This window comes from Notechis scutatus, chromosome 9 (assembly GCF_049901735.1).
Source record: "Notechis scutatus isolate UNSWTSFEM ecotype Mainland chromosome 9, rNotScu1.2, whole genome shotgun sequence".
NCBI classification, from domain to species: Eukaryota; Metazoa; Chordata; class Lepidosauria; order Squamata; family Elapidae; genus Notechis; species Notechis scutatus.
In genome coordinates, this window is record NC_142017.1 from 367,792 (window position 1) to 418,981 (window position 51,190).

At 55.1% G+C, this 51,190-nt stretch overlaps 4 protein-coding genes across 11 annotated transcripts; 3 read left to right on the forward strand and 1 right to left on the reverse strand.

Moving 5' to 3' along the window:
* The first annotated feature begins 18,560 nt into the window (after positions 1–18,560).
* On the forward strand, positions 18,561–20,419 carry PSMD7 (proteasome 26S subunit, non-ATPase 7). Its single transcript, XM_087971326.1, has 7 exons — positions 18,561–18,707; positions 18,810–18,901; positions 18,978–19,070; positions 19,152–19,249; positions 19,325–19,405; positions 19,643–19,734; positions 19,931–20,419. Exons 1-7 carry the CDS (start codon positions 18,634–18,636, stop codon positions 20,367–20,369), a joined length of 969 nt encoding a protein of 322 aa, XP_087827452.1. The 5' UTR covers positions 18,561–18,633; the 3' UTR covers positions 20,370–20,419.
* Positions 20,420–22,501: 2,082 nt separating this feature from the next.
* Positions 22,502–39,308, reverse strand: WWP2 (WW domain containing E3 ubiquitin protein ligase 2). Of its 6 annotated transcripts, none has more exons than XM_026684813.2 (24): positions 39,183–39,308; positions 38,711–38,772; positions 37,652–37,799; positions 37,264–37,385; positions 34,427–34,567; positions 34,011–34,107; positions 32,567–32,688; positions 32,211–32,382; positions 31,128–31,217; positions 30,763–30,907; positions 28,995–29,049; positions 27,894–27,975; positions 27,594–27,722; positions 27,410–27,488; positions 27,242–27,313; positions 27,072–27,160; positions 26,543–26,702; positions 25,270–25,403; positions 24,902–25,042; positions 24,604–24,724; positions 23,946–24,050; positions 23,706–23,802; positions 23,540–23,612; positions 22,502–23,465 (listed from the first exon to the last, which is right to left on the reverse strand). In XM_026684813.2, exons 2-24 carry the CDS (start codon positions 38,757–38,759, stop codon positions 23,366–23,368), a joined length of 2,523 nt encoding a protein of 840 aa, XP_026540598.2. In that variant the 5' UTR covers positions 38,760–38,772; positions 39,183–39,308; the 3' UTR covers positions 22,502–23,365. The 6 variants fall into 6 exon arrangements, with proteins under 6 accessions (XP_026540598.2, XP_087827453.1, XP_026540596.2 ...); XM_087971327.1 differs by having other exon boundaries at positions 23,540–23,608; positions 30,763–30,937; XM_026684811.2 differs by having other exon boundaries at positions 30,763–30,937.
* A 113-nt stretch (positions 39,309–39,421) lies between these two features.
* NOB1 (NIN1 (RPN12) binding protein 1 homolog) lies at positions 39,422–42,043 on the forward strand. Its single transcript, XM_087971340.1, is given in 11 exon segments — positions 39,422–39,482; positions 39,485–39,498; positions 39,578–39,710; positions 39,832–39,936; positions 39,939–39,964; positions 40,076–40,145; positions 40,415–40,563; positions 40,698–40,868; positions 40,964–41,061; positions 41,143–41,287; positions 41,563–42,043. Coding segments are annotated over 11 exon segments (1,227 nt in total). The 5' UTR covers positions 39,422–39,436; the 3' UTR covers positions 41,833–42,043.
* A 1,270-nt stretch (positions 42,044–43,313) lies between these two features.
* On the forward strand, positions 43,314–46,555 carry NQO1 (NAD(P)H quinone dehydrogenase 1). Of its 3 annotated transcripts, XM_026684829.2 has the most exons (6): positions 43,317–44,135; positions 44,318–44,482; positions 44,566–44,696; positions 44,866–44,979; positions 45,282–45,383; positions 45,841–46,555. In XM_026684829.2, the coding sequence occupies exons 1-6, from the start codon at positions 43,448–43,450 to the stop codon at positions 46,150–46,152; spliced, it is 1,512 nt and encodes a 503-aa protein (XP_026540614.2). In that variant the 5' UTR covers positions 43,317–43,447; the 3' UTR covers positions 46,153–46,555. The 3 variants fall into 3 exon arrangements, with proteins under 3 accessions (XP_087827462.1, XP_087827461.1, XP_026540614.2); XM_087971335.1 differs by lacking the exon at positions 45,282–45,383 and having other exon boundaries at positions 43,315–44,135; positions 45,841–46,232; XM_087971336.1 differs by lacking the exons at positions 44,866–44,979; positions 45,282–45,383 and having other exon boundaries at positions 43,314–44,135; positions 45,841–46,232.
* The last annotated feature ends 4,635 nt before the right edge of the window (positions 46,556–51,190 follow it).

Here is a 51,190-nt window from a genome sequence, read left to right on the forward strand (position 1 = left end):
TTAACTGGCTTCCTTTCATTTAGCAGTCAGACCATTCTTGGGTTCCAGGACCAGGAAATCTGTATTTGTCTCTGAAGACACTGTGGCAACGGCATTTTCTACACAAATTGGATTTTTAGCTATTTGGAAATATTCACATTTTACCAAACTGGAGATTTGCAAATAAGAAACAGCAAGAGACAGAGAAGAGTGCCTACAAAACGCAACAGAAAGAAGTAGGCATGAGAATAAGGAGTCCAAGAATGTGACAACTGTACTTTGTTCCAGTTTATTTGTTTTTGATACATTTCAACATTTGCCCTAATCTCCAAACGAAAGGAAAGGAGGCAGGAAGGTTTTTAAGAACTGTATTCCCCAAAAAAAAAAAAAATGCACAAGGAAGGCTGAACTGAACTGGGCAGAAGAAGATTTAGATTTTCTGCAGCATTGGGGGGTGGGGGGGTGAGTGCACAGTTGGACATGCAATGCTGAGCAGCTATTTGTGTGTCTGAATTTCAGCCAAAGGCCAAGTGGAAGACGCCTCTTCATTCTGAAAACAGCTCCCAGAGAGCCAAGGGCTGACTCCTGAAAGAATCCTTGCTCAACTGTTAAACTATCAGCATTTTTGTTACATTATTCACAGGAACAATGGAACAAACCCTTCATTAACTCTAGCCCCTATTTTATTTAGCAAAAACGAAGCAAAACCCTGTTTATATTAAAACCAGCTTCCACATTTTGAGATTAAAATGTAAGTTGTGCAAATCCTGATTTCAGGGACACTTGGAAAAAGTACTGCTGCATTTTAAAACAAAACTTTGGCATGACTGTCTCAACATAGTTATTAAACAGAATGTACACAACTGTGTTGTCACTTCATTGCCTCTCAAGAAAAGACGGAGGTGTTGTATTACTGATCTGCCAATAAGGCATTAATAATGGAAACAGGTTAATTTCCCCATAATGACCCCACCGGAGTGTAATTGCTTCGCTCAAGACGCCCGCCTTGCTCGCCCTGAGAAACGGCGCCTCTTTCCGGCCTCCTTGCAGTCCCGGCTGAAGCGACAATTTTCGGGACAAAACGGAAGTCCGGCTGGGAAAGGCCCAGAAAAGCGCTCGATGCTTCCGCGCCCTTTCAGCCCCCAGCAAGGCAGCGATTCCCGGAGCGCCAAGGCGGGCGGGCGGGCTTCTTTCAAGCGGGACGGGGCGGCGCCTGCTTCGGCTTCCGGAGAACCTGCCCGGGGCCGAGGAAGCTCCGTCCTCCGCGGGAAAGGCCGGGGCTTCCTTGGCAGCAAAGGCCGCTCCGGAGGGCGGAAGCTGCGCGTCCGTGGGAATCCCGCAGCCGGGGGGAGCGGAGGGAGTTCTCGCGGGCCTTCCCCGCCCGGCCGCCCCGTTCGGAAGGCGGCCTTGCGAGCAGAGCGTTCCCCGCGGGTGTCGAGGGGCTCCGCGCAGTCCCGGCCCCGCCACTCCCGGGCGCGGTTCATGGGGAAAGGCTGCCCCCTGCCGGCCGAGGAGTCCTGCGCTCCGGCCCGCCGCGGCAGGGCGGCGGGAAGCAGCGGGAGTCGCTCTCTGCCTTCGCTGGCCCGCTGGGCTCCTCTCCTGGAGGCCGAGCAAGAGGAGGCGGGGGCGGCTGGAAGGAGCCCGCCCCCCTTCGTGGCCTAAGCCCCCAGCCCCGGCGGGACAAAGGCTGCCTTCCACGGGCGGGGGATCCGCAGCTGGAGACTCCCCTTCCGCCTCCGGTCGCCCCGGGCTTGGGAAGCGCGAAAGGCCCGGCCGCAAAGCTTCCGAGGGATTCTGTGCGCTTCTTCCGCCGCTCCTTCCCAGGCACGCGCTTCCGCCGGGCGGCTCCTTCGGGCGCTGAGGGGCTGGGCGGGGGGCTCAGGCGGGACCCCCGAAGAAGGTCCGGGTCAGGCCCTTCCTGACGAGGGCGGCCGAGCCAGTCCCCGAGCCCTTTGCCCGGCTTCTGGGGAAGGCGACTCTTTCTCAGCCCCAAACCAAACCTCCTTGCTTGCTGGCGCATTGATCGATACATATTGAAAGATAATGGTGTAAGGAACACCAACAATGATATCAGATTGATGTATTCTGGGATAAATAAGTGATGAGAATGACCATGAAACGCAAGCGAGGCTGAGCCTAGAAGACCCAATCTGACCCACCTCCCTCCTCCTGTTTATGAACTCGTATATGCAGAGCAATAGGGGTTCCTAGCAGACTACTATAAAGACTCTGCTCAGCAATATAACTTTTACAAAGTAAATAAAACAGTTATTTTTAAAAAAACGACCACTGTATCCAATCGGGAGAAAAGCCTCCGTTTTATTGCTGATTTACATGAGCAGCTGAAGAGGAAATGCAGTTTCAGACATTTGTGACCATGTCTCTCCCGCTCCCCCCGCCCCCCATGAAGATCCTGGGGTCCCTCCTCTAACAAAGGCTGGCGGGGGCAGGGAGGCTGTCAATGCCCCCCCCCCATCTGCCGTCAAGGGAGAAGGGCTGAAATCCGGTTGAGCAAGGTGATGTGCTAAGCTGATAGGTAGTTTGCACATTTGCACAGGGCTCTGCCTAGCAGTGATGTTTGAGGAGCACTAAGCAGCTGCTGCCTAGGAGGGTTTGTGCTGTGGCTTTTGTGACTGCAGCAGAAACAAGGACTCCATGACAGTGTAACGTCACCCTAACACGCTTATTTACTTGCTTAGCACAAAGGGTACAGTTGCTAAGTTGGTTCACTGGAAGCACAAACTGCAACCCTGGAAGCACATCAACGGTTGTGGAAATTCCAGGAAGTGCTCATGGAGGCAGGTTGAGGGGTGGGCTCCGGTCCCAGGTGATTTCCCCCCTCCCCTGCAAAAGAGATGCCTCTGAACTGTGAAATAGCAGGGGGGAGGGGCCAGGAAGAGAGGCAAGGACTCTCCCTTCCCACCTGAGACAGTAGCTAGTCTGGAGGGTTGATCCAGAGGCCCCTCCCCATAGCATCATCTCCACCTGCAGACTAGCCCCATCATTTTCCTGCTTAAGCCAAGACAATTGTTCAGCATCAAAGGCGAATGGGGGGGGGGGCTCTGCAGTGGAGCCATGCAGCTCAATGCTAAACGTCTGGAGCTTCTCAGCCATCCAGGTCAGGGTTGTCCCAGAGGTGCTTTTTCAAAAGGCAACTGGACTTCCTGTTTTTTTCTGGCCTGGTTTGGGCAATCAGCCTCTCCAGTCAAAGGGCCAAGCCTGCCCTCAGTCCCCAGACACCCCGCACCCGCTCCAGCCTCTGCCCTGCAGAGATCCACATTGTTAGGGTAATAAATAAAGGAAAGAAGTAAAATATAGCATTATATAGAAGTATTTATCACTCTATAGGCATGTCTTATCTTGATGTTAGGCAGTTGTTTTCTTATATATATATGTAGAAGTATTTATCTCTATAGGTTTCTTATCTTGCTGTTGTGGAAAATATTTCTCTAACCTTTGTGTTGTAAAACTAGCCTGCAATTAGTTACATCTCGCTCATATGAAGACATGTGATGGTCCCATCTAAATCAATCTGAATGGAACGTACTCCCTGGGAACGTAACTCCCTGCATCTGGAGCAATAGACACCTTTTGAAGGGTGCTGTTAATAGCCCTCTTAAATGGTCAATTGTGATCGATTAACAGACAATAGGAGAAAGGATCCTGAAAGATAAACTAGTGCCAGGAGGACATTTGTCTTTTTGCAGGAAAGATGTAAATCTAACTTAAGAGTGTTTTACAATGCAATTACTCTACTTCTAAAAGAATCTTAAGGTATAAAAAGAGTTACTTTCACCTATATGCTTTGTAACTTTCCTCACGTATCTGTGTGTATGTGAGGAGAGGTCTTACCCTTTTATTGATCCATAAAAGTTAGATTTTGTTCTTCAAAGCCTCTGCTTAAGTTCATTTTTGGCACATCGTGATCTTAAGTTATAGCTGAACCTTACATTATCAAGGCTGGAGAAGTCCATGCCGGCCCCCACTTCACTGTCTTTGGCTGAAACCGAGTGCCAGGGAGAAAAAACAGCAGGGAAAATATCATTGATAAACACTGTAACAATATAACATAGGACACTCTAACTAAATTGATAAAATATTGAATAAACTATACCAATCAAAAAAGAAAAACACTGTTTATATTGGGCCCCTCCAGGTGTCAAAATAAAAACCAATAGACAAAAAAAACCATCCCCCCCCCCGAAGCTGAAGCCTTCCTTGTGGGGGGGGGGCAGTAAGCCCAAGACCCCCGGTGGCATCCTTGCCGGGAAAGGGAGCGTCGTTGTGGTTCCCTGTTTATTTCACTTGGTTACCTGGATCAGGGTGGGATCTGCTGGGATGAAGGTGGCTCTGAAAAGGCTCAGGGGGCAGACCCAGAGCTTTATGGGCTTCCTTTCAGGGGCTTGCAGAGAGTCCAGCTTGGCCCAAATTGAGGGTCTCTGGGAGACCCTTTGCAAACTTCCCCCCACACCTCCAGGGACCAAGTGAGGCACAGCCCCAACCTTCAAGCTGAGCATCTGGAAGCTCCCCTCAACTCACATCATTGGCTGGAAAGGCAGCTGTGAGTGTGTGCATTCCTCCCCCCGCCCCCCAGTGCAGACACCCCGCACTGCCTCCTCTGGGGGGATGTGGAACATGGCCACCAAACACACACACACACACACACACACACACACACACACCCCCCCGCTCCCCATCAGCAGCCAGGCTGCCTGTTGAGCCAGAGGAGGCTCCTGGCCGGGCAGCTTGCTGGGGGTCAGCTCCCATTGCTCAGCCTGAACTGGGAAGGGGGCAGGTGCCTTTCTTCTGCCCAGCTGAACAAAAGAGCTGGGCTTGGTTTCCTCCCACTTCCACCTCTGATCATTTATCATGCAAATGAAAAGCTGTAATGGGAAATGTAAAGAAAACAAATTTAGCAATATATTGAAACCTCTATCTGGCAAGAGATAAGATTGAATATTAGAAGGAAGGGTGCAGAAAATTAGCTGTCTGTACAATAACTGGGTGGGGAAGCTGTTTTATTTAGCCTGGAGGGATTTTGCTTGCAAACTGACTAAATTAAAATCCAGTCTATTAAATCCTGGATCATATGAGAAAATGCCTTCTCCTTGCACTTTTAGATAAATTTCCATTGATCTCATTTTACGCATGATTACATTTTTAATGAGTTGTGCAATATTTCCAAGCTAATGTTAAATCTGCTTCCTGTCTTACACCTCTGCCCCCCCCACTTCCTGCCCATTGGTTGGATTAACACTTCTGATAAATGGTTGGACCAGAAAGGAGGAAAGAAGAAATAAATGACTTCTAGCAATGAAGGAATGATAATGTGTGAATACAAATATCCAGGGTTTGATTAGGTCATCTTCAAATTTATTGCACAAAACAATAATCTTGTTTTAACTCATGGCGCCCATTCAACATAACCCTGAGCACTAGGCATGGCAATAGGTGGGGAATCCCATGGGCCTAATCTTTTTTTTTTCTTTTAAGTCCCCTAACTAAAGGACTCAAATGACCAGTTTTCATGGACATTTTCCTCCCAATATCTCAAATCAATTCCTAACGCTGCATTTAGTGGCCATCGTCCCAAATCCTGTGAAATTAATGATTCCCCCACCCCTTTTCTTTGCTGATTTTGAGCAGGGACCGAGTCTGTTCTAAGATTCAGGGGTTTGCCGGGAAGCCATCAGTGGGGATACCGCCCTCGCCCTGCAGCTTTAGGGTGCGCAGATTCCCCGGCCAGCGAACCCTGAGGAACGGAAATCCGACGGAGAGGGGGGGCTGTCTGCCTGTGTCACTTACGGGATTTATCACCACATTCCTGACAGGCATTGCAAGTCAGCTTCTGGGACCTCAGTCACGGCTCTTCCGTATTCCTGTGGGAGACCTGAGAATTGACCAACTTGCCAAATAGTTTGTGCAGCTGTGTTGCTTTTCTGGTTAAACTGCAAAGAGACCTGGCTGTTTCAGCAAAGTCAGCACTTCCCTCTGTCCACTGGCTCAACCAATGGGGTCAACTAAGGGAGATGGAGATGCCTGGCTGAGAGGTGAATCCTCAGCTAACCAGGGAAGGAGCCACGACAGGTGGAGGTTCTCCTCTGAATCACCCTGCAAAGGGTTAAATTCCTTGCCCAGGAAAGCGAAGTTAATTCACACCCACAAAAGAGTGTGTTTCCATTTTTTGATCCACGTATTTTATTCTGTTGTGCTCAAACAAATTAAGCGCCTAATTACAATGAAAGGATGGAGGCTTTAATGGTTACAAGCCTCCAGCCAAGAATGCCAAGTAGGGCATCCATGCAAGAAACAAACCAAACAATAGCCAATAGCGCAGATGCTCCCTGGATGCGATGCGGCTGAGCTGAGATTTGGTCACAGAGGCTTCCTATTGAGAAAGACGGCCAGGCCGCCCAGGTCCCGCCTCCTGGCCTTCCTTCCTTCGGCCTTGCCACGGAGGCCGGAGGCCGGAGGGGACTTCTGGCTCTCTCCCCCTTGGGCCACAGAGGGAGGGTCTCCCGAACAAGGCAGGGGCAAGCTGAACCCATCTGAGCCAGGGGCTCCTAGGGGGGTAATTCTTTGGTAAAAGCAGGAATGTTGTGGTCCAAATGGCTCCCCAAACACGAATCATCATCGCAGCTCTCTTAGGCGTACTTGACTCTAGTTAACCTTTTTCTGGTGCTTTTTAACAACGCCAAAGGAGGCACTAATTACGGACCTCCTGTGGGGATTATATTCCCGGCAAGAATGGCAGGAAGCCCGCAAGCTGCACCTTCTGAGTCCCGGAATTGACCACCAGGATTTTAGACCAGAATCTCCATCTTGAAGCAGCCCAGGAAGGGCCCAGAATGCCAGAAAGTGTCTCCCTGTGTCTGCATGGCTCCCCCCCCCCCGCTTACGCTTCTCCCCAGGTCGCTGATGCTGAAAATGCTGCTCCCGGCCTCCTGCCTCCTTTCCCTCCTGGGGGCTCCTGGGGAAGGAGTCCTGCCCCCCTCCCTCCCTCCCAACTTGCGTCATCCACTCCCCCTGGCTCTGATTAGGGCCGGCAGGCCCCCAGCCCCTCCCTGTCTCCTCCGAAGTGCTCTTGGGCTAAGGAGAGGACTGGCTGCCCTTGTCCCTCCCGCTGGCCCTTGCATGCAGCCCCATAGGCCTGCCCAGGAAAGCTTTGCCACAAGTCAGCCAGCCAAAGGTGGGCCCCTCTCTGCCCAAGAGATCTCCATGGCCAGTGCTAGCAGCTCAGAGTCAGAGGGCAGACAAGGGTAGAGGGTCTGAAGAAGCCACGCCGATTGGCGGAACATGGTGGGGAGTCCCTGGGATGGCACTCTGGAGGATCTGCTCTAGATGTGGGCCTGTTGAGGTCAAGAGGGTTCGGCCCAGGAGGGCACGTGGGCCCCTGAAAGAAGAGCACACAGAGTCAGGGTGCCGTTGTGACCCAGATGTGCTGGCCAGGGTGCCAACTTCACCTTCTTAATCAAAAGCCTTGGCCAGGTGGAACTGATTATCGCCATCTGCTGTGGTGCCCCGCTTCTCTTCTCGCAAAGCAGCTCATTCTTCAGAAATGCAGTAGCTTCCTCCCTTTACATTTGTAGATGCTGTTGACTGTGGATAAAATCCATGTTTGCTTTGTATTCAGGGCCTGACTTAATCAGGAACAGATGTTCCTCTCTGCTCTGCTTTGCTTGGCACTCAACCTCGGAGGGGGAAAAAATCTTTATTTTAAATTTAAAATGTAGATCGTTTCAGACTAAATAAAATGCCAAATTGTTATTGGAAGCAACACAGCCGCTGCAATAAGTGGAGATGACATTTGCTTTTCCTACAATAATAATTTTGTTTTCTGGTGCTGTTTAACACAAGACGGTTTCCTGGCCAAAGGACGTTTTCTTTTCCCCTTTCTCCAGAGTGATTTGCGATGAGGCCACAGATGGTTGAAATTTATTTTTATTTAATACTTTCCTGAGTTTATGAAACACTGGATTATGCTGTATGTGGGGGAGAGATATCTGAAGGGACATCGTCCCCGTGGGTTCATATTTCAGTGCACATTATCCTCTTGAATGCATGAGGAAGCCTCCGTTATGATCCTGAGGTGGCTTCCTGGAAACACACAAGGCACGCCCTGCGGTTGGAGGCGGCCCAGCAAACGTTTTCTTTCATATTTATGGTTACTTTTGATGTCAAGGAAAGCCCCAGCCCCACCCTGCTCGGGTGCTGGGATCCATTATTGCACTGAGAGAAGGTCAGGGGACCCTCCCCCCCCCCTCTCACACACACACACATAAACGCAGACCACAATACTTGCTGTTTCCAAGTTGAGAAAACCAGAGTCCATCTGTGGGCTACTTGGGGTATTGGCCACCCCAAAGAGAGCCGGTTTGGTCTCCTGGTGAAGACACCAGGCTAGGAACCAGGGAAAAGAGGAAGATGAAGGAGTGTTAGGTCTGTTACCTGCCACAGGTTATTTATCAAAATAAAAAAAGGTGGAGGGTGGCCAGACCTGACAGGCTGATCTGCCCAACGATTGGTTCACTTGAGTGCCTTCCCTGCCTGGCCCCTGCCTGGTTTGGGGGAACATGGTGTTGGAAGAAATACACTTCTGGGTTCAATTCCAAGCGGGGAAGAAAGACTGGAAACAGGGTGACCGCTTGGAAAGATGGTTTAATGGGGGGCAGGGCCACATGCCTTGGAGCTCCAAAGGGAAAAGGACGACCACATGCTTCAAGATATTGAGTGAAGGAAAAGAAGGGCTGAGATGCCGAGAGCGCCTGGGTTTTATACTCTCTGTTGCAGAGGTGGTGAATTCAGCAGCTTCTGACCTAGACAACCGGTAACAGAAATTTTGAGTAGTCGGCCAATCCCACCTCTGACTGGCCCCGCCAACCCCATCTCTCCTCTGCCTCCCATTGAGTCCCAGCTGATCGGCTGGGTCTCCTTTGGTTGCCCTGCACTGGAGAACGGAGCTGGAAAGCAGGTTAGTGGGGTGGGCGGGGAATGGGGATTTTGCAGTATATCCTTCCCCTGCCATGCCCACCAAGCCATGCTCACAGAACCGGTAGTAAAAAAATTTGAATCTCACTACTGCTCTGTTGGGATTTGGATTTGAGCTTGTATTCTGATTGGTTGTCAGACTCCCATGGGGCCATGCAGGGGCAACTTGTAGGCTGTCCTGAGTCCCAGGCTTGGTTGAGCCTTGCTGGATCATGATGTAATGAAAGGGCTTTGGGCAATTCCTATTATAGCTTTACCTGGAGTAGATCTTTGTTATGTAAAATAGACTGGCCTAGGGCAGAGTCATGGCCCATTAGCAAGGGGGTGGGGGGGCTGAGCTTCTGCCTCTGAGTTTTTCTACTTTTCTTTTGAGGGAAAATATTCTACCTTTTTAATACTGTATATCCTAAAATATTTCATTTTCCTAAGAGAAGGGTGGGTTAACTTCCAACAATAGAAAGTCAGCGCAGGTTGGGAGGACATGGACTCTTTCCTCCACCACCCCGTCTCCCAAGGAGAAAGGAAGGATCCAGGATTGAGGAGCTACCCCACTGCACCCCCCAGGATGCAAGGTGGATGTGGGGCTTGGATTAAACAGGCAGCTTGGCGCTTTTGTTCACCTGCAGGAACTACAAAATGGGAGACTGCTTGGGGCTGTCCTGGGCTGAAAGCCCAAAAACCCCTCCCTGGGGAGTAGATTTGAGCTGGGTCTGTACTAGGGGGAGGGGCTACCACAGACAATCATTTTGCTCTGGTACTGCATTAACTTTTTAAAAACATATTCCCACTTCAAACAAAAAATTCATTCTATACTGTAGTGATTTATGTTTGCTCATCTCCCTTTATCCAATGGCTACCTCACATCTGCTCTTCTCATTGACGATTTTTAAAATGTGTCTATGCATCCATGTACATGCTGCTGCTTGGCTCTCCCCAAAGTCTATGCAACATTAATAAAACAGGTCACAGAGGAAGGAATGTGAATGATCTGTCTATAGAGTGCAAAGCCACACACCCAACATCTGCAGGAGAAGCCAGGCCTGAGAATTAAAACTCCCCAAGTAAAAAGGACTAAGGACTGAACTAAACCACGTTTCTCCAGTGGATTTCTCCCTGGTTGCCCCGCTTTTCAGGCTGCAGCAGCCGCTTCCTCACCAGCCGGTGCGCAGGAGCCTCTCCCCAGGAAAGGGCTCCTTCCTGCTCTGGGGCCCTCCGGGCTACCTGCCCAAAGAGCAGCCCAAGAGCAGGGGGGGGGGGCTTGCAGCTCAAGAGCTGGACGTTTCACAGCGATGGTTCTGCCTGTCAAAGGAAAGGCCTTCACACCCTGAAATCACCTCTCCAGAAATGTTGGTGCTGTTTGGGGAAACAATGACCAGGACCTAATCATTCGAATGAAATCGTCCCTGGAGCCATCATCCTCTCATCACCCAGGAGAGGAAAGGGAGGAGGAGGAGGAGGAGGAGGAGGGTTGGGGGTGAGGGTGGGCCTGTGCAAGGAAACTCCATGCCTGGGAGTGTAAGACCATCCACCCTGGAAGTCGGAGAGACCCTCCCAGGTCCTGCCTGGAGTCTCTCCAAGGATCCTAGAGGAGACCCTGCCGTCCCTGAGGCCACCCGTCCATCAAGGGCAGGCAGGCAGGCAGGCAGGTGGCCCCTCTTCACTTCCAGCCATGATCCCAAGTGATGCAGGGAAGGGCAGCAAGTCGCTCCCGGCCAAGGAGCCCCGCACCTTGCCCGCTTTGTCTGGCCCAATAACGGCCCCTCCGCGACTGAGAGGAGGAGGACCAACCTTGAGGGATCCCTGGAAACCCTCCAGAAGGGTGAGGCTGAGCCTGTTTTGCTGGTGACCCCAGTTCCATCTGAGATGACCTCTCCTTTAAGCGTTCCCATGCAAGTCAGCTGCACTGAGCTTCTTCCAGATAAACGTGTGTATAAATTACTGTAACATGGTTGACATTATATCTTGCTTAAGCAATTTAATTGTCCATGTAATTTGGTAATTTTATAATGACATATTGTTTGTTATGCTCATAAAGAATGCTTTAATTTGCTTCTCACTAGGGAGTTTACATAAGTTTTTCTGGATAAACAAAAATATTTAATTTAAAGGCATAATTTGGCATGCAGATGCATACATTAAACTTTTTCTGTTAATAATTACAATTTGTTTCCCACTTTACTTCAGGGCCAGTTTATTTAAAAAAGTATTAATGTTTTACAGACCATGCTGAACCTTTTTGTAATGATAATAAAACAAACAAATGCAAACTTAACCAATTTCATGCTACTAAAACTGCCAGATCTGAATTTAAACCAGGATGATGGAACTTTTGTGCTAGCTTTTCTCAGTTGATATTCTAGATTGAACCAGAATTCATATTTCCTATTTCCAAAACTGCAGTTTTCCTTCAAAGTAACTGCCAGAATCTTGCTGAAGACTTAACATTTAAAACCTGAATATCTCTCATCAAAAGGCATTTTCTTTTCTTTTTTCTTTGTAAAAGTTGCCCCTTCTGTTTTCAAAGTAAATTTCTTTTTGTTTAAAGCATGCTGTTTTATTCCTGAAAATAACATTGCACATGTCAACACTACTGTAGGCAGAGGAAAGAACCGACTGCTCCATTTATAAGCTTTTTTTTTAAAAAAATCATCCCACTTTTATTATTTTTATAAATAACTCAAGGCAGTGAATATACTAATATTCCTTCCTCCTATATTCCCCACCACAATGACAACCTTGTGAGGTGGATGGGACTAAGAGACAGTGACTGGCCCAGCCAGCTTTAATGCCCATGTCAGGACTAGAACTCGCTGCCTCCTGGTGTCTAGTCTGGAGCCTTCACCAAATCGACTCTCTTTCCTTTTCTTGAGTGTGGATGAAGCTGGAGTGGCCAGGACTTACCTTTCCCCAAAGATAACGGATTGCAACTGAGAGGTGGGGTGCCAATGGCGAGAGCTGGGCTTCAGGCTGCTTGGCAACCTAATTTTTTAAAAGTGAAATGCCCGGGAGGGTTGGGGAAGGGTTGCCTGGACATATTTTCCAACTGCCTCACCAGGTGAGAAGACCTTCCACAATCCAGAGAGTGACAGATGGGCTGTGACTGGGCAAAACTAAGGGATAGGTACACACCAGATAATACAGGACAGAAGTTGCAACTGCAGCTGCTGGAGTCTATTGGACCGTATCAGGGTTTTTACAGTATTGGAGTCGCCTCTTTACTGAGGCATATTTCATTCCACGTTTAAAGGCATTAAGACCCAAAATGGCCCCTAATATGTAGCTAGAAATTAATATTAAAGCTGAGATGCTCTACCAACGTAGCTAACATGTGTGGCCTTAATTTTGAATTCATTATTCCATTCGATCGAAGCTCCCAATTCCCCTGGCATTTTTGCTTGGCACCGCAGACTGCCAATATCCATGTCAACAAACCAACTTGCCAGATCCTCTTGGGCAAACCTGCAAACCTCCCTCTGTTCAAGGCTTCCTCCCCCAACGCCTCTAGGGCAACCCAGGCTCAGAGGAGAACCAATTAACCTTTTTTAGCATCCAGAAAGAGCAAAATAAAATTAAATGGGCTGCACTAGAGTCATAAAGACGCAAAATGAATGGTGTATTTTCTCACAAATTGAGAAATGGTCTTCAGAAAAAGCCCATTATATTTTCTAAATATCTATGAATGAAAGAGGGACTAGGTGGGGGGGGAATATGTTAAATTACCAGGGCTTTTTGTGCCCCAGTCGTGTGGTGAATACTCCATTCCAGGCACTGTAGTCAAAGCTTCTGGATGACATCTGTCCTGCCCTCAATCTGGGTTCTGCTGTGGAAAGGAGAGTAAGACAGGAGAGAAACTAGCCACTGCCCATGCGCTGAGTGGAGCTGGGCATTCTGGCTGAGACTGTGACAGTGCTCTGAAACCAGCTGCCTTAAGTGGGTGCTCCCCCCCCCCCCCTTCAGCCTCTTTTTGTAAAAACTAGTTCTTTGGAACAATGCTTGTGATGCAGTCTTCCTGGGCTTTTTCTGAGCCTCTGTGGCATCTGCAAAACCTCTTGCTGGGGTGCAAAGAGGAAACACCCACAATGCACGACGTGCCTGAAAAGAAACACTTTGCATCTTTCTCTTAGAAATAGTTGAGTCAGCAAAGTACTTTTGAAAAGGGGGCAGAAAGTCAGAGGAATCCCCTTCTTACCTGTTTTGAATTCATGGCTCTGTGCAACTAGGTCATAAATTGTCCTTCCCAGGTCAGGAGGCAACTACTTCAAGCTACAGATTTCCTTTCATTCTGAATTAGGACCTTCATCACCTTTTCTTTCTTTTTTGTAGAATATTCTCAATACCTCCAAGCTAAAGAATCAAATTTTCAGTTGCACCCTGCAATAAATAACCAGAAATGATTTTTGTTGGTTTGCTTGTTTGTCGTGAATGTCAGCAGCAGTTAGCACAAGTTAGCCTTATGGTATTTTCTGTTCTCTTCATAATTTTTCATTCTTGTAAAAGAAAGCATGATAAACAGGACAGTAGAAGACATCTTTTTTTTTTAATTCTTGTTTAGCGTTTTGCTGGTTCTTTCAGTGCATTTTTGCATTCATGATTAACAAGAAACACAACTGCAACTCTGTGTATTTGTTTGATGAACCAACTTAAAAGCATATTTTTTTAATAAAATGACCCCCAAACTGCTGCACAAAGTCACAGTTTTTAGGTCTTTAGAAACTTGCATTTAAAATATGCCTTGGAGTACAAAGAAATTACAATTTTTAATTTAAAATATCAGAGACAAAAGATCAAAGTCAAACGATGGTTAAGAAACAGCACCCAATTCTCCTTGCAGCCACAGCGGAGGGGCCAAACTCTGCCTGGCTCCATTTTTAAGCACTACCATAAAATTGGGGCAAACAGCTGAAGACCCTCTTTGCCTTGGATGTTACCCTGGACTAATCGGCATAGCTTACACAATCCAGATGTGGACTCCACTGGTTAGGAGACAGTCCCAGATTTGCTATGGTAACTGATTCCACCTGGGACAACATTCCCCAACCAAGTGCTCACCAGATGTGTTGGCTTCAGACTCATAACTCACAGTCAGCAGGACCAAAACATGCTGGCATGCCGTGGTCCTCCAGGGCCTTCCTTCATTGAGAGCAGATGTTCCTTCTCTCAGTAGGCTGCTCTGTGGAGAAGCCCTCGACTCATTTAGCCAACCTGGCTTTGGCCACTGAAGGTGAGCAGTGTGTGGTCGAGATGTCATTTGCTGGGCAACTCAGGGCTGGTTTCACCCTCAGGGGCTCTGGCGAGAGTGTCTCCTCCACAGAAAGCTTTGGAAGGCAAGAATTGGCTGTTCACTCTTCTTGGCTCCCCTCTCATTACAAGCAAAACGTATCCACCTTCTTCGCTCACTGCATCTTCTCAGTGAGAAGACAAGGATTGTACAGTTGAATTTCGGTGATGCTATACAATCTTTTTCGCTCCTTTGATTTTTGGAAAGCATGTTAGCTGCTGCCTTTGAGAAAGCCATGCCCAACTCATACCAATTTCAAAATATTTCCTTTCAGTTGGATAGTTTAAAAACACATGGGAAAACTAGGCATTTATTGTGATGTACCCTAATGAGAAATATAAAGACCGTGTTGAATAATTTTTGACATTTTTTCTATTTTAATGATTAGGTAGATATGGATTTTTATTGTTCTAAAGAAAATGTACACATAGATTTTGATAATATAGAATAGAATAAAACAGAATAGAATAAAATATTGGAATATAGAATGGAATGGAATGGAATAGAACAGAACAGAATTCTTTATTGGCCAAGTGTGATTGGACACACAAGGAATTTGTCTTTGGTGCAGAAGCTCTCAGTGTTCATAAAAAGAAAAAAAATACATTAATCAAGAATCATAGGTATAACACTTAATAGTAGTCAAAGGGTACAAATAAGCAATCAAATCATACTAGAAAACATAATAATAAGTGATCAAATCAAATCATACTAGTAAACAGTCAATAAAAATCATAAGGATACAAGCAACAGAGTTACAGTCATACAGCCATAAGTGGGAGGAAATGGGTGAAAGGAAGGATGAGAAGATGAATTGTAATAGTAGTGGAGACTTAGTAAATAGTTGGACAGTGTTGAGGGAATTATTTGTTTAGCAGAGTGATGGCATTTGGGAAAACCTCCCCTTGTATCTAGTTGTTCTGCTGTGCAGTGCTCTGTAGTGTCATTTTGAGGGTAGGAGTTGAAACAGTTTAGATCCAGGATGTGAGGGGTCTGTATTTTCACAGCTCTTTTTGACTTGTGCAGTATACAGGTCCTCGATTGAAGGCAGGTTGGTAGCCAGTTTTTTCTGGAGTTCTAATTAACCGTTGAAGTCTGTGTCTGTCTTGTTGGGTTGCAGAGCCAAACCACACAGTTATAGAGGTGCAGATGACAAACTCAATTCCTCTGTAGAACTGGATCAGCAGCTCCTTGGGCAGTTTGAGCTTTCTGAGTTGGCGCAGAAAGAACATTCTTTGTTGTGCTTTTTTGATGACATTTTTGATGTTAGGTATCCATGTTAGGTCTAGAGATATGATAGAACCTAGAAATGTGAAGGTCTCTAGTGCTGATACTGTGTTGTCTAGTATTGTAAGAGGTGGGAGCATGGGAGGGTTTCTCCTAAAGTCTACCACCATTTATATGGTTTTGAGTGTGTTTAGTTCTAGATTGTTCTGTTTGCACTGGTTCCATGAGCCAATTAAGTTACAATTCCACTAATTTAACTATCAATTGATAGTGCCCTGAGTGTGATTCTCTAGGGGGCAAAGCAACAGTGTGCTACCTCTTTGTTACACATGAAAGTTAGCATTGCCTATCCAAGAATGGAATGAATGACAGAAGAACGGATTTCTGTTTCCCAACACTGCATTACAAACTGGAAGATTGATCCTTTGGTAGAAATGCATCCTAAATCAGCATTATCTGTGTTCCTAAGAAAGAAAGATAGGAGTTTCTCCTACCCAATCTCAAAGGTGTCATGCAAATAAAATAAGAATTAAGAGTAGGGTAATAAATAATCCTGGTAATTTAGAAAAGAAGAAGCATGGTTGTTTCACTCAGGGAGTCTGCTCCCCCAGACCTTCAATCAGCCATCCATCTTCCCGGGCAGAGGGGAGCTGCAGGAACACAGCTACAAAAAGCCCCCTTCAAACACACACACACACACACACACACACACATCTTAAGAAGGTTAGAGAAGAAAAGAACTCATTTTATCACTTGGCTTTACTGCTGCAGAAAATGGCTCCTGGTGTGCTGCACTCTTATGATAAATGCGTCCCCTCCAGATGGTTATTGCCCTTGTAAATCACAGGCCTGACAACAGTTAATAAGAAAGCTTTTGAAGTTTGGCTTGGTACAAATAAAGCTTCATATTAAAGAATCTACTAGTCCTCAAGGTTTGCACAATAATTGCAGGCAAAACCTTTTTTTCAGTAGAAGTTTTAATTAGTATAATTGCAGAAAGTGTGACATGTTAAAAAAAGATGAGATAAACAATCCATCTGATTTCAGATGACCACCCAAAGTGTTTGCCTTGTGCCGCTAGAACCGAAACTGCCCCGCTGTGCTTGCTAGCTAGACAAGCACAGGGGGCGTGCATAAGCGCACCATCGTGCCTACGGTCCCTGTCCTATTGTTTCTCTTATTCTTTTATTTTTCTTATATGTACCCATTTCATGTATTCACAACTATGTATACACTTATACTTATTATCTTGTAAACAATTGGCAAATCAAATTAAATAAATAAATAGACAGCTTGAGCTGCTCCCAAGCTTAGCCAAGGCGGCTTCTGAAAGCAGGCATGCCCCTCGCCCCCCGCAGAGCCTGGCATCCCTCCCGACTAGGGCAACATCCCCCATGAAGCCAGCTGTCCTAAAGGGACACTCCACATTCTGGATTTGTAGGAACCGCCTGTCTTTATTCCTAGAGTCCTCACTGGGCGGAAAAGGGCCTGTCAGTGGCAAAGGCACATGCTCCGACTGGGGAAACGCAATCTCCATTCAGAAACGGATGTCTAGGTATAAATCTCTGGCACTAGACTGTAATATTCTTGGGGGGTGAGGCCAGCCTGTGGCCTGTGTGCGCTCTTTGCCGGGCGCTCCCGAGTCTTTGCTGAGCCAAGGCTCAGGTTACTGGAGGCAGCTGTGGCCATTGCTGGGCCTTCTTGGAAAGAAGGGCACAGCAGCTGTTTTTGCTTGCTCCAGTGGGATCCATACCAACAACCCCCACTGCCCCTCCCGCCTTCACCTCGGGAATTGGTCTCATTATGGGCCAGACAGGTTTAACCCACGGGGGGCTTCCTGGCAACGCTCTTACGACCCCTTGGAATTGCCTGCTTGTTAAGCGCGCACCCTGGATCACTCAGCCATGTCTGGGGCCAGGGGACGGCTCACAAAGTGTCACAAATTTCCACTAATTTCCAGCCTGTGCCCAAAGCCCCCGTTTATCCTCTCCATGCTTACTCCAAAGCAATTCCATTTACTGGGGGGGGGGAGTTGCCTTCAAAATCCCCTTTCCCTCTCCTTGGCTCACAGCTGAGGTGACCCACCAATTAAGTGTGCTTGGACAAATTAATGCACTTTCTCTGGGAAACACCCTCCCCATGCCATTAAAGTTTTCCATCAATAGCACTGAAGTCTCTCCCACGCGGTTGAAGGACAGGGTGGATTTCTGTCTGGAAATGACTTGCGTAAATCGCCATCCAGTGCCCAGCCCCAGGCGCCCTTCCGCAGCCTCGGGTTTCCCAGTTTGCCCTCCCCTTAAATCTGCTGCTATGCTAGCCAATTAATTGATGAAGTCCTGGAGGGGAATCCCTGCTAGGAGGGGGGGGGGCGAGGCCGGGGAGCCAACACCCTTTTCTGCTGTCCCAACAGGAGGCTGAACGGCGGCAATTGCCTCGTTAATGATGTCAAAGGTTTTAGGAAAGTGACTGTATTTCACTAACAATATATTTCTTCTTGATTACTGAGTAGTTAAAACGATTTTAAACCAAGGGAGAAAAATAAAGCAGTAATAAAATCAATAGAAGGTGCTTAAAACAGGCCTTCTATTAGGTAATAGCATTTAAAATATCCGTAGTTGGTAATGGCGCTTAAGACAGGCCCAGAAATCAATGCTCGAAATTACTTATTGAGCTCCTTAATTTGAGCCTTTCCAGGGTTTCTAGGCGGATTGATGGACGGAGCTTCCTCGGAGGCCCCGCGGCTCCTCCTGCTGGAAAGAAAAGAACGAAATCCAAAAAAGAAACAAAGAAACATAAAGGAAAATAAAAGAAAACAATGGAATATAAAAGAAGACGCGATAGAGAACATAAAATAAAACCAGCGCTATTGCGCAATCCGCGAACGGCCACCGGCAGATCAAGAAGCGGCTCTGCAGAAGCCGGCAAAGCGCCCCCCGCCCGGCCGGATCCGGCACGACAGGCGTCCGTTCGGGGGCGCTCTTTCCGGCAGCCTCTTCTGCTCGAGGAGGAAGGGCGGAAGTGCTGCTGAAGCCGTCCGTCGCCCGGCCTCTGCCGGAAGCTCTCATGAAGCCCTCCCCGGACGTCGCCGTGACTCGGCCGCGGTGCACGCCGGGAGCCGCAGAGCCGGAGAGCCGGGAGGTAGAGGAGTCGCCGCCGCCGCGATGCCGGAGCTGGCCGTGGAGCGCGTGGTGGTGCACCCGCTGGTGCTGCTGAGCGTGGTGGACCACTTCAACCGGTGAGGAGCCCCCAGCCCGCCCGCTTGCCCGCCCGGCCCGCCCCGGGCCGGGCTGCTGAGTCACGGGCGCGGCCTGAGCCTCCTCCCCGCTTGTCTCGGCAGGATCGGAAAGGTGGGGAACCAGAAGCGCGTGGTGGGCGTCTTGCTGGGCTCGTGGCAGAAGAAGGTGCTGGACGTCTCCAACAGCTTCGCGGGTGAGTGCGGCCCCCCCGCCCCGCCCCCGCCCCTTGCGCGTCCCCCCGCTCACCCCCTGCCCTCCCGCCCCCGCAGTGCCCTTCGACGAGGACGACAAGGACGACTCGGTCTGGTTCCTGGACCACGACTACCTGGAGAACATGTACGGGATGTTCAAGAAGGTCAACGGTGAGTCTCCTCTCCGCCCCCGAACGGGCCCGGGTCCCCTTCCGAGGCCCCGGATGACCTCCCCCGCCCCCTCCCCCCCAGCTCGCGAGCGGATCGTCGGCTGGTACCACACCGGCCCGAAGCTGCACAAGAACGACATCGCCATCAACGAACTCATGAAGCGCTACTGCTCCAACTCGGTAAGGGGGGGGAGGGAGGGGGGCTCAGCTGTCGGGGGGGGGGGGAGACAGGCCTGATGAGGGTCTCCCACGCAGGTGCTGGTGATCATCGACGTGAAGCCCAAGGACCTCGGCCTGCCTACCGAAGGCTACATCTCTGTGGAAGAGGTCCACGACGTGAGTCTGGGCCTTCCTCGTGCCACCCGCCTCACCCGACCTCCCAACAGCCCCAGGCCTCTGCCTCTGCCCAGAGGGCTGGCTCTTCCCTTCGGGAGCAGGCATGGGGCTCCCCCCCTGTGGGCTGGGTTCCGGACGGCTCCTGGTTTTTAAAGGCACCGCTTGCCCAGACTCACTTCCTGCCCAGAAGCAGATTCCTTGGCCGTGACAGTGCGCGTCTCCTCTTGTGCCCTAAAGGATGGAACCCCAACATCCAAGACTTTTGAGCACGTAACCAGTGAAATTGGAGCAGAGGAGGCTGAAGAAGTCGGTGTGGAGCACTTGTTGCGGTAAAAATTTGGGAGGTTGTAGCTTGTGCTTTGTACTCCCAGCCACACCAGAAGCCGGGGGGGGGGGAAATAAAAACCAAGTGCCAGGTGAGGTGGGTCCCGCTCTCCCTTCGGTCAGCGGACGCCCTCTGGGTTGAGATAAGCCCCCTGGAGGATGGCGATGGCATGACTTGACTCCTCCTCCCTCCTCTTCCAGCGACATTAAGGACACCACGGTGGGCACGCTTTCCCAGCGCATCACCAACCAGGTCCACGGTTTGAAGGGACTGAATTCCAAGCTCTTGGACATCAGGAGCTACTTAGAAAAAGTGGCAGTTGGCAAGCTTCCCATCAACCACCAGATCATCTACCAGCTCCAGGATGTCTTCAACCTGTTGCCAGATGTCAATCTGCAAGAATTTGTTAAGGCCTTTTACCTGAAGACCAACGACCAGATGGTGGTGGTCTACCTGGCCTCTCTGATCCGTTCGGTGGTAGCGCTGCACAACCTCATCAACAACAAGATTGCCAACAGAGATGCCGAGAAGAAGGAGGGGCAGGAGAAGGAGGAGAGTAAGAAGGAGAGGAAAGATGACAAGGAAAAGGAAAAGGAAAAAAGCGAGGCCAAGAAAGAAGAGAAGAAGGAGAAGAAGTAGTAATAGCAGCAGCCAGGTTTTCTATTTGTAAATTAAAGCATTAAATTGCACCAGGCTGTTCTAGCTGCAGGTTCTTCCCTGTCGGTAGCTTGGGAGGGACCAAGAGCCAGATGAGTTCATGGCTGCCTGAAATGTGCTTGCAGAGGCTGCCGGACAGGCCAGAATGTGATACTCGTGGGCCCCCCTCCTGCCTTCTGGGGAGGAGAAGCCTGGGTCCTTTGGGGTCTGGGTGCCACACTGGTCTCCTTGGGAGGTGGTGGGTGCAGAGCAGGTGGAGGGGGATCATCCCCCGGGGGCAGTTTGGGGAGGATTTGTCTTTAAGCCAGGGTCTAGCTGAATTCAAGCCTCCATTGTGGTGTTCGCATCTTCCTGCCTGACTCGCAGAGATGCCCGGAGTGTCCTCCCAGCTTTCTGTGCAGGCGGGAGGGCGGCCCCCTGCATTCCTGCTAGGAAGTGGAGGGTTCCCTGGTTGCTGCCATCCTGCCAGCTGAGCAGGGTGGCTCTGGTCTCTGCTTCCTTTGGGGGCAAACATGGGCAGGGAAGATGCTTTCTGGCTTCTTCTGTCTCGAGGAGCAGCAGGAGGCTCATTCTAAAAAAGCTGGAGCCCAGATTTCGGTACTTGTGATTTGCACCACCAGGTGGCCACTCTTGCACAACCTGCTGTGGGAAGCAGGCACCATGGCACCGTTTACACTTCCTTATTTGGGAAGCTTGGACGGGTCTTGCCAGGTCTTTCGTTCTGAGCAGAGGGCCCAGAAGTTGTGCTTTGCTCTGCATTCCCTTCTTCCAGCTACGTCAAAAACAAGCAGAACTGAAGCTGCCAGGAAAGCAAGGCGGTTCCTCAGAGAACGTCGGGGCCGCTGTCGAGGTGTGCTCAGCAGATGAGAAGGCCCCAAATAAACACGTAACTTGCTAAGCTCTAAATGTTGATTAACGGACCCTGGCGGTCGCATTCACAAGAGCGCCATATTTTGGCCTACTAAGGATGATGTCCTGGTTCCATACAGAGGTTTGTTGGTTTTAGTTTTGAACTGTTGCAGTTTGTAAACTTAGCTTGTTCTAGATTTCGGATTTTTGGTAACGTGAACAAAGCAATAAATGCTGGGGTTGGCCACTCCCACTATCTGAGTATACTCAAAGCAAAGCATGGGAGCCCCCTTAAAAGAGTATCCCAGTTTGGACCAGTTTTTCCTACTCTGCCATTGCGTGATCCGGTCCCACCCTGTTGCTGTCCTGCCAGTCCTGACTTGGACAAAAGACCTGAAACTGGGGGTCCGCCTTTTCATGTCTTCCCTGGAGAACAGACTGTGTTTCTGGCCAATCACTAAGAGGGACCAATCCAGGTTGGTGCTGGCAATTCAGACCAAGCCCCCCCTCCATGTGGGGGGTTGCGAGAGTGGAAGCTCCGTTGCCTTTAGCGGAAGGGCAGCCGCCAGATTGGCTCAGCCCAAGAGTTTCCTCCACGGGAGGGATGGCAAGTGGCACGCGGTTGAAGGAGCTCGATGCCTGCCCTTTTACCCAATCACTTGGCTTCATGCCCAATGACATGGCACAGGGGCAGGGAAGATGGCAGCATCACCATGGGCACTTTGAAGTTGGCGGGAAGCAGAAGCCTATTCACCAGCCAGCTCTCCTCCCTCCGTTCCCCCAGGAAAGAGGACGGCCCTGCCTTTGCAGCAGAAACCCTTGGCTTTAGGCCAAGCAAAACCTGGCCGCACCTGGAGCCAAGGACGGGCCCTTTGTGCCAGACCAGGTTCCTCTCCCCCTCAGAGCGCATACAGGCCTCCCCTCAGCCTCTCTCTCTCTCCCTACGGCTCCTGGTCCTCCTGCCCACCACCCAGGCAGCTTCACCAGGCCCATGGCGCTCTCCCTAGGTGCCCGCCTTGGCACAGGGCCCCTGCTAAAGCATTGGCCGGGTAAGGGAGAACCCCCCCCACTGCTTCCAGCCAGAGGAAACAAGTTGAGCTTTGGCACCTGGGCCGATGCCATTCAGCCAGATGAGAGGCGGCTCACCCTATGAACAAGTGGAGCACTGCGCCAGCCCAAGAGGCAGGGAGCTCCCATGAGCATAGGCCCCCTTCCTTTTCACCTGGAAATGAGCCCCCTCCCCACCTGGAGCACAGAGACGCACGAGCAGCTGCAGAGAGTTTATTGCACAAGAGGTGGCATCACTGAGGCAGATGGTGCAGTACAAAACTACTTAGGATCCCATCCAAAGCTATTGCAATTCTTGGTGTCCAGAGACATTTATATACACATTTATATATTCACATATATATGTTTTTATACACATTCATATACCAAGGGCCGCTCCAAGAGCATTAAGATGCACAAGCCCACCCTTCCTGGGACCGGAGTGGCCTCTGCTGGGTAACCCTCCAGCTTTCCAGCCACAAACTCAAGCTGGGGCCATCGGAATCCAGACATTCACACGCAGATCAGCCCCAAGGAAGACCGTCGACTGTCCCTGGTGCTGCCTGCCTTTGGGGCCAGGATGCTTCCCGGGGCCTGCTGTGGCCAGGCTCCAGGCCTGCCTCTTGGCTGGGGCTCTCCAGAGACAAGAAGAGCTGGACTGCAAAGGAGCCAAGGTTGCCGGGCACCATCTGGAAACGGGGAGGGTTGCCCTGAGCCGCATCTTCCCATGCCAAGCTGGAGCGCAGCCACTGGCCCAGCTGCCGAGAGGGAAGGTCTCGGGGCCAGCCTGGCGGGAGCTTGGGCATGCTGTCCGGGGCGGGGGGGGGCGGGAACTCAAGTGCCCTGGGGGTGAGGAAAGGCCCTGGCCGGAGCAGCTGGACCCAAGGGGGGAGAGGTGGGCCTGCAGGAGACCCAAAGTGCCCATGACAGACAGGGAAGTGCGATTCGGGGGAGGGGGCTCTGGGATCTAAGCCTTGCCGAGGGGGCTTCCTCTACAGGGGTCCCCGAGACAATCCCTCCATGCTGTGCGGCCCAGGATTCGGTCCTTGCTGGCAGGCAGGATGGCTCTTCTCAGGCTCCTCTCACTCCTGCCCGAATCCCTCCGTCTCCTCTATGGCATAAAGAAGCTTCTCCTTCAGCTGCTCGTAACTCTTGTAGGGAGGCAGATCCAGGCGGTTGAAGCTGAGGGAGGGAAGGGCCGGTTAGCAGGAGCAGCTCTGCTCCCTTTCGGGGGGGGTCCTGCCACGCTGACTCACCAGGTGTGGCTTCGGGGCAGCCAGGTCTCTTTGCCCACTTTGTCAATGCAGAACTTCTGGGGTCCGTTGCTGCCTGATGGAGAGGAGCAGTGGAGGAAAAGGACGCCTGGCCTCCCCAACGGGCCCTGCCTCCCCTGTCCGTTCCATGGGAGGCAGGCAGACTTACCAATGAGCTCTGTGAATCCCCCGACAGGCAGGCGGCAGGTCCCGGTCACAAACTGGAGGAGCCGGACTCTCTTCTCGTTGTCCATCTCCTTGACCACCTGCGACCACCAGATGGGAGGGGTGACGGGAGGCCTCTTGACCAGTCCCGGGAATACACACACACACACACACACACACACACACACACAGAGGGTGCAGGGCTGAGGGGCTGCAGAGCCTCTGGGTCTCTCTGGCTGCTCACCTGCCAGAACCACTGGATCGGCTTGCTGCTCTTGGTGTAATGCCTGTAGATGGTGTTCTTCTGCCAGTCGCTCAGGTCAATTTCCTGCATGCCGCACAGCATCAGCTGGGGAGGAAACAGCGAGAGATCCGGCTGTGTCAGCCTGAGCCAAGCGCTCTCAGCAGGCCGGCTGAGCTGCCGAAGGAGACGGCAACCACTCGCTGACGGAGGAAGCCCAGGACGCATGAATCAAAGATGTTTGTTTCCACAGGTGCATTTGCCCAGGAATTAAACAAGACCGCCTGCCTTGGCCTCCTCGCATGGCGCATCGGCTCTGCCCGCCTGGCCTTGGGGAAGACTGGCCCTCCTCATCCGCAGTAGATTGAGCCCCTCTGACGGACTGGCTTGGAGCTGCGTTTCAAGCGCCAGGCAGACTCCAGGAAAGCCAGCCACTCCCTCTCAGCCCCAGGGGGAAGGCAATGACAGACGCCTGCTGGGAGGCCTGCCAAGAAAACCTCAGGACTGGTCCACGGAGCTTCCAGGAGTCAAAACCTGGAGCCCCCAAACCCAAACCAATCCTGACTGCCTATCAGTGGCCTCCCTCCCTCAGCCAGGTGAGGCTGTGAGGCGGAGTAAAGAGCTGGAGGTTCCTGCTCCCACCTGGTCCCGACATGCTCACCTCCAGCTCCTTCTCGTCAAAGTAGCGCAGCCACTCCAGAGGGGCCACCTCATTGAAGCCGTCCAGGAAGGCCTTGGTCTGCTCCTCCACACCCCGGGTGAACCGCCAGTCCGTCAGCAGCCTGCCAGGAGACAGCTGCACTCGGCCAAACTCTCTGGCCCAACTGCTTTGCCCTGCGGGTGTCCCAAGCGACTTCCGGACCCCCCCTCACTCGGATGGGGCCCCCACCACCCTGAAGGAGTGCGCAGCCAAAGCGCCCAGGCCCCTTCCTGCCCGGAAGGCTGACGGCTCGACTCACATGATGTACTCCTCCTTGTTCTCCTCGGTGACCCGGAGGTTCTCCCCGCCCTCCTTCAGCTCATGGGTGGTCACCTTGCCAAGGATCTCCATGTCCTGGATGAAGTAGAGCTCCAGGGCACACTCCTCCAGGCTGTTCTCCCTGCAGGCACCAGAGGGAAGCTGGGGGGCTCCGCAAGGCACGAAGGCGCCCTTCCCAGACCCTTCCCCTGGGAGGCTTTTAAAAGCTGAACCCCAACTAGCCACAGCTAGAAATCCACCCCCTTTACCCCCACCCCACCCCGCCTCCCTCCCTCCCAAAGAGTGGTCCTGCTCCCCTGGGGGGGGCGAGGCAGCAGGGGCCGCTCGAGGGGCCTCGGGAGAACTGACTTGATCCAGGTGATGGAGTTGTAGAATTCGGGATCGATGGACTCCAGATCCTTGAGGGTGGGGCGCTTGTTCAGCATCCGCTTGTAGAAGGGCAGCGTGAAGCCCGTGTCGATAAACTTGCCGTGGTAGAGTGCCTGCAAAGAAAGGAGACCCCTCAAAGCCTCACTCCTGTCCCCAAGACCCTGAATGGCGCTCTGGCATCTCTGGGACGCTGAGCAACAGCCCCGGGGGCGACCTCGCCACAACACCGAAGCGTCGGCTGCCTTGAGATCGAGCCCAGGGCCCTCGCCAGCCCAGGCAGGGATAGGGCACCCCCAAGTGCCCCAGCGCGGCCTGCCCAGAGCCAAGGAAAGACAAGATGCCAGGGAGGAGCCAGAGCCTCGGTTGGGGAATGGCTGCTCCCGACCTCCCCCGCCGGCCCCACTAACGGAATCCAGCCCCTGGCCAGGGGTGCCGGGAGCTCTGGAGCGCTCAAGTGTTTCTGCAGCTGCCCGCAGGGTGTGAGGGGGGCAGAGCCAGCGTCTGCACAGCTGCAAGCGAGGAGGCTGGTGCGGAGGGCACTGCCCCCTCCCTCTCTGCTAAGGAACGGCCCTGCTGCCCTGGGAGAGGGGCCACCAAGGCACCTGTCTGTGCCCTTCGCTTCGGCCATTAGGTCAACCTCCACGATGCCCGACTTGGAAGCTAAAAGAAACAACGCAGCCTGAAGCAGAGATGGGAGGCTGGTTATTTCAGAAAAGGAAATCTTTTCCTTCCTACAAACTGTACTGTGTTCTTTTCCAGGTGTTTCTTCTTTCCCTCCTTTTCAAAGCGCCCAGGTCTTGTGGCCCCGGCTCCCCGGCTGGCAGCCAGACCCCGTGACCTGAGCCCCCAGAGGAAAGGCAGGCTATGGGGAGGTGGCCTGGATAGGCCCCTGGCACAGGAGGGCAGCGTCTGGTGCCAACCCTCCGGACCAACAAAGGGTATTAGAAGGCATCAGTTGAGCCCACAAAAACCTCTCTCTTTTATCAGATTTGTGCCAGCAGATTCTGCCCCCGTTGGCAGCTCTAGACTCGGGCGGCTTTTCCCCTCCAACACGACCAAGGTGGGGGCCCCTTTCGCTTCAACTGGGCAAAGAAGTTGCCCCTGGAGGGGGCCAGCCAGGCTGCTGCCCACCCCACTGACCCACCTTTGCCCAAAGCATTGAAGACGGGCGGATGCCAGGACTTTAGTCCCAGCCAGCCGGGCAGCCTCGTTCCCCCGCCCCCCCAGGACCGGGAGGGAGGGACTGGCTCACCATGGCGATGAAGCGGCCAATGAAGCGGAAGTAGGTGAGGTGGTCGGGGTTGATGGAGGAGGCAGGGTTGATCTGCAGGCAGTAGTTGTTCTTGCCCGCGTACTCGAAGAGGCAGTACATGGGGTTCAGCACCTCGTGGGAGAGGAGGAAGAACCACTCGCTGGGGGGAGAGGAACGGCCGGTGAAGCTCCTTCCCCCACCCGGCAGCCCCTCCCCACCTCTCCCGCCCCCCCCAGCCCTGGCTGCCTCGCTTGGTGCAGAGCCCCGGCATCCCGTCCGTGGTTCTACCCTGTGGTAGAACAGCACCAGGTCACCTACCATAGGGTAAAACCACTGGCGGGACACCGGGAAACTTGTCAGGTGCCCCCGCAGGGAGGGCTGGGCATGGAGGGGGGGGCATGGCGGCAGGCAGAGGTCCGTGGCAGCCCTGCTCCTTCCGCACCTTCCAGCAGGACTGCATTAAGTCTCCGGGTGGGGGGAGGTTAGACCAGCAGCTCCGCCCCACCCCCACCGTGCCCTGGCCACTCACCGGGCAATGCCCCCGTAGTCCAGACCCTCCTCTCCACGCATGATGATGTACAGCCGGCGCCGCAGGTCGTAGGGCTTCATGTTCATGATCTGGAAAGAGAAGCCACCAAGAGGGTCAGAGGGGGGTGGGGGTGGACAGGGGGCTCCCCCCCCCCAAAGGCTGAGCCTCACCTGCTGGAAGGAGTCCTCGAAGAGCGTCTGCCGCGAGACGCTGATCTTGACGTGGCTGGGGAGGGCGTTGGACTGCGAGGGAGGGAGGGAGGGAGGGAGGGCGGTGAGGGCCCTGCTGGCTGCCCTGCCAGCCCCCTCCCCGGCCGACCCTCCCCCAGGGGGACTCACGTGGCAAAGGAAGCGGAACTGGTGAAACTTCCAGCGAAAGCTCCGGTCATAAGCGCCAGGGGAGCCGCCCTGCTTGCTCCTAAGAGGGAGGACGGAGGTGAAGGGCCCCTGAGCACTGCACCAGCTCCAGGGAGCCCCCCCCCACTTCGCTAGGCCATGGGGAGCCAAGGCAGGGGGAACGTACCCAGACTCGAACCCGGGTCGGGGGTCCTTGAAGGTGGTGGTGCGGGTGTTGTGGTCCACGAAATACCGCACCCGCTCGCTCGTGTACTTCATCTCCCAGCCAGGGGGCAGTGCCGGCTCCTGGATCATCCTGGCCACGGGAGGAAGGGGGCCCAGCTGGTGATGGGCCGCCTTCCCTTCCTCCCCCGCTGCCCCCAGGAGCAGGCAGGACCTGGGGAGAAGCCCCAGCCTGGCTCTCCAGCCAGCGGAGCAAGAGGGCCAGCCCCGGAGGGCGGCTCGGGCGGGCTGGCCTGCTACCCACCCCTGTGTGCGAGGATCTTCCCATTGGGTGGTGCGGGTGTTGTGGTTCACGTAGTACACTCGCCCGTTGTCCTGGCGCTTCTCTGCAAGGGAAGGAGCGATGGGGAGGCCCTTCGGCAGGGAAGCCGGGTCCTCTGCTGGCCCTGAAGGGCTCCTGCTCTGCGCCCCCTTCAGCCCGGGCTGGCCGGTCCAAGGCCTGGTGCAGAGCCCTGCTTTGGGGCCCCTTGCCCAAACCTGCGTAAGACGGGCCCCGAAGGACTGGACAGGCCCGGGGGAGGGGGCAGGCTCCATTGCTCAGTCCCCGGCTCAGAGAAAGGTGTGTATGTGGGGGGTGCAGCTAAGGTCAAGCAGAGAGCAGGGGCACCTGGAAGGCCCCGGGGCCCCAGGCCCTTCCCATCGGGCTCGGGGTGCCTGAGGACCAAGGGCCGGGGCTCCCTTCCCTCTCCCCACCGGAGCCTCAGGGCCGAGGAGCCAGGCCGGGCGTCTTGCTGAGGGGCTGTGGTGGCAGAGCTCTGAAGGTCCTGCCATTCGGCTCTGCCCCAGCCCCCTCCCCACACTCACAACCCCCTCGCAAAGCCTTCCAGCCTTGAAGGGCAGAGGAGAAAACCATTATTGACCACCCAGCTGTATCTGGCACAACTCCAGGGAGTGTACAGAACGCTGCCTTCCCATCTTCCCTAGCCTCCTGTGAGGCGCACTAGGCTGCCCAAGGGAGGACTCGCACTGGGAGCTTCTGGACTCTGGTCCAGCTCCAAGCCAGCACTCACTAGGCTTCACTACCACAGGACGGTGTGGGTCACTCCTGAGCAGGTGGGCTCCTGGCCCCCTAGCTTGCCAGGGCCACAAAGCTGCCCCAAAGAGGCCGTTTCAAACCCCCCTCCCAGCCGCCAGGTTCCTGCCGGGGATTCCGGGGCTCCCTCTGCCTCCACCTCAGCCGCCTCCCCGCCCTGCACAGCTCTCGGGGGCTTCCCCCTCCCCACCTTGCCCCACACGGCTGAGTGCAGGAACTCCAAGAGAGGCCCCTCCTAGCAGGAGACAAGGAAGTAGGCAGGATTTGAATCCAGAGCCCAGAGCTGGCTGCCATGGAGTTCGGAGTACTTACCCCAGCCAGAAGGAAGCAGGCCCAAGGGGTCATTGTCTGCAGCTGTGCCGGAGGACTGGAAGGAGCAAAGCCAGGGCCCGGCTGGTCAGGCTCAGAGGCAGCTGCCGGTGGTGGCTCCTCTCGCACCCCTGGCGCTGCCCGCTGGGCCCACTTTGCCCGAGGAGGGAGCTGCGCGGCATCTGGCGTGTGCCTGCTCAGGGCAGCAGTGGGAGCGCCTCTGGCCCGGGCTGGCTGAGGCCAGGAGCCCCACCGCAGCCGCACGGCCAGCCTCCTCCAAGCCCGGGCAAGAGGGAAAAATACTGCAGGCCTTTCCAATGAAATCATTCCCACAAGCCCGCCACGCCCAGAGCTTCCTGGCTCGGCCGGCCGCCCACCGCCCCCCCTCGCACGGGGCCGCGAAAGAAACTCGGCCTGAGAGGGCACATTCATGCCACCCAGACAGGCGTCGCCCCAGCCCCCCCGCCCCCCAGGCCGGTACAAAGCACCTTTATGCGGTTGCTGCGGGCAAAGGGGCCGGCCGGAGGTGCAACCAGCTGCCAGCAGCCGCTGCTTGTTTAGAGAGCCCCTCCCCACCTCCCAGCGGGGTCCTTGGAGGGAGCCGGGAGGCTGAAAGGGAAGCCATTGTGCCCCCAAGGTGCGCAGGGCTCAGTCCCACCAGGGGGGAGGGAGGGGGAGTCCTAGGCTGGACTGCAAAGTTGTTGCACACAGCAGCTTGTGAGGGACTTTGCTCCACACACACACACACACACACACACACACGCTCGCGCACAGACACACACACGCGCGCGGCAGAGGCCTGATCCTGCCCCCCCACTGTGCTGCCCATGAAGGGGAGAGAAGGTGCCTCTTCTGAGCATCCCTGGCCCTCTGGATCTCCTGCCCTTCCCTTTCCTTCCTTTTCCTTCCTTTTCCTTCTTCCCCTCCCCTCCTTTTCTTTCTCCTTCTTCCTTTCCTTCTCTCCTTCCCTTCCTTCTGTCCTTCCCCTCCCTTTCTTTTCCTTCTCCTTCTCTTCCCTTTCTTTTTCTTCTCCTTCTTTCCTTCCCTTCTCTTCTCTCTTTTCCTTTTCCTTCTTCCCTTCCCTTTTCCTTCTCCTTTTCCCCTTCCCTTCCCTTCCCTTTCTTTTCCTTCTCCTTCCCTTCCCTTCCCTTCCCTTCCCTTCCTTCTGTCCTTCCCTTCCCTTCTCCTTCTTCCCTTCCCTATCCTTTTCCTTCCCTTTCTTTTCTCTCTCCTTCTCCCCTTCCCTTCCTTCTGTCCTTCCCTTCCCTTCCCTTCCCTTCTCCTTCTTTCCTTCTCTTCCCTTTTTTTTCTTCTCCTTCTTTCCTTCCCTTCTCTTCCCTCTTTTCCTTTTCCTTCTTTCCTTCCCTTCCCTTTTCCTTCTCCTTTTCCCCTTCCCTTCCCTTTCTTTTCCTTCTCTCCTTCCCTTCCCTTCCCTTCCTTCTGTCCTTCCTTCCCTTCTCCTTCTTCCCTTCCCTATCCTTTTCCTTCCCTTTCCTTTCTCTCTCCTTCTCCCCTTCCCTTTCCCTTCTTTCCTTTCCTGCCTACCTACTGCCCGCCCTGTGCTGCTGCCCCTGCTTCTGCCTGAGGAAGATTCAGTGGAGCCAGAAGGATCCTGGGATCCGGGAATGCCCGAGGAGGGTCCCAAGAGGGATCGGCCTGACTTCCTTTGGACCTGGTGTTGATTCTGGGCAGGGTCTTTTGCCTCTGAGAGAAAGGGGGGGGGTCCCTGGTGTGTGTGTGTGTGTGTGTGTGTGTGTGTGAAGGCCCCTACCTGGTAGAGGAACCTCTGGCTGAACTGCTGCATGGCGCCTTGGAGCTGGTTGCGCTGGCTCTGCCACTGCTCGTAGGTGCGCACGTATTCAGCAGTGGGGCGTTGCCACGTGGTGGTGCGTGTGTTGTGGTCCACAAAGTAATACCTGCCACGGGGGTCCACACGTTTCTCCCAGCTGCACATAAAAGGAGCCCCTCACCAGGTTAACTTGGCTTCCCTCGGGGTCCCCCGTGTCGCTGGGTGTTCAGCACCTCCGGGTTGCTGGCCAGGGCCGGGGGTGTTTGGACGGGGGGGCTGGGGGCCAGCTTGCCTGGAGCCGGAATCCCTGGGGGCTTTGGGTGAGCCCTGCAACTCGCAGTACCTACCCTGGCGGCAGGGGGCGCTCCCAGGTGGTGCTCTTGGTGTTGTGGTCCACATAGTAGACCCTCCCGTTAGGCAGCTCCCGCTGCTCCCAACTGTGGGCAAGGAGGCAGAGGAGGAAGTGAAGGGAACCGCAGGGGCTATTCCCAGAGAGCCCGGTTCCTCCCCTCCGGCCGAAGTCCGGGAGCTCCTCCGCGCGGGGCACCTGCCGGCCACAGCCACTGGCCGAGCGCAGCCACCAAGACACGCTTTGCTGGGAGCAGAACGGCCACGTGGAGCCACGCTTGCCATCCAAGCAAGAGGCCCGGCCTTGCGCAAGGAGCCACAGCCTGGGCTCTGCTTGTGGCAGGCAGCATAAGGCGTCTTTGTGTGCACAGGAGGCAGGGGAAGGGTGAGTGGGTGCACGCCCTGCCTCAGCCAGAGTGGCTGGCTGTCCCCAGGCCAGACGCGCTGCTGATAGGAAGCAGATGCTGGACTGGAGGGCAGCCACTAAGTCCTCTGGGGAGGGGGCTTCTGGATGGGGTCCCCAGGAAGCGGCTCCTCTGCAGAGCCCAGCTCCGGCCCTTGGAAGCCGTCCGCCCCCCTTCCAATGGGGCTGGGCAAAGGGGAGAAGAAGGGAGGGCAAGCGCCAATGGGGTGTGAAGCCACTGGGGGAAGGGGAGGCAGGGCTTGGAGATGGGCCTCTTGCCCCCCCCCCCCCACACAGCCTCTCACCACAGGCGAGGCCAGGGGGGCGTGAAAGAGACCCTGCTGAGAGGCTGGGACTTTTCCAGCAGCTGCTGAGCCGAGCACAACAGGGCTCACACAGCTACACAAGGAGGCACTGAGTACCTGGCGGTGACACACCCATCCCGCAGACCCCGTCCTTGGAGCGCTTCCATTGGAAAATGCAGGAGGCCTCTGGGCTTGGTGGGGGGGGAAGGGGGCCAGCGCAAGAGCCCCTGGTGGAAGGAGGCCAGAGCCGTGCGCCAGGCTGCCGGCCTCTCCTGCCAGGCCTGCCCCAAAGCTGCCCCACCTCTCCTCTGCTGGACACACCCACAGACGGTCCCTCCCTTGTGGCTCCCAGGCAGAGGGCCCCTTGCCCCCGTCCGGCTGGCAGAGTCTCCAGCGCCTGGACTGCCGCCTGGGAGGCCTGGACACCTGGGCCTGCCTCCTCGGCCTCTGCGGGGGGCTGAGCCACGCTGGGCTGGGGGGGCACCTCCGGGGCCCCAGCCGGCTCCTCCTCAGCCTCGGCTGCAGGGCTCTCGGACTCTCCGTTCCCTGCAAAGACAGAGCCCCTCCCTTGGCTCAACAGCGCCTTCCCCACCGTGGCACCAATGCCCCAGGCGCCCCCAGGAGCCCCGGCCAGAGGGCAACATCTGGAGCCCCACCCCACCCCACCCGCCAGAGTGCAACTGTCAACTTAGGGGCTGCTGGACAGGCCTCTCCCTCTGCCCAGGCCAACCTGCCATGCTCTGGCTGTCCTGCTGGCCTCTGCCCAGCTGCGGAGACTGGATCTTCAGGCTTGGTTTCTGCTCCAGGGGGGTCACATTCGGCCTGGGGGCTTCCGCTGCCGACCCGGGTACTCTGGGGAGGAAAGAAAGGGAAGATCACCACTGGCAGCGCCCCCGCACACACCTCCAGGTGGTGGGGCTGCCCCTGCACCGGGGATTTAGTCCCTCCGACTCCTGGGCCAGAGGCCTCCGTGTCCCTCTGGGGGGCTGGCGGGGCTCCTTTGGGAGCACCAAGGTTTAGCAGCCCCAGGAGATGCTTGGCGCAGAGGCCACCGTTCTCCTGCTGGGCCCCAGCATCACAGGAGCCTGGAGGGGCCCAGCGGTTTGGAATGAAGGGGAGGGCTGGGCGCCCCTGGCTGAGGGCTGAAGGGAAAGCGGCTCTCCCGCCCTCGCCCGGGCCAGCCTGTCCCTGCTCGGCCCCCCCATTGCAAGGGCCACTCAACGCTCCAGGGCGGAACCAGGGAAGGGCCTCTCTTGGGGAACTCCAATTCCCAGAATCCTCAGCCAGGCGGGCTCCAGAAAGATGGGCTGCCCCCTCCCCTCAGGCGCTCACAGAACCGTGTTATAAGATTGATGCCAAAGATGAATTAACACAATCAACCCACTGACTCCCCTGATGGGGGTGGCACGATCCCACATACCCAAAATGCCCTGGGACTAACACCAGGCTGGGCACAGGGGAAGAGGAGAGCAACCTCCAGAAAACCAGCCCACAAACAAGGGCAGGAGGCTCCCCTGGCATGCTGTGCCCCCGCCACCCCCGTGGCTGCTTCCAAAGGACAACGGATTGGCAGAGGGCTGGGCGTAGCCTTCCTAACTTGGCACCGCCTTTTAATAGCTCATGGAAGTGAACCAAGGCAGTCCCACGGCAGTGCTTATAAGGGAGCTTAAAATGGGACCAGGGCAGCAACATGGGTGTTGCTGGGGGGGAGGCAACCACAGGCCAGGAGAGCAAGCCAGGCCCTCAGTTCCCCCATCCAAATGCCCGTATGAGGCCCAGAGCTGTGATGCCAGAGGCCCAGGAAGCCAACGGGCAGAGCAACAAAGGAGACTGGGGGGGGGGTGGCAAGGGAGCCCAGTCAGCCAGTGGGGCAGGGGCTGCAGCTCCCTCCCTGACTCCTCCCTCAGGAAAGGTGCAGCGAATAGGGTGATCACGCCCCCCACCCCGAGAGGGTGTGTTTGAGGAGGAGCAGCTCCCGAGTCTGCACACCAGGGAGTATTGGCTGCAGCCGAGGGACCCACAGGGCGCCTGGTGAGGGCCCCTGAAAAGGCCCCGCAGGACCACCTCAGCAGAAGGGCAGGGCAGGATGCTTTGGGGAGGGGAGCCCTGGGGCGGCTCTCCTCCCGCTGCAGCCCAAGGAGCCTTCGGGCATCTTCCCCCATCCAGAGCCTTACCTGGAGCAGCCACCAAGGCAGTTTGTGCTGGGGGCCTGGGGCCCGTTCTCCGAGGATGCAGCTGGGCCCCCAGGCTCCCTCCTGGCTCCCTGCGGTCCTAGAAGAGCAAGAAGCTGGGAAACGCACAGAGCCAAGCCTGGGCAGCATCCCCCCCCGGCCCCCAGGACTGAGGGCTTGCAACAGAAGGCCGGCCTGGAGAAACGGTGCAGGATTTCTGTGGGGCAGCTCCTGGGTGGGTGCTTTCCGGCAGGCCTCGGAGCCCATTCCCAGGAGGCGCCAGCCCCAGCCCCCGACCGGAGGGCGCAGCGGGTGGGGCCCGGGGTTCCTGCAGGCTCCCCAGGGAGCATCCCCGGCTACCGCAGAGGCAGGCAGGGACGGGGAGGGGCACCCATCGTGGGCAGCTGCTGCTTGCTCACCTTCGTCTGCTGCGACGGCGCCATTAGTCAGGCTGCCCGCCTCAATGCCCGGCCGTTCCAGGAAGACGGTCAGCTCACCGCCCGAGAGGAGGCCGCCTTTGTTCTCGGCCTGCAGGTTCAGGGTCATTGGCTTGGTCTCCACTGCGAGGGCGAAAGCCACGGCCCATCAGTGCCCACAATGCCCCAGCTCTGCTCTCTTCCTCTTCACACACAGCAGCCCGCAGGAGCCACTGCCTCCCCCGTGCTGGCTGCCTCCCTCCTGGGGCCAGCAGGAGCCCAACCCCAGCTCAAGGCAGCCTGCAGAGACCCTCCACCCCCTGGCCTGGTTTCCAGAAGGGACCCGCCCAGCGCGCCCCCGTCTCCTTTCATGCTGGGGAGACGCCCCATCACGACCTTCCACGTCTGCTCTGCCCCACCTCAGCTGTCCAGTCCCCCACTGCTGCTCCCCAGATCCTCCTTGCCTCCCCATAGATGAGAGCCCCCTCCCAGCAGAGGGTTCAGCTCATCCTTCAAAAGCCCCACTTGGGGGCCCCATCAGGCCAGACCCCTTCAGCTGCCCAAGGGGGCTTCCCAGGCCAGCCTTGAATTGGGCAGCAGAGCTTCCCTTGGCTGGGACTCCCTCTGGAGGTGGGAGTGGGCAGGAGCCACAGCAGGGGGGGAGCATGCCAGTCGCTCCCCAAAGCCCCCCCCAAGTGGAGCGGAACAGACTCCAGAAAAGAGGAACTGGGCTTGGGGACAAGGCCCCTTCCAGGAGGGAGACTCGGCCTGGGGAGAAATGAGAAGAGCCTGAATTTTGCACTGGGGTGGGGGAGGGGGAGAAGAGGTTCAGTGTTTGAAAAGTGTACATAAAAGCACCTCAGAACTGCAACTAATCACAAACTAGCGCATTAAAATTGCCAGAAAGGAAAAAATAATAATTTTAGAACCATCATTTCAGAATTACAAAACAGCATTTTCTCTTTTTTAAATAGCGCTCAGATTCTCTTCTGGAAAATTGTTTTCAGTGTTGATTCTATATTTCAAGATCTGGAAACCCAGAGACGCTGCGTGGAAAAAGCTGGAAATAACGGGTTGCACAAGAGTTCGAGAAGCAGCAGCTGACCTGCCGAACGGCTCTGTGTGTGCGGGAAGAGAAAGGCCCACAGCACCCAGTGTCTCATGAGGTGCAGGCTGGTGGAGGGGCTGCCCCCCCCCATGCCGAGCAGCCGTCTGCCGGGCCGGCGTCTGCGGAGAGAAGGCAGCCTTTCCTGGGGGGGGCTCCCTCCCTGCAGGCAGCAGCAGCAAAAGCGGTGGGAGGGGCTGGATGGGGGCTCCCAAAATATCCCTGAATACAAACTGTGAAGCAGGACAGGGAGGACTCTGTTTGGGCTCTTCACCCACAGGGCCGACTGCTTTTCCTTTAACCCCCCGCCCCCCCCTGCCCCCATACACACCCACCCGCTCCAGGTACAACCACAACCAGGAAATCAACTCCCCCCTCACCCCCGTTTGGCCCAGGGCCTCCTCCCAGCCCAGACACCACTGGGGCTGGGCTCATCAGGCCAGGCAGGAAAGGGAGACCCCTCCCCCTAAGGTTGGAGAGCAAAGAGGCCCTTGCAAGGAGGGGCTGGAGGGGCCTGGGTGTGTTCAGACCACCCCCCCTGCTCAAGGGGCAGGGGGTTGCCTGTCCATCCATCGGTCTACCCCCTCCCCCCCCCCCCCCCAGCAGCCCTGAGAGGCCCTCAAGGAGCAGCAGGGGCGGAGGGAGAGCTGCTCAGGGAGGAAGGGCGGTTGGCAGGGCTCAGCTGACCCCAGGAAGGTCTCTCCCCCAGTAGGGTGGAAGGCAGCTCCTGTGCGGCTCTGTTGCCTCAGAGCCTGGCCAGCTTGGTCCTAGCTTAAGGAAGGAGGGCCTAGCCAGGAGGTCCACCGGTGGTCAGTCTACCCACAAGCCCGCTCTTCCCATCGAGTGGCATCTCTTGGGCAGAGCCTGGCAAGGGTCAGTCGGCTTCCCTGCTCCCCTCCCTTGCTGGGAGGTGAAGTCCCCCGGCTGCCCCATTCCTGGGCTAAGCCGGGAAGAAGCCCTTGGGGGATGCAGGAGATGGAGCAGCCGGGCCTCCCCACCACCCAGCACCTCTCCCATCCTGGCTTGCAACAGCTGGGGGAGTGTCACCCCAGAGCCCCGGGGCCCAGCGGCAGCCTTCAAAGCCTTTCCCTGCAGCCGAAGCCAGGCCAATGCCATTCTCCTCCTGCACCCAACGGAATTGTTTCCATTTGCTTCCCCAAATTGCCTTTCACCTTATGAAAGGAGCACTGTATCCACGGAGGAGGATGGCTCAGGTGAGCAAGCAGGTGGGGAAAGGGGAGGCTCGCCCCACTATTGCCCCAGCCACTAAGTGTGCCCCAGGCAGGGTGACCATAACCGGCCCCAGTGCTTCCTGAGTCAACCTGACGCCCCCGCCCCAAGGGGTCGAGATTGGCAGGCCAAACTGGAGCCCCCATGCCCCGTTTCCTTTCGGCCCAGCCCCCTCAGCAAGCAGCTTCCTCTGCCGGAGAGCCGGGGGTGGGGTGGGGGGGTGAGGAGCTGCGCTGCCCCTGAATGGAGACCTTCTTCACGCCCCAGGGCTGCCCAGGGCCACCCCAGTCACTGCCAAGCGGGGCAGCAGATGGCCAGCAGCCAGAGGAGGGACGGCCTTCATCTTGGCAGCTGCTGCTGCCGCGGCTGCCATCGCCCCACTGCGGGCCTAGAAGGCCGCCCAGCTGCTCACAAGGCGGCCTTGTTCCTTTCCCGGCTGGGCGCTTCTGCTGCCAGGAGGCCCAGCGAGGCCAGGAGGGCCGGGCTCAGTGGAGCAGAGAGGTACCTTTCTCCTGGCTCTGCTTCGGCACGCTGGAGAGGCTGACGGACGCCACTCCCAGCAGCTCATTGCGCAGGGTGTGGCAGCTCCAGAGCTTCAGATCCAGGCGGCTTTGAGAAGTGACGTTCCTGGGAGAGAGGAGGACGGGGTGTGGAGCCCTGGGACTAGCGGACACGCCAACCATTCCGAAAGAGCGGGGAACCGGGCAGACCCAAGAGCAGCAGGCGGGAGCACCCAGCCTTCCGCCCTGAAGAGCAGGCCAACCCGGAGGCAGCTGCGGCAGAGCAATCTGCACCCAGTCCTCCTGCAGATCTGCCTGGCACAGCCCCCAGCCCTCGGCTTCCATGGAGCAGGCCTGTCCCCTCCCCCAACTGCTCAGGGCCCCGGTCCTTACAGCACCAGGCTCTCATTCCAGAGCAGCTCGGAGCTCCCGGTCTGCCTCCCCGTTTTCTTGGCCTCGCTGGCGAGTCCATCTGCTATGACCTCCACGAAGGAGGTGATGCGAGGTTGGCGGCCCTGGGCCTTGGGCTTGGCTGAAACAACTGTGGGAGGAAGAAGGGACAGGCTGACGCCCACCCTCATCCCGGCCTCTGCTCCCAGCCGCCCACCCGGCCGCTCTGCACACAGCAGCACCCGCCCTTTATGTGCCTGGCAGGGTCCGGGGCCAAAGGGTCACACCGGCTTCCCTTTCAATTGACTGAAAGCGTTTAGCCAAAGCCTCCCAGGTGCAAAGCAACCGTTGCCTCCGTGGGCCACAACGCCCAACTGAGGGAGCTCAGCACCCCCAGGCCCGTCTCACGTGGAGCCAGAAAGGGGGCGTCAGGGCAGCGCCAGGGCCGGCCAGAAGCGGCTGGGCTTTGGGAGCCCCCTACTGGCCCTCAGGAGACATGGCAGGCAGCTGGCCGGCCTGAAGGGGCCACCTAGGCAGGCTCTTCCTTCCACGGGCTGGAGGGGGGGGGGCGTTGGGTGTCCCCCAACTATGCTGCATCTGCACCAGGCTGAGCTCCTGGTTCCAAAGGCCACAGAGTGACGGAGGTTTTCATGGTCACTAAACGGGAAGAATAAACGCCAGGCAGGGAGCTTTCAAGAAAGGGGGGCCTGTGAGGGAAGGGACAGAGCCCAGGAAGGCCTAGGCTGGGCCACCCGAGGCGCAGGGGACGCTCCGAGGAAACGTCTCCCGGCAACAGAAGCCGGGACAGCGGCGGGACCGTCCAGGAGGGCTCCCCCCACCCCACCCCCGCTCTTAGCAGAGCTGCCAGGGCAGAGGCAGAGCTCCGGTCGGCCCGCTGAGGGGATGCCGCCAGGCGAAAACACGGCAGCATTTCCCCTTTACGGCCGGAGGAGGAGGAGGAGGAGGAAGGCGGCCCCGCTGACACCCGGGCAGGCAAACGCGGTTGCTGGCGACGGACCTGGGCCGGGCAGGAGGGCAGCCTTACGGCGGAGCGGGACCCACCTTTCACGGTGAGCGGAGATTTCTCCCCAGCAAGCCCCTCCGAGGCCATCGCATCATCAGCCCTGCAAGGCGACAGCGCGGCGCTTCAGCTCCAGGCTGGCCGGCCGCAGAGCCTCCCCCACCGCAAGGAGGCCGGCCGGGCGCCCGGGCTTCTCCCCGCTGAGGGCTCCCTGGGCCGCCCAAGAGCTCGGCGGCCACCGCGGGATGAGCCCGGAGCTGGGATCCGCCGCAACGCGGGGAAAAGGGCGGCCCAGAGGCGGCGGCGGCGGCGGCGGCTTGGCTTGGTTTGCGGCTCGGCCGCGCGGGGCTCCGGAGGGCGGCGGCGGCAGCGGAGCGAAACAGGCCCCGCCTGGCTCTGCCGGGGCGAAGTCCGTGGGGAGCGGGGCGGCCGGGGCGGCCGGGGCAGCCGGGGCGGCGGGGAGCGGGCCGAGGGGCAAGGCTCGCCTCCTGGCCACGGCCGCCCTCAACGCACCTGCGGAGCGACGCGGCCGCTGCGACCTCCGGGCCCCGCGGGGCTTCTGGCTGCGGCTGCCGGCGCGGCTCCCGAGCGCTTCCGCCTCTGGAGCCTGTCACGTGACGGCGGGTCACCCGGGCACGGACGGACCAGCGAGCGCAGCGCGACGGGTAGAGCGGCCGCATGAATGGCGGGGGCACCCGGAAACCGCGGCACTTCTTCCGGCGTCGGTGCAGGCTGTAGCGCGTCCCTGCTCTCTGGCCGGGCCTAGGATGGCGCCCGTGGAGCATCTCGTGGCCGACGCCAGCGCCTTCCTGCGGGGGCGCCGCTCCAGGTACCGCGGGGGTGGTTGGACGGCGGCGCAGGGAGGGGGTGGAGGAGGGGGCGAGCCGGGCTAACCGCTGTCCCCGCAGGAGATCGGCAGGCGCGTCTACACCACCCGGGAGGTGTTGGCTGAGATCCGGGACCGGGCGGCGCGGCGGCGGCTGGCGGGGCTGCCCTTCGAGCTGCTCCTCCGGCAGCCCTTCCCCGAGCACGTGCGGCTAGGTGAGTGACCGCCCGGCCCTCGACCCCCCCACCCCTCGACCCCCCGGCCCTCCCCCGGCCCTCGCTCCCCGGGTCTTGCCCCCCGCCCCAGGCAAGCGCGGCCTCTCTCTCATGCCCGCAGTGAGCGAGTTTTCCAAGCAGACGGGCGACTTCCGCAGCCTCTCCGCCGCCGACATCCAGGTCCTGGCCCTGACGCTGCAGCTGGAGGCCGAGCACGGCGGGGGCGCCCCCTGCGGACGGAGCCACGGCCTCAGGTACCTCTGGCGCCCACTTTTATGCCGCGCAGCTGCCGGCGAGGAGGGGGCTCGGTGGGGAAGGGGGCCGGGCGCTGCTGCCCTCCACCAAGACAGCGCCTCTCTCTGCAGGTGCAGCTCAGCTTAACACACCGTCACCCCGAAGCACCGGTTGACGTTCCTGGCTTCCATGTCCCCCCCAGGTAATTGTGGGGTCAACCACTCCGGTGGGGCAGCTTCCCGCCTGCTCCTGGCCCTGGAAGGAGCAGCGCTGGCTGGCCCTGGTGCTGAAGCCCCAACTGGGAGCCTCAGCAGAATCTCCTTCCTCCCACTAAGCCTTCCCCAAGGCAAGAGGCTGGAAGAAGCAGGGAAAGGGCTGCTGCTTTGCCGGTTCCTGGGCGCAGCCGCTGCCTTGACCGACAGGTGCCCCGGGGAGGCTGAGATTCATTTGGCTTTTCACTTTCAACCCTGAGACAAAATGCCCAGGGAGTGAGAAGATCCCTTTGGTAGCAGAAAGAGATCCGGGAGATCCTGTGGCACTTGCAGAGACTGAGTTTTCTTCTTTCCTGTTCTGGAGGAGCCCTCTGCCTAACATAGAGGAGGACCTGGAAGGCCTGTTGGTAGGCGATCCACTGCCTCCCTTCCCTCACAGCTGGGGCGGCTGCATGACTGGCACGTGGGGGATTTCTTGGCTCGGTAGGCTGGACAGGTACCGAGTGCCAGAGATCCTGCCCAATTGTTCCATCCTGCACAGAAAGCAGACCCTCTTCTGTTGGAGGCGGAGGACCCTGAAGGCCAGGAGAGCGGCGAGGAGGACGGCTGGATCACACCGAGGAACATCGAGCAGATGCAGCAGAGCCCTTGCTGGGGGAGTGAGCCTGCCCAGGTGCAGGTTGGCTGCATCACCACTGACTTTGCTATGCAGGCAAGCAGGCGAGACCAGGCAGCCCGCTGTTCACCCCGGTTGGGCCTGGCCATGCTCTGAGCCCGCCTGACTTGCCTTTTCCCTGTCTCTCCCAGAATGTCCTGCTGCAGATGGGGCTGCATGTGCTGGCATTCAACGGCCTGCTGATCCAGCATGCCCGCAGCTACATCCTGCGTTGCCATGGTTGCTTCAGGTACGTGGTTTGCAAGCGCACAGGCTGCCTGCTGGCTGGGAAGCCACGGGGCATTCATGGGGCTGATGTGCTGCTCTCTAGGACAACGTCAAAGATGACCCGGCTTTTCTGTCCCCACTGTGGGAACAAGACGCTGAAGAAAGTGGCCGTGACAGTGAAAGATGATGGCAGCTTCCACTTACATTTTTCCCAGAACCCCAAAGTCCTGAACCCACGTGGCCTCCGGGTGAGTCTGCCCCATCCGGGTGGTCTGCTTCTGCCTGCTCTTTACTCTCTAGCTTAAGGGCCGCCAGTGCTCCAGCCCGCCTCTCCTCACACACACACCTCCCGCATGAGAAGGGCTGGGCTGGGAGCAGCCAAGCTACCTTAGGCAGCCACTCCCTGCTTCACCTGCCCCAGGCCAGAGAACCAGTTGGGCAGGTCAAGGCTACTCAGGGCCCCTGCAGTCCAAGGAAGGCCATGGCCTCCGGGGTTAACGGCCTGCCGGCCTTGTCTCCACAGCATTCCCTGCCAGCTCCGCAAGGAGGCAAGCACGCCAGTAACCCCCACCTGACAGAGGACCAGCGCTTCCCGCAACAGCGGCTCTCCCGCAAGGCCAGGCAGAAGACCAATGCCTTTGACCCCGACTATGTGGCTGGAGTTTCTCCTTTTGCTGAACACGACATTCACAGCCGGGCAGCCAATCTGCAGATCCGGGATGCGGCGCTGGGTGCAGGCAGGAGGCGCCTGAACCCGAACATGAGTCGCAAGAAGTGCCTGAAAAACAAGTGAGGAAGAGAGGCCAGATTCAGCCCTTTGGCCATGGGTGAAAGGGCTGTTGTGACGCAATCCAGAAAGGGCTGCAGGGAAAGTATCTTTTGGAGAAAGTTGACTTGGACTCTCAAGAAGCAGAGAAGCAGTATTTGCAATAAACCCTGGCTTTTTTTTCAACTCTGGCTGTTTTTTAGATGTGGAGAAAATAAATTTGGCTTTTTTCAAGTGATGCTTGGTGTAGCTGGTGGAAACTTTTCCCTCCGGAGACCCTTCTCTAGTTTTCCCTGTGGTTAGACAGCCCAAACAACAGAGAGGTCCTTCCTTTTCCTTCCTTGTTTTCATCAGCAACCCAGAATGGAGTTGGGTGGCTGGAGGTGGGCCAGTTGTGTGTTACTTTTCTCCCAAGATGCTCCAGCTGTTCAAGACTAAAGTGTAATTCATCTGTCAAACGTGCATCTTGGCTTTCCTAACATTAGCAGATGCCAGCAACCTCCCTTTGGGATTTTGGATTTAAACATGCATAATGATGAAACCATCCTTCTGGGAGGCTCAGCAAATTTGTTTGTCCTACATTCTTTGATTTTATCCCTTGAGAGATCACTTGCAGACTGAAGAAAGGAATTAAAACTTATTCCAGCAGAGTTTCCTGTGAAAAAGAATCTTTTGCAAGATGGCTGTATTTCAGCAGCCACGGGTGATTAAATGCACAGAACCTGGAAGAGACAGTTTGCTTTTCAGAAAATGCTAGTGCCCAGTTCCTGGGTTGGTGCGCTGACCTTTGAACTCTGCAACCCCTTCAGCCCCAAAACCCAAAACTTTACCCACTGCTTTTGTTCTGCCTGGGGTGTCATGTGAGCCCAGGCCCAGAATTTGCAGCAAAACTGGTAAGGCTTTGTGAAGGCCGCTCCATCCTCCTGGGTATCTGCGCTGCTTTGGCTCCTTTCCAAGAACCCACCCTCGCCAGACAAGTCCATCAGAGCTTCTTCCTTGGGCTCTGTGTCTGCAATGAGGAAGGAAGGTGACCTTGAAGGAAACAGGCCAGAAACATTTGGCAGGCAAACATTCTGGCACTAAGGAGGACAGGAGGGAAAGACTCTTGCAGCCCCTCTCCCGAAAGTGTCATTCTGGTCTTCCTGTGGAACTGATTTGGGGCTGAGCAGTGGCTTTCTTGGCCTTGAATTTTTGAACTGAATGCTGCTTCACCAGCTCTAGTCAATTCAGCTGATGTGGCTGTTTATGTTACAATCTTCACCTCTGAAGGAAACGGTTAATTTGTGATTGTAATGGAGCCTGGAGATGATGGTCACAAGTTCTCTCTCTCTCTCTGTGTGTGTGTGTGAGAGAGAGAGACCAAACTTTGAACCTGGACTATCAGTCTCTTGCAGGCACAACCCAAAAGCTTGGAAGAAGAAACTTTTGGTCCCAGTGACTCACTCAGATTGGACCTTTGTGGTGGGAGGGGGGCTAACATCACTTTGAATAATCACTAGGCTGCTGTGCCCGTTGCTCTGGCCTGTGTTTGAGTCCAAGTTGCAGGGGCCAAAGCCGCCTGCGCCCCCTTTGCCTTCAGCTGACCAGAAGGGCTCTCCCTGCACATTGAGGGGCCCGTTGCACTCTCTACCTTCCCACCTACATGGAAATCTGGCAGCAGAGGCCTCTGCTGTCCTTGAAGCGGCTCCTGCATAACCCGGTTGGGATGTTTCAGTGGGTCCAAGGCTGTGGGGGCCAGTGGGGGGGGGTGCGCCCAGAGCAGGGCCATCCTTTAGTTGGCAGGAAGCCACCTGTTTGGGGTGGACAAAGGCCCTCTGGGGCCCGCCTTCTTCTGCTGTGGATACCAGCAGGGTTGCCAGGGGGCCTGTGGTCCAAGGGGCCCCAGGGAGCTGATGCCGCCTCCCTTTCATGCTCCCGGAGCTGCGCCTTCCATCGCAGCTGCTCCTCTGAAGGAGGCAGAGACGGGGGACGGCACCTGGGGGCCGGTGGCAGCGGCATTGCCCTTAGCGGGGAGGGGGCCGGCCGGAGGGCAGGGGGTCTGCCGAAGCGCAGTCTGTCCGGGACGCCGTCCGCACCGCTGAGCGCCCGCGGTCGGCCTGAGAGCGGAGGGCCGGGGAAGAGGCCTCCCAGCCCCCGACGGGAGGTGGAGGGTGGCGCGGTGGGGAGCGCCGCCCCCAAGGCCGGCGATCGAGGCCGAGGCGGGGTCTGCCGGGCCAGCTTCGCCCGCTGGACCTCGACGCGCTGCTCGTCTCCGTCGCCTGCCGCTGCTAGAGGCGCCGCCTCGCTCGCTCGTCCTGCCGCCGCGGTGCCCCCGATCCCGTCCATGGCTGGTAAGTCTCCCTCCCGGCGGGCCCCCTCGCCCAGCCGCCACCCCTTCCGGAGCTCCGCCGCACAGGCAGCGCGGGGTCGGGGCCGGCGGGCTCCTGCTCTGCCCGGGCCGCCGCTCCTCTGGCTGCTCGCGGTGGGAGCCGAGCCCGCCAGCGCCTCCTTCCTCCTTCTCTTCTCCCGGCAGCGAGACGGGCGCTGATCGTGCTGGCGCACCAGGAACCGGGCTCCTTCAACCACGCCTTGCATCGGGCGGCCGTCGAGGCGCTGGAGAGCGGCGGCTGGAGCGTGGCCGTCTCGGACCTCTACGCGCAGCGCTTCGAGCCGGTCCTGTCGCGCGCGGACTTCGCCGGTACCGACCCCCGCCCCCCGCCCGGCCGCTCTCTTTGGGCAGCGGCGCCTCCGCCGCCTCCTAACCTCCGCCCGCCCCCGCAGGCGACCCCGACGACCCGCGCAACCTCAACTACGCGAAGGAGGCCGGGCTGGCCTGGAAGGAAGGCCGCCTTAGCAGCGACATCCTGGGCGAGGTGGAGAAGCTGGCAGCCGCCGACCTCGTCATCTTCCAGGTGGGCCCCCGCGCCGGCCGCCCAAGCCCCATCTGGGCCCGGCGTGGCTGCCGCATCTCCCGGCTGACGCTCCGGCGCAGTCGCCGCCTTTGGGGTTGGAGGGGGTCCGAGCCAGGCCAGGCAGAGCTCCGCGACGCCCTGATGGCGCCCGGCGCTGCTTGCTTTCCAGTTTCCTCTGCAGTGGTTCGGCCTCCCAGCCATTCTGAAAGGCTGGTTCGACCGGATCCTCATCCAGGGCTTTGCCTACTCCTACGGCGCTATGTACGACCAGGGGCCCTTCCAGGTAGGCGGCTGCGGCGGAGGGAAGTGCCGCCTGGGCCCACCTGAAGGGAGCCGGGCCACCGGTCCCCACCCGAGACTGAAATGGGGGCCGACAGGCGGGCATCCGCCATGCGAACCCAACTGGCATCAGCTGCTGCCGCTTTCTGGCCACTCCAAAGGGCCCCTCATGCTGGCCCTGAGCCTCAGTGCTGTCTGTGGCTAGGGGGGCCATGGCAGAGCCCCCTCCCCCCTTGGCTGCACTTGGGCCAGTTGGGCAGCAGTGGCGGTGACAGGACCCCGCCTGCCTGCTTTGCTTGCCTGCAGAAGAAGAAGGCCGTGCTGTCCTTCACCACTGGCGGGATGGGCTCCATGTACACCCCAGCGGGCATCAATGGAGACATTAACATCCTGCTCTGGCCAATACAGGTGAGAAAAGACGAGCAGAGGCCCAAGTGAGGATGGGGATGTTGCTTAGTGTCTGGTTGAAATGCCAGCCTCAGGAGTCTCTTGCACTTCCAAAGGCCAGAACACTGTATGTGCAGGTGGTGAAATGCAGTCCAAAGTCCCAGGAGGGAGGGGCTCCTTCCTAAGAGCAAAGAGAATTTCTGGTATGCAGAAAGAGGGCAAAGGTGGCCACCCCAACCCCCAGCATTTCACAGGGTATTATCTATAGTAGTTATGCCGACAGTTGATTTCGTCTCTGGCAAGATTTCTGTTTATAGTCAAATAAACTATTCCAAAGTAACAGAACGGCCTTGCGCTGCCCTTGGCTCTGTGGATCTGGCAAGGTATTCAGGGTATGGGTGGTTCCTCCAAGACAAAATGCCAAGGTTTGCTTGGCTCCAGGCAAGCTTTAAGGCCCTTTTGGTTCTCGCCCATGCAGAGTGGCACCCTTCATTTCTGCGGTTTCCAAGTCTTGGCTCCCCAGATTGCTTTCAGCATTGGCCAGCACACTCCGGAGGATGTCCGCTCCCAGATCCTGGAGGACTGGAAGAGGAGACTGGCAGCCATCTGGGAAGAGAAACCCCTCAGCTTTGCCCCAAACAGCCTTTTTGAGTTGAATTTTGCTAAGGGGTTTGTGCTGAAGAAAGATGTCCAGGAAGAACAGGAAAAGGAGAAATACGGGCTGGCTGTTGGTCAGCACCTGGGGAAGCCATTCCCGCCAGACAGCCAGGTCAAGGCCCGGGAGAAGTAACTGTCCCATTGAGAAGCTCTGTAGGGTTGCAGGGGCCATAAGCCCACTTCTCCCCCTCCCCTAGAAATTAGCAGGTGCAGGGAAAGCTAAGACAATGTCAGATCCTTCAGGCAGGTTTTCTACCCAGCTCTATTCTTTCTCTTGGTGGTGTAATTTGGGGCTTCGGTTGCCTTGAAGGGCTGCCCACCGATGGGATCAAAGCCTGCTAGCATTGCTTCAGCATTCGCGTTGCCTAAAACCTTTTCTCTTTGCATATTTAGGGTGCTAAACTCAGTGCTTGCTTTTTAAATCCCAAGTCCAACTACTGAATCTAATCTGTCTGGTGCTAGGTAGGAAGTGATCGTGGTCCCTCCTTTTCTGTCTGTGAATGTTCTCAGTGAAATAAATAAAAGCCATGAATGTGCACATTGCGCCAATGTTCTGTGGTGAATTTGCCAGACTGTGTGAAAGAATATTATGCACTCCACAATAGCTACAGGTAATCCTCAACTTACAACAGTTCATTTAGTGGCTGTTCAAAGCTACAATGGCACTGAAAAAAGTGAGTTATGGCCACCGTTTTTCACACTTGCAACCATGCAGCATCCCCAGAGTCACGTGATCAAAATTCAGATGTTTGGCAAGTGGCTCATATTTATGACCGTTGCAGTGTCCAGGGATCACGTGATCCCCTTTCTCAACTTTCTGACAAGCAAAGTCAATGGGGAATCTGGATCCACTTAACCACCATGTTACTAACTCAGCAAATGCAACGATGCACAGTTATTGTGGCAAGAAAAGTTGTGAAATGGGGCAAACTCAATTAACAAACATTTCACTTAGCAGCATACACTTTGGGCTCAATTGTAACTCGAGGACTAGCTGCACTGCCGTTTTCCAAATAAGCAGCTTATGTCGAGGCATATCGAGGCAACCTGATTCTCTTTCGCTCATTCTTTCTGTGAGGTCTGTAGTTGTAGGTTGCAGTTGTAGTTGAAGTGGCCACCGGCCTTGCAGAAGAGACATGCTCAACCCAAGAAGCAGAGAAAGTCCCTTTAGTCGGTGTGAGCCACATCCGGTTGCTTGACTCAAGTTTCAGAATGCAGAATTAATAGAGGACCCCAATGCAGAGGTGCGATTAGCACTTTGTATGGCTATTGTGATCACAACTAAAACCTCGGTGCCCAAACTGCAGCTTAGGGCATTCCCATTTCTATTTCAACATATTATGGGTTATCACATTTAGCATTTTTCAGTCTGCATTCCATAAAACAACAAAAAGTTCCATCTCTGTTGGCAGCTGCCATATTGAAAGGCAAACGCAGGCCAATTTCAGAAGATCACCAGGCCTAGCGACTTTAAAGGTCTCCTTCCCCCACCCCACTTTGCCAAGACAGAAATCTGCATTTCTCCCAATGCTGTTCCCAGACAACCTCAACATTTGTTGGGAATACCAAGTGTGCAGCCCAAAGTGGAGAAACTGAGTGCAACAGAAAAAAACAAGGCTCTGGAATGGGTAGGATGTTCGTGCATTGAGCCTCCTCCTGCAGTCTTGGTGTTCTTCAGCTTCTGAGCCTGAGAGGAAGGCACTTCGTAAAACTCAGAGAATTCAAGCTATTAAATGGAAGATGTTGGAAAGAACAACACAACAGATATACACTGTGAAATGAAAACTTTCAAAGTTTTATTCTGGACTGCAGCTGTGTACAGAAATATAGTTGCAAGTATACAAATGTCCCAATAGAAGCAAAATATCTCTTTAATATCCAACAAGTTATCACAGAAGAGCTAAAAAAACAAATGCAAATGAAGTACCCCAGCCCGGCCCCTTCAACAGAATAAATTGAAAATTGGTTATCAGTGCTCTGAGAAACCCACCGACACAAGCCAGAGATACACAAATGCACAATGGGCCAAATCAGGCTACATTCACATTGCAGGATCCAGAAGGGGCTGCTCAACGGCTGCTTGATCTCTGTCCCGCCCAAAGCAAAGCAGGAACGCAGGAAGTAAGAGGAAGGAAAGAAAGAAAGGAGGGGCCCACTGGCAGAAGGCAAAGCCTGGAGCCTCCCTGTTTCCCAGGATCCTCGCAGGTTCCCTTGCAAGGTGACCAACACCTAGGAATTAGGGGCAGAGAGATGTAGGGAGACCACCTCCAGCATTCACAAAGCTTTGGGCTCCAAAGAGACTCCATTCTCCTGGAGCAGGCCTGGCCCTCAAGTTGAGAGAGCCGATTCTGAGCAGCCCAAATGGAATAGCCTAAGCCGGCCGCTGCATCTATGGCAGAGGGGAAGGAAGGACCAGCCTGGTTATTGCTTCAGGACATGCAGGAGTCCAGCTGAAAAGAATCTGATGCTTTGGGAAACCGTCTGCTTGCAATAGCTAAATCGGAAGCTGCTTGCAATGATTGGGGGCCACTCCCGTCTGTGAGTGGCTATTGGGGTTTTTTCGGACTGAGAAACAAGATGTTTTTCTGCGTGTGTGTGTGCACGCACGCATGAGTGTGTTTGAGTCAGTCTTGACTCCTGGCAACTACCTGGACAAGTCCCTGCAGTTTTCTTAGCAAGATTTCCTTAGTGGTTTGTCTCTGCCTTCGCCTGAGGGGGAGTGACCAGCCCAAAGCCATCCAGCTGGCTTTGGACTAAGGTGGAACTGGAGGAACTCACAGTCTCCAGGTTTCTAGCCTGAATCACTACAGCAAATGGCTTCCTAGTTAGATATGATTATGTCTAATGTGAATTGTGTGCTATTTTAAGGTAATAACATAATCAAGTTATGGATTAAGGAAGATTTACTAAGAAAAGCAAAGTTGCAACTCACACAGCTTGGAAGAATTTCTGTGAGAATAACAAATACATTAACTAGAATAGTGTTTTTATTTCAAACAATTCTAGTTTTAAAAAATGCTGGTTAAACAGCAGCAAATAATTGTATCTAGATTTGTGTGGTATGGCAAGAAATCATGGGTTAAATTCAAAATTATGCAGGATGCAAAAAATAGGGAGCATTAGAATTGCTTCACGTTATATTTTGCAGTCTGTTGTTTAATTTGGATGAAAGGATGGGTCTTGTTGAGAAAAAAGGAATGTTTGAAATGGAGGGCCATAATCTGAGGTCTGTTTGCTGTATGCTGTAGGTTTTATTGTAGCATAACAATGTGGGTTTTAATTATGTGAAAAATAATGCATTGAGAATATGAAATAAATATGAACACTGGTGGTGCCTGAAAATACCTTTATACACTGACCTTTAGCAAAGAAGCATTCTACATAACACAAGCTGTATATATGAAGAAATAGCTAACATGAGACCTATTCATACATGAGGATGGAGAAATTAAGATGAAGAGAACAGCTGATCTCAGAGGCATATAACTTTCAATGGTTTGGATTAAAAAGTATAATAAAAAGTAAACTTTAAAAAGTAAAAACAGTTAAAAAGTACAGTTAATGTGGATAAAAGACAAGTGAAACTGAAAAATATACATTGGAATTTGAAACTAAATTGTACAGAACTGATGAATATGTAATAGGAAAAATATCTCTGATGATTCTCAGTCATCCAGATCATGGTTGTCCCAAAGATGCTTTTTCAAGAGGCAGCCAGACTTTCTGGTGTCCAGTTGCCTCCTGAAAAAAGCACCTTTGGATGTATAATTTTGGAATCTGAAATGGAATATGAACAAGTTGAAGATTGCATGACAAAACGGTCTATTAATTTTGGATATAACATAGAGATTGATACTGGGAGAAAATCTGGATAATTGGTGTTAAATTTACATTATGTTATAAATCTAAGGGAATTTTTAAATAAAATGTTGTATTATTGGTATATGACACCAGAAAAGTTATCAAAAAAATATAAAAGTATTTCAAAGTAGTGTTAAAAATGTTAAAAACATGAGAGGATATTTTATCATGCATGATGGACTTTGTGAGAAAGCCATTAAAACGTTGGATACAAATTCACACAATGATGCAAAGAATCTTAAAAGATTACTATTTCAAAGAAACTGTAACTCTCTTTATTCAGTCTTATGCAAAGTGAATTCGGAAAAATTCACGGCAGACTGATCTTATAGATGGTAACTGCAGCAAGATTATCATAAGCACAACTATGCAATGGAAGGTTAATGAAATCCCCACAGTGGAGGAATGGATTGTGAAAATGTCAGGATCTGCAGAAATGGCAAAACTGACATATAATATTTAGTTGCAGGAAAAAAAAAAATTTTTTTTTGAATGACTGAAAACCTCATGAACTTTTTGCTGAAAAAAGAAATGAAACTACGGCTTATGGGTTTGAAGATTAAGCCAGGCTTGGACTAAATAAGGGACTGAGGGATTATACATTTCATTATATATATCTAAGGAGGGATTATTAAATCAACTGTCTGTTGAAAATTAAATTCTTTTCTTTTTTCCATTTCTTGTACTTTCTTTTTTCTTTCAATTTGCCTTTTATTCTATAGGTAATCCTCAACTTATGACCACAACTGAGACCAGAGTTTCCATTGCTAAGAATGGCCATTGCTAAGTGAATGACACCCGATTTTGCCCCCTTTGCTGCCCTGGTTGCCAGGCCAACCGCACAGTCCTCAACTGAATCGGTGGTCTTTCCCCACCGGCTCTGCTTGTCAGATGATGGCTGGGAGGGTCGCAAACGGCCGTCCCTTGACCCCGGGACACTGCAACTGGCAGCTGTCCACAAGGGCTGGGGTTTTGATCACGTGACCATGGGGAGACGGTGACAGTGAAGTGGGAGGATCAGTGGAAACCCCCTTTTTTCAGTACCCTTGTAACTTTGGTCACAAAAGGAAAGGATGCAAGTCAAGGACTACCTGTATGGGGAAATTCTTTCTATAAACTTCAATAAAGGGGATGTCCTGTATTTTAAAAGACTACACTTTCTTTGGAACTTTAATCTTCTTCCTGGGGCTTGTAACCATAAAGCCTTACTTAATTCTACCAATGAATCCCCCGATCCCTGCTTTAGCTAGGGAGTTGGACATCAAAGGCAGGGACCATCTCCTTCCTCCCCCCAATAGCCTTCTCGTTCT

Coding starts and splice junctions, on each gene's coding strand:
- NQO1 (XM_026684829.2), top strand. CDS start 43,448: ATGGAAATCTGGCAGCAGAGGCCTCTGCTGTCCTTGAAGCGGCTCCTG. Junction 44,980..45,281: donor ACGACCAGGGGCCCTTCCAG/GTAGGCGGCTGC, acceptor GCTTGCCTGCAG/AAGAAGAAGGCCGTGCTGTC. Junction 45,384..45,840: donor TCCTGCTCTGGCCAATACAG/GTGAGAAAAGAC, acceptor TCGCCCATGCAG/AGTGGCACCCTTCATTTCTG.
- WWP2 (XM_026684811.2), bottom strand. CDS start 38,759: ATGGCCTCGGAGGGGCTTGCTGGGGAGAAATCTCCGCTCACCGTGAAA. Junction 30,938..31,127: donor GAGCGCCCCCTGCCGCCAGG/GTAGGTACTGCG, acceptor TTTTATGTGCAG/CTGGGAGAAACGTGTGGACC. Junction 29,050..30,762: donor GCCAGAGGTTCCTCTACCAG/GTAGGGGCCTTC, acceptor TGCTCCTTCCAG/TCCTCCGGCACAGCTGCAGA.
- PSMD7 (XM_087971326.1), top strand. CDS start 18,634: ATGCCGGAGCTGGCCGTGGAGCGCGTGGTGGTGCACCCGCTGGTGCTG. Junction 18,708..18,809: donor GTGGTGGACCACTTCAACCG/GTGAGGAGCCCC, acceptor TTGTCTCGGCAG/GATCGGAAAGGTGGGGAACC. Junction 18,902..18,977: donor CGTCTCCAACAGCTTCGCGG/GTGAGTGCGGCC, acceptor CCGCCCCCGCAG/TGCCCTTCGACGAGGACGAC.